Source organism: Orcinus orca, chromosome 5 (genome assembly GCF_937001465.1).
Source record: "Orcinus orca chromosome 5, mOrcOrc1.1, whole genome shotgun sequence".
Classification (NCBI taxonomy): Eukaryota; Metazoa; Chordata; class Mammalia; order Artiodactyla; family Delphinidae; genus Orcinus; species Orcinus orca.
Genome location: NC_064563.1, coordinates 10,799,484 through 10,871,572, shown reverse-complemented (window position 1 = coordinate 10,871,572; position 72,089 = coordinate 10,799,484). Strand labels below are relative to the sequence as shown.

Below are 72,089 nucleotides of genomic sequence, written 5' to 3'. Positions count from 1 at the left end.
TTTATCACTGATATCAAAGGTGCTCAAAGGTTTACTTTCAACAGTGTAACAGCGCACGCTCATAATATATAGGGACTACATAATCATATATGGGGGCTATATTTTGTGGTACAAAGAATACAAAAGAATGACTGGGTCTAGAAATTTCAGCGCAATCCGGCCCAAAGGTGTGCAACCCGCATTCTAAAATTTGGGGAGTCAGAATTCGATGGTGACAAGTGAAACTCTTTCCGGATAATTATTCAGAAAAAAATCTAAAAGATGTGAATTTTAAACATAAATCATATCCTGGAAGTAAAACTACTTAATAGCTACTGAACAAACTCTAGGTCACTTGTAGAATCAGGAAATTGTTTTGGAGGTTGGTGCTCCTTTTTCCAGGAAACGGCGGGGGCGGGGGGGAGGCGGTGAGCCGTTAAAAAAAAAAAAATCAACGTTCACCCTCTGCAAAGTTTTCTCATAGCCTGAAAGGCCTCAACTTGCATGTTCCTACAGGTGAAAAAACTGAAGTCGTACTCAAACAAGGTCACGTTTCCATCTTGAAAAGTGAAAGGCTTTTTTCTCTTCTCAAGGCTGCACTTTAAAACATTTGGGGATTCCGGGTCCTTTGGCTTCCGGCCCGCAAAGGAAGCGTGCTGCCCGGGGCTGAAAGGAACAGGGAAATCTACCAAGTAGGAAGTGGAGCCCGGGTCCGGCCACCAGGCTCTGCCTTCTCGCTGCAGGGGGCCCTGCGGCCGGGACCCCAAAAGGCAGGCAGCAGGCTGGGGAACAGCCCCCCGGCCCCGCCGCCCCGGAGCGAAAGAGCCTACTCTCCCGCCACCCAGCCCCCGCCCTCCCGGGATGCGCACACGCGGAGGGCGCTGCGAGTCCCCGTCCGTGGCGGCGGCGGCGGCGGCACCACAGGCCTGCCAGGGAGGCGGCGGCGGAGCAAGGGGAGGCGGGACTCGTCCTGAGAGGCTGAGGGGAGACCGAGGCGGGAGCGTCTGCATGTGGGGGCTGCACTGGAGGAAGGCGGAGGCGCTCAGGGGGCCCGGGCTGCTTTACGATTATCATTATTTTGTTTTACCTGTGGCGCAGGAGGGCTCCCCAGCTCCTACTCCCTGAATCCTCCTCCTCCTCCCCTCCTCTTTCTCTCTCCCTCAGTCTCTGCTGGGCGCTCGTGGTGCCGGCCGGGCCGGACCCGACCAGAGAGAGAACAGGCCGGGAGGGGGTGGCGGCGGCGGTGACCAACGGCCACGTGACCACGCCCGCGCCGTAACGGCGGCCGCCTCCTGCCTCGCGCCCTCCCCGCGCTCCACCTCTAATAACCCCGCGGCTCGCGCGCCCAGGACGCTGGTGCGCAGGCGCCCGCCGGGGCCCGGAGACTGCGCGGGCGCGACGCGCTTGCTCTCGGGGCCGGGCCTGTGGGGCCCCGCGAGGCGCGAGGCGGAGAGGGAGCCGCGGGCCGAGCCCTCCTCCGCTGCCGCTAGAGCGCATGCGCAGGATGGCCTTTTTTTCCCCCCCCCCCCCCCCCTTACCATTCCTTCCCCTTTCCCTCTCTACCTTCCACACCCCCTCTCCGCCAGCGCGCAGCTTGAAGCTGGGACTCTGCCCGGGACTTAGACCCTCACACTCACCACCACTACCTTCCCAGGGTGAGACCTTCTGAGGGGCTGGGCCTCCTGCCTAAGAATTTACATTTCCTTGTTGCCGCTGAGTGGACTCCTATTCCTGCTTCAAGACCCAGCCAATATGTCACTTCCGCTGTGAAACGTACCCCACGCTACTTTGTGGGAGTCACTAGCATTTTGTGCATACCTACTTAAGTATAATTCGTGGAGAAATAATACATAACAGTTATTTTTTACAAACCACAGTACTAGGCTTGTACTTTATGTTACCTCATAACCTAGGGCAGTATGTCTTTAGCATTATGGTATCTCGGCAAAGGTCGGATGACTGACTATCCGAATGCAGATCTGCCTAAATGCTGTGCCTTGGCCTCCACCTCTGCTTAATCATGATTTAAACAGCGCGGTGCCGTTTTGCTTGTTTCGCCAATATGAAAGCCTTTGAATGAATGGTAATGCTAATTAGAGTGGTAAATGCTTCACCTAGTTAAAAAGATTTACGGTCTTTTGTTAACCTATCTTCACAAAGAGCCCAACGGAAATTGATACTGTTGAGTCCAGAAAAAGGAAACGAAGGCCGAGAAAGGTCAAATTTCCAAAGGTTAGCTAGTTTCAGAGGAAGGTCCCTGCGTGGGAGACCTTTGTTCACAAACAAACCCTCCCCTGCACGGGAGGATTCCCTCACTTTCTGCAGGCCCTTTTTGTTGCAGAAGCAGGACAGGTTAAGTGAGTGCCTCGTGCCAGATTTAATCGGGGAAAAACTAATTAAAATGTAAAAACGTACTAACTGGTAGCTCTGGCTAGACCAGTCATCATTACTGTTAAACTAGTGAATATTGAGATGAAGATGTTCAAGAAATAGAACTAGCAACAGAAACCCAGGAAAATGTTGGGATAAATGTTGATCAAGAAACAGTGTTAACAAGGACTTCTGAGAAAAAGGAAAATCACAACCCAGCTCTCGTGTGTTTGCATGTTGGTGGGCTCTTTTCTGCACTTACCAACGGATACACCCATGGATTGATTCCACCCGATAATTTCAGCTACCATCTCAGGTATGCTAGTAGCATTCCACTCTAAATATCTAGTCCAAGGTTCAGAATCTGTGGGACACCATTATTTTGGTGGCCCACAATGAACCATGCCTCCACAGAAGTCATGCTCTTGTGTAATCTCTCCCCTTGAATCTGGGCTGGACCTGGCACGGCTTTAAACAATAGAATATGGCACACGCACACACACACAAATCTGTGCCAGTTCCAGGCCTAGGCCTTAAAAAAAGGCTTTGCAGTGACAACACTGAAATTTACCAGAGCCCGTACTCATGGAAAGCGAAGACTATTAAGAAATCCCCGCACCAGTTTGTGTTCTGGGAAATGGCTTACAGAAAAGAACAGTCCTTACACATAAGACTTTGGTAAGACTCTTTCTGCCCCTTGGGTCCACCATTGTGTTTATGCTGAGGCCACTCTCCCTGCTGGGCTGCTCCCCAGCTGACAGAGCACAGCAGGGCTACTAACACAGGATTCCTCTAATGGGCAGCTTTGGCTCAAGGATTCCCCACAGGCCTGGTCAAAACTTTCTTAGAACTGCCTGCAGTCTTGGGACTTTCTTAGTTAATCTTCCTTCCTTCCTTCCCTCTTAGCTTTTACAGGTGTCAGACCTGCATCGTGGTCTGAAGTCTCTCTCCCAAGTTCCTGCTCCCTTCCTTTTATCCTTCACTGCTATTCTCTCAATTAAACTTCTGTATATCCAATCCCATCTTGGTGTCTGCCTCCCTGAGGACCTGAACTCAAACCCACCCCCATTCTAGGATTTTACCTGGCCCACCCTCAGGCTAGAGCTACAGGTCACAATTATGAGTCATATCAAGAAATCCAACTTCTCTCATTCTTCTCTGTTTTACATTTTCAAAACCTTTTCATCACTCAGACCCATCCATTAAAATGCATCTAACCCCAGGTAGAGATAACAAAACGATTAAAGCCTTTCACTATTAAGAAAATAAGAAAGATTAAGAGTTATTTTGACTACAAAGATAATTAACATTGTAATAAAGGCTTTTAGGCTAATAATAAAAATTACTAAAAGTATTGTAGGATAACATGGGCCATTTGGGTCTCCCCCTCCCCAGCCTGTGTTCCTGTAGCAGATACTGTGGCGGCTGTTTTTGTAGATCATAATAAGAGCTATCTCCCACCAACCCTCAATCACCTCTCCCTTTTCCCCACCTCCAGCCCCCATCAAGAACCTGAAACCAACAAGGTCAATCAGCTTCTCTTTCAGAGAGAATTGAAAATTGGGATTAAAAGGTAACTAGTTAGTCTTTGTATGTAGCTAGAACTGTAACAACCCAATGGAGTAGGCTGTTTCATCAGTTACGTCTTATCAGGACACTAGAAACCATTTCAGTTATTTACACGCAGAGAATCTAATACAGGGAATGAGTTACACGGGTGAGGAAAGAACTGAGAACCAAACAAGCCATGGGGAGGTTACCCAGAGATTAGCAGCAGCAGGGGGAACTGTACTACCCCTTAGCTGAGGAGACACAGGAAGACGCCATGTTACTAGGGCCCTAGGGCAGCGGTCATCCGATGGAATCTACACCGCGGTAATACAGAGCCTGAGTAGTTGTACTCAGAGAGAACTACTTAAGGCAGCTTTCCTCAGAAGGCACTTATGAGGTGTCCCCCTACCCCACTGACAGCCACAAGGAGTGAGACAGTGACCCTTGCTAAAGAAGGCTCCTGGCTATTTGTCAGATGGGAAAAGGGATGCTTGGCAGACAGAACAATTCATGTTCACTGCATTCCTTCCATTAGTTGCTCAATACAACCTTCTTACACATAATTTCAAAATGTTCTCACCTAATGTAAAGCAACTATCCATTTACTAACCCTGTTGTCAAAGCGTCAGTATTATTAGCAGGCACAAAACCAATTGGTCAGTGTTATTAGACTTCAGTGATATTAGGTTTAAACTCATTTTAACTCACATCTAAATCATGTATATTACTCTGCAGAGAGCCTACCCGCCCCCCAAAAAAATGCCGAAACCAGAAATTGATTTGTTTGTAGTGTCTGCATATCGATATGTCATAGACGGCTAGCTCCTCTTCCCTGCCAAATTTATTTTCCTCTTCTGTCACTGGAATTGAGGCTTAGCCAGCCTCGTGGCCACCTGTCTAGAGACTACATTTCCCATGTTGCCTTGTGGCTGGGTTTGGCCACATGACTTTGTTTTCCTCATGGAGTGCAAGAGGGGACAATGGGTACATTTCCCACGTTCCTTGCCTAAAAGAAAAGTGCTGGCCCTATACTGCCTCCTCTGCATGCATGCCACGTGGCACACGGACGTGGTGTGACCCAGCCTTCAAGACGTGGTGTGAAGAAGGTGACCCAGCCTTCAAGGTGCACAGCAGTAAGATGGAAGGAAACTGCGTCCCTGTCTTGCTTCACGGAGAACTGTCTCCCCAGCCTTTACTGCCCCACTACAGCTTTAAATTAGAGGGAAAGAAAGTTCTACCTTATTGAAGCCACTGAACGTTTAAAATCTCTTTCTGAAAGCTGCATACCTGATACCCTACCCACTACAATATGTAAGGTGTTATATTCTGTTAACTAAGTTGTTATGTGAAGAATCTCAGAAAAGACTGTCTAGATACATTTTTAAAACACAAATACGTCACTCACCCTTGGAGGAAATGACGTCAACATTTATGGATCTATGAAGAACATCAGCTACTTTGAGACTGCAAAACCCACGTTTGCACCATTAAGCTTTTTATTATCACCAGAAAACCTATGCTCAAAGTTGCCCTTAAAAATCTCGGAGCATTCAGAGGCATTGGGAAGCAGTATAGAATGGAGGTTAAGTGCATAGGACCAGAGTAGAATAGCTCAAGTCCAAACCCAGTTCCCCTTACTTGGTAACGATGTAATCTCAACCAAGTTACTAAAACTACTCAATCTCTGTGGCTTCAGTTCCATCTGTAGGATAAGGATAATGACAGGCTCTAATTTATCAGGTTGTTGTGAGCATTAATTGAGATAACCCACTATTAAGCAAGATATTTAGCACATGGTAACCATTCAATGTAAAAAATAGATATTATGTTTTTATTTTATTATTTTAAATCTCGGAGTCTCGATCAGAAAAATACATCTGCAGTCTGTAGGAAGAGGAAATTATTCTAGATAAAGCCATAATGATTGGGATTCATTGTTTGCATGCACAAAATAGCAAATTCTGGACTTCGGACATCAAAAATCAAAGGTATTTTTGTTGTACTGCCCCAACATCTATGATGTATCCACTAATATGCCTAAATGGCACAGCCCTAAAAGTAACATCTTAACTTTGTTACTTTGAAAGCACCATGTCTAAAAACATTATCCTCTAAGGATAAAGAACTTATAGGAGGTAGACAATCAGTGTTAATTTTCAGTCGTTTTGTGGAAAGATGTTGGAGTCATGATCACAATCATGTAAAGCCATTTCTTTGAAGCTTTTGTTCTAGGTGATAGCAATGATTTCCATTGGATTACTTACTCTTGGTCAGGTACGTACAGATGGTTCCATGGTAAACACCTCTCAACATGATTTTATGATGTCTGTGTTCCATATGAGACCCTTTCATTTTTTTCTTGGCGCAGGCTTAAAATGTGCCAAGAAAAGCAAAAATAAGCAACATGGCTTATGCCATTTATTTCATATCCCTGTTATAATGTTTGTCCCCTCTGTGTTGACCAGATGCTTGGATGTCCAACGTTGCCTAGACGGTGAGTTCCTCAATGGCAAGTGGTATGTCTTATTCATCTCGGCATTGGCAGTGTTTTAAGTGCTTAGCATCTGACAGGTATTCAATAAATGTTTGCTATGCTAAAAGTAAATATGTATCGTATTACGGAAATCATCACCTTGCTAAATTGTTGAACAGTGTTCTACTCATCTTACTGCAGTGTAACAAATTACCACAAATATAGTTGCTTAGAAAAACATACATTTATAATCTCACAGTTTCTGCAGGTCCAGAGTTTGTGAGTGGTTTACCTAGGTTCTCTGCTTTGGGATCTCTCACACGTTTGCAGTCAAGATGTTGGCTGAGGCTGTGGTCTCACCTCAAGGCTTGACTGGGGAAAGATCTGTTTCTAGGCTTACATGGTTACTGGCAGAACTCAGTTCCATGCCAGCTGTAGGACCAAGGGCCTTAGTTTCTCGCCAAGTGGACCTTTCCAAAGGGCAGCTCATCACATAGTAGCTTGCTTCATCAAAATCAGCAAGAGAGGGTTTCTTAGCAAGACAGAGGTCACAAACCTATGTAACATAGTCATGGAAGTGACATTCCCATCACCTTTACAATATATTGTTTGTTAAAAACAAGTCACAAGTCCCGGGACATCCCTGGTGGTCCAGTGGCTAAGACTCCATGCTCGCAATGCCGGAGGCCCGGGTTCTACCCCCGGTCAGGGAACAAGATCCCGCATGCCACAACTAAAAGAGCCCGCATGCCGCAATGAAGTTCCTACACACGACATCGAAGATCCCGCGTGCCGCAACTAAGACCCAGCGCAACCAAATAGGTAAATAAATAAATAAATATTTTTTAAAAAGTGATGAGTCCCTTCCACACTTAAGGGGAGGGTATTACACAGGGCACGTATACCAGGAGGCAGGGATAACTGGGGGCTCTCCTAGAGTCTGTTCACTGCAAGCAGGGCCTTGGTATAAACAAGATACGCGTACTTGGTCCACTCAAATGAAGAAGCTTCATTAGGTTCACATGTTAATTCATGAGAATGCCCAGATACTTGCTCAAATATGTAAATGCTCCAGATGCATGTTGTGAAAGGAAGAGAGTATTTCACCAAAGTCCTTACAATCTGAATGGATGTCTCATAACTCATCAATAGAAAATAGTTGAACCCTGAATCACCAGTCTTTTTATGCTGAATGCCCACCTAGAAGTCCTGTAAAATGATGACTGAAATATGAACATTAAAGGTATGCGACATCTCTGCTACCTTGGGAGTTCCCAGCAAAAATGTCTCATGTGGTCCTTGGCGTGCTCCAGTTGATTCCATCCATCTGGACAGCCAGCCAAAAGCACTAAGCACACACACAGGAGGACAAATGCATGAGAACCATCAACAATGGGAGAGGTATTAATTAGCCATTGTTGCAACAATGTTGCATAACAAACGACTCCAATATCTCAGTGACTTACAGAAGCATTTCTTTTTCTGGCGACGGAATTGCAGGTTGGTCGCGGTTCACATGCTCTCACTTGGGCTAGACTTGGCCAAACCTGACTAGGCTGGACTCCAGGCTTTGAGCTTGAGTTCAGGTCTGTTCCACACGTCGTCTTCATTCTGAGACAGCAGCTACACAGGGGCTGTTCGTGTTCTGCTCATGCAGGTGGCAAAAGTACAAGAGGAACAAGTAGAAATATTCAGTAACTCTTAAGGCTTTAGCTCAAAACTGGCACACCAGCACTCCTGCCCATGTTCTGTTGGCTAAAGCAAGTCATATGGCTGAATCCAGTATATGAACGTGATGTGGAAATATACCATGCTTATTCCTAGTGGGAGGCAATGCCGAATCCTGGGAGAGGACATGGCAAATCATTCTAATACAAGGAAAGACTAAAAACTGGGGCGTCTTGAATGAAGGTAAACACAAGGTAGCCAATCTTAGAATCGGGTCAATTGCCTGTGACGCTCTCATGAGCTCCCTGACTGTTGCTTTAAAAGAACAAGCCACATCATCATGTAACTAACAACTCAGTCCATTCACTGGTGCAACACTGTGCTCCCTCGATACGCGATCCTCTATAAAACCCAAAATCTACATTACGGTAATATAATAAAGGTAAAGATGTTACAAGCACAGGGGCCTTAAAAATTATAGTTCCCGTGGCAAATATAACATAGCTTTGTGTGCCCATATACTGCAAAGACAGAAGTCCTAACTATAAACAGTAATGGGAAATCATGCATATTCAGGGATCAGGGTGATGAAAGAGCTATAGATTCAGTTAGAAAAATTACTTTGGGAATTTTGTCTTATGGATGGAGCCTCAAGTAATGTATAGCACAATACAACTGAATGTTTAATAGGTGACTGAATAATTTTCATGCAGAAATGCTGCAATGTTGTATTCCATATAAAAAGAAACACTTCTTAGATATATTATGGATAGTGCCAATATGTTATTCCTGTGTTTTTGTTTCAAATTTCAGTAGTTATCTTTAACTGATGGTTCTTCATTGGGATCTATTTCCTCATAAATGACTCAGCCTCATGAACCTGGCAAGTTGAACTATTATGCTTCTATTTACTTTTTAACTCACAGATCTTTCAAAGATCACCTGTTTTCAACTATTGTTTACTTGTTAAAATGGATTATTACAGAATAACATGCAGCTTGCCGTTTAACTTGGTGTATTTGAAGGACATTAGATGTTATACTGTATTTAATCAATTAACTTGACATTAAATTTAAAATTCACATTGAAACACCAGAAGTTGAAATACTATTCTATCAAAAATACTTAAAAGAACATAACGCTATTCCTTCCAAATTCTGTAGTGTCATAAAAAGTGTCACATATATAGCCAACTACTGATATCCAATTATCAATTTATTTATGTATGCCTTAAGACATGAACAGAGGCATTCCTGAAAAGCTGGACTAGAGCTAAATCCCATATATCAGACTATTCTCTCATTTAACTTCTATATCTTACGTTAAAATATTGAAAGTATACTCCTAGGGCAAAAGCCTTTAAAAGCATGTCTACAATTGGGGTTCATAAAGGGACTGTCCAGAGATATCTGATAGGCTGGCTTATACTTTCCTGTTAAAAGACTCATGGGGCTTCCCTGGTGGCTCAGTGGTTGAGAGTCTGCCTGCCGATGCAGGGGGCACGGGTTCATGCCCCCGTCCAGGAGGATCCCATATGCCGCGGAGCGGCTGGGCCCGTGAGCCACGGCCGCTGAGCCTGTGCATCTGGAGCCTGTGCTCCGCAGCGGGAGAGACCACAACAGTGAGAGGCCCGCGTACCGCAAAAACAAACAAACAAACAAACAAAAAAGGCTCATAAAGATACAGAAAAGGAGAAAGAATAGCAATGGCACTGTAAGCAAAATGAGAGGAATACTGGCTAAAGTCCAGGCAAAATTTCAACTAACTGTTTTATTGAAGATGATGATGGTGGTGGACTGAAAAATATTCTTTTTTTAAAATGTATTTTATTGAAGTATAGTTGATTACAATGTTGCGTTAATTTCTGCTGTACAGCAAAGTGATTCAGTTATACACATATATATTCCTTTTCATACTCTTTTCCACTGTGGTTTATCACAGAATATTGAGTAGAGTTCCCTGTGCTCTACAGTAGGACCTTGTTGATCCATCCTATATATAATAGTTTGCATCTGATAACCCCAAACTCTCAATCCTTCCCTCCCCCACCCCCCCTCCCCCTTGCCAACCACAAGTCTCTTCTCTATGTCTGTGAGTCTGTTCTGTCTCATAGATAACTTCATTTGTGTCATATTTTAGATTCCACACATAAGTGATATCATATGATATTTGTCTTTCTCTGACTTACTTCACTTAGTATGATCATCTCTAGGTCCATCCATGTTGCTGCAAATGGCATTATTTCATTCTTTTTGATGGCTGAGTAGTATTCTATTATATATATGTACCACATCTTTATCCATTCATCTGTTAATGGACATTTAGGTTGTTTCTGTGTCTTGGCTATTGTAAATAGTGCTGCAATGAACATTGGGGTGCATGTATCTTTTTGAATCAGAGTTTTCTCCAGATATATGTCCAGGAATGGGATTGCTGGATCATATGGCAACTCTATTTTTAGTTTTTTGAGGAACCTCCATACTGTGAAAACGTATTCTTAAACTACTTTCCATAAGCTCTTACCTGTGAAACAGAATATGACAGATGATGTCAAAAACCAGGAAAAAAAATCGGCACCCCCCCTCACTGCCGGCATTTAACCTCAGCATGCAGGTACTTTGCTGACCATAAATACCAACTGAGCCGGTGAGAACTAAAGTTCTATCATTCCCTGTCTCTTCCCCTGCACCTAATCTCAGTAGCATCCATCTCTTCATGCATTTGGAAACAGCTCCCAGAAACAACACAGCAGAAAGAAGGGTAAGTGAACAAAGACAAGTTTAATCTTGGGATTCTTAGTTAACCTCAAGAGCAGAGCTATAAATAGGATAAAGACAGAAAGGACATGAGGAAGACTGCCTGCGGGGTGAGTAGATCTTTCTCAGAGGCTACACTCTTCAAATAAGAATTGCAAACTGCTTGGCCAGAGAAACCAACTTTGAGAGCAGGAGAAAAATGCAACATCAGACCAGTAGACATATATTAATGTATTAGAGCAAAATTTTCAGTGGGAGCACTACTGGTTTTGGAGAAGTGGTTCTTTTTTCTGTGGGACAATTGGCTTCACTGGCCCTTGGGCACTTGATTCAGGTAGTACCCCTGCTATTAATGTTGTGTAACAAACTACCCCAAACTTGCTGGAATACAAAAATAATCATTTTTCTATGTTCACAGATTCTCTGGGTCAGGAATTAGGGCACAGCAAAGATGACTTTTCTATGGTTCACCCCATCTGGACCTCAGTTGGGATGACTCCAAGACTGGGTGCACGTCAATGGCTGGGGGCTGGAATGATATAAATGCTCCTTCAGTCATGTTTCTGGCATATGGGCTGGGAGGATTAAAGACTGGGACTGCTCATCAGAGTACCTACATGAGGCCTCATCCTTACATGGTAGCTTCTTAAGGCTTAATATATTTTGTAAAATATTTATTTATTTATTTGGCTGCACTGGGTCTTAGTTGTGGCATGCGAACAACTTTTTTTTTTAAGATTTTTTTGATGTGGACCATTTTTAAAGTCTTTATCGAATCTGTTACAATACTGCCCATGTTTTATGTTTTGGTTTTTTGGCCCTGAGGCATGCGGGACCCTGGCTCTGTGACCAGGGATTGAACCCGCACCCCCTGCATTGGAAGGTGAAGTCTCACCACTGGATCTCCAGGGAAGTCACACACGCATGGTCTTTAGTTGTGGCATGCGAACTCCTAGTTGCAGCATGACGGATCTAATTCCCTGACCAGGAATCAAACCCAGGCCCCCTGCATTGGGAGTGTGGAGTCCCAGCCACTGGACCACTAGGGAAGTCCCAAGGCTTAATAATTTTCTTAAATTGAAGTATAGTTGATTTACAATGTCATGTTAGTTTCACATTTACAGCACATTGATTCAGTTACACATGTGTATGTGTGTGTATGTATGTATATATATATATATATATATGTTCTTTTTCAGATTCTTTTCCCTTATAGGTTATTACAAAATATTGAATATAGTTCCCTGTGCTATACAGTAGGTCCTTGTTTGTTATATATTTTATATATGGTAGTGTGTATATGTTAATCCCAACCTCCTAATTTATCCCTCCCCCACACCTTTCCCCTGTGGTAACCATAAGTTTGTTTTCTATGTCTGTGGGTCTGTTTCTGTCTATTTCTGTTTTGTAAACAAGTTCACTTGTATCTTTTGTTTTATTCCAAATATAAGCGATATTATATGATATTTGTCTTTCTCTCTCTGGCTTACTTCACTTACTATGACAATCTCTAGGTCCATCAAGGGTTAATAATCTTAATAATCAGATTTATGCATGGCAGTTCAGAGCTCTGAGTATGAGTGTTCCAGGGAACAAGGTGAAAGTGACGTGGCTTTTTCTGGCTTTACCTTGAAAGTCATACAGCATCACTTCTGCTACACTCTTGGCGACAAGTAAGTCTAAACTCACCCAGATTTGAGGTCAAGGGCAGATCCACTTTTCAATGGAAAGAATGTCCAAAAGAGATGTTGTGTCATCTTTGGAAAATAGAAACTGCCTGTCATTAAAACAATGTGTATTTATTTCTATGGCTGCTGTAACAAATTACCACAAATTTAACCTCTTGAACAACACAAGTTATTATCTTCTCATTCTATAAGTCAGAAGTTTGACACAGATTTCACCAAATTAAAATCAAGGTGTCAGCAGGCTATACTCCTTTCTGGAGGTTCTAGGGGAGAATCTGTTTCCTGTTCATTTGGGTTGTTGGCAGGATTAACTTTCTTGATGTTGTAGAACCATGATCTTCATTTTCTGCTGGCTGTCACCTAAAGGCTGTTCCCAGTTTCTAGAGGCCACCCACATTCCTTGGCTAGTGGTCCCCTCCCTCCATCTTCAGAGTCAGTAACAACAGGTTGTCCTTCTTGTGTAACATCCCTCTGGTCCTTCTATCATCATATCTCTCTTTGACCACTGCTTGGAAAGATGAAAAGGTTCTCTGCTTTTAAGGATAGCCCTGGATAATCTCTCCATCTCAGGGACCCTTACCTTCATCACGTCTGTTCTTTTTGCCATTTAATGTAATAAATTCATAAATTCCAAGGATTAGGGCATGGGCATCTTTGGAGAGGACAGTATTCTGCCTACCTGCCTACCACACTAAGCTACCTGCCCACGTTTTGAAATTCTCCTTTTGAAGTGGTACCATCCCTGGTCAATATGCACTGTTAGAGACTTTGCAGGTTAACTTGAACTTCAGGTTTAGGTTTGAGGATAGACAAGGACATTCACTCAGTCTATTGGAAAACACAGGGTTCAAACAATAGTGTTCTCCAAATTCCAACATGAACAGACAGAAAAAAATTCTGGGTACATGAAATAATACTGTAGCATATGGGAACAGAACACCACCTTTTAATATTCAAAGGAAGTTTGTGGTTCTGGGAAAAAACTTGTCTCTGAAAAATACATTAAAATTTTGCAATATATTTGCTTGAAATATTAAAAAAAGATGCCCAAGGACATGATTTCTTTGTGGAGAGAACATAAATGACAAGTCTGACATAAAGATAGCTACGAAAGAAAACTGATTGAAATGAGAAGAAAGAATGTATCAAAACCCAAAATATAGACACAGTATTAAAATCTACACAGAAGTGAGTAAAGGACAAAGCTGGCAAAATAATAAACCAGTAATGTGGAGGACAAACTTGAGAAACCTTCCTAGAATGCTTTACAGTGAATTTAGAAATGTGTTGGTTGCAAGTAACAGGAACTCCATTCAGTATAGCCAATGACTCCTTTGTTCTAAGAATGTTCATATGGAATTTGCCACTTGCAACCAAAATAGTTCTAAAATGATTAGAATAACATATACCAAATATAGTTAGAATAATATAATTATTAAGGCTGATTTAACATATATACATCAGAATTTGTGCTCCACAAATGGAAGTTGTGCCTTTTCAACTGTCCATGGAATAATGTTCCATTTGGCTATTTTTTTTCCTTCTTACAAGAAGCAGATGGAATTAACTGACTCTGATGATCATAATTTGAGCTTTATGTATATATTTGTGCATCTCTGTGTAAATGTATTATACTTCATTTAGAAAAAACAAAAAGAAAAAAAAATCAACCAGAGAAACTGGGAAAAGATGGAAGTATGGAATTGATAAAGGTAAAAGCAGAGATTAATAAATAAAAAAACAAACAAATAGAAGAATTGGTAAATTTATGAGGTGCTTCTTTGAAAAAAGAGACAAAAAGCAAAGAAATGCTAGTTTTTATAAAAAGTGGATGTAAGAGCAAATAAGATGGAAGTTTTATTGGAAAATTATCCAGACAATTTTATGAAACTAATGTAACTTTGATAATAAAACCTGAGAAGGGTAACACACAATTTTACTTATGTAATAGGGTTGAAAGCCACAACTGACATAAGATCTTTCTTAATAAAGTGAATTCAGTTATATTAAAATAACAACCTGCCGTGATTTAGTTGTATTTAGGCTTGTAATACAAAGGTACTCTAATATTAGGAAATCATATATACATATCATATCATTAGGACAAACTGAAAAATTCTTTATCATCTTAGTAGAGGCTGAAAAAGTTATTTAATAAAGTAAACATTCATTCATGATAGAAACTCTTAATGAACCAAAAGTAAAATCATGTCTCCTTGATAACTATCTTAAACAATAGCCAAATAATTCTTAGTAATAAATTACTGCATCACTGTTTCCCAAAATGTCATTGAACATTTATTCCTTTGGGGAAATTAGCCAAATTTGGTGGTAGTCAGTGAGGACAGGGGTGAAAATAGATTGTTAGTTTGTCATCTCACAGGATAACAAGATGACTTTTAGGTAGATGTAAAAATTAAGTGTAAACAAACAAACAAACAACCCAATCAAAAAGTGGGCAGAAGATCTAAATAGACATTTCTGCAAAGAAGACATACAGATGGTCAAGAGGCATACGAAAGGATGCTCCCAACTGCTAATTATTAGAGAAATACAAAGCAAAACCACAGTGAGGTACCACCTCACACCAGTCAGAATGGCCATCATCAAAAAGTCTACAAATAATAAACGCTGGAGAGGGTGTGGAGATAAGGGTACCCTCCTCCCACTGTTCGTGGGAATGTAAGTTAGTAGAGCCACTGTGGAAAACAGTATGGAGGTTCCTCAGAAAACTAAAAGGAGAGCTACCTTATGATCCAGCAATCTCACTCTTTTGCATATATCTGGAGAAATCTCTAATTCAAAAAGATACATGCACCCCAATGATCATAGCAGCACTCTTTACAACAGCCAAGACATGGAAGCAACCTAAATGTCTATTGCCAGATGACTGGGTAAAGAAGATGTATATATATAAACACACACACACACACGAAATACTACTCAGCCATAAAAAAGAATGAAATAATGCCATTTGCAGCAACATGGATGGACCTAGAGATGATCATACTAACGAAGTAAATCAGACAGAGAAAGACAATATCAAATGATATCACTGATTTGTGGAATCTAAAAAAATGATACAAATGAACTCATTTACGAAACAGAAAGAGATTTGTATAGTTTCACACCTTTGGGCCCCAAAATTCTACTTCCAGTTATCTATCTAAAAGAAATTAATCAGCAGTGTAGACAGTGATTTTGTAGAAAGATGTTTATCAGAAGATTATCATAGATAAAGCATTGGAATTAGCATTCTTATTTACAAAACAGAAACAGACTCACAGACAAAGAGAACAAACTTACGGTTAGCAAATGGGAAAGGGAGGGGGATGCACACTACTATCTTTAAAATAGATAAACAACATGGGACTTCCCTGGTCATCCAGTGGTTAAGACTCCATGCTTCCACTGCAAGGGGGTGTGGGAACTAAGATCCCTGGTCGGGGAACTAAGATCCCACATGTTGCGTGGCCAAAAAAAATAAATAAATATACATTATATAATATATATATTATAAAAGATAAACAACAAGGTCCTACTGTATAGCACAGGGACCTATATGCAATATCTTGTAATAAACCTTAGTAAAAAAGTATTAAAAATTATACATATGTATAACTGAATTACTTTGCGGTACACCAGAGACTAACACAACACTGTAAATCAACTATACTTCAATTGTAAATCAGCTATACTTCAATTAAAACAAACAAACAAAAAACAATAGGGAAATGATTAGTTATGATACATCCATAAAATGGAATATTACATAGACATTACAAAGAACTTTAATAACTTGAGAAAAAACTAACAAGGCAATATGGTATTATGAAAGGAAAAGAGATACAAAATTATATGCATTATGATTCCAGTTGTTTTTAAAAATTGTATACAGTGATATATATACTGCATAGCATTTACATAAATTTATATAATATAGCAGTCAAAACTAGAAGAAAACCACTAAAATGTTTACAGTGGATATTTGTTGACTGACAGTTTAGAGACAGTTTTGACAGTCTTCTTTATCCCTTTTTGTGGTTTCCAAATTTTCTACAATGAACATATATTATTTTTATAATCAGAAAAAAGAGAGACATTTTAAAATCAGCTCTTCTCTGTAAGCACAGAGCATTCCACCTTCAAGTTATTGTGTGGCAAGTTAAATCTGAGGCTTGCACTTCTTTTCATTCTTTTTTCTTTTTAATTATCTATTTATTTATTTTTGGCTGCGTTGGGTCTTCATTGCTGCACATGGGCTTTCTCTAGTTATGGCTAACGGGCTACTCTTCGTTGCAGTGCACAGGCTTCTCATTGCTGTGGCTTCTCTTGTTGCGGAGCATGGGCTCTAGGCATGCGGGCTTCAGTAGTTGCAGCACACGGGCTCAGTAATTGTGGCTTGCGTGCTCTAGAGTGCAGGCTCAGTAGTTGTGGCGCACGGGCTTAGTCGCTCCACAACATGTGGGATCCTCCCGGACCAGGGATCGAGCCAGTGTCCCCTGCATTGGCAGGCAGATTCCTAATCACTGCACCACCAGGGAAGTCTTTGTTTTCATTCTTGATGATGATCGATAGAAAGTGCTTTCTTTCATTTTAGAATTACTCCAGACTCCCAAATTAAGGTTCTTCCTGGCTGCTGTCTGGGGTGAACTTTGCAACAAACTTTTAAAAGATTAAAACAGCAGCATTATTCACAGTAGCCAATAGGTGGAAGCAACCCAAGTATACATCTAGAGATGAATAGATAAATAAAATGTGGTATTTTACAATGAATATTATTCAGCCTGAAAGAGGAAGGAAATTCTGACATATGTACAAGACAGATGAACTTTGAGGATATACTGGCTAAGTGAAATAAGCCAGTCAAAAAAAGATAAATACTGAATGATTCCACTTATATAAGGTCCCTAGAGTGGTTAAATTCGCAGAGTCAGAAAGTGGAATTGTGATTGTCAGAGGCTGGGGGATGGTAGAATGGGGAGTTCTTATTTCATGGGCATGGAGTTTCAGTTTTACAGGATGAAAGAGTCGTGGAGATTGCACCACAATGAAACAATGAGGATGTACTTAGCCTACTGAACTGTACACTTAGAAAAGAGTAAAGTGGTAAATTTTATGTTAAGTATATTTTACCACAATTTAAAAAAAAAGGATTAAAACAGAAAGAAAAAAAGAGGATGGAAAAGGAAGACAAGAAAGCCCTATCTAGCACAAGCAAGGTGAATTGCCTCACTAGCAGAACCTTAGAACTGGGCCACGGGGACCTCTCCTTTGATTATTGCAAGTCTTCATTTACTGCATCTGCTCCCTGCTTTATTAATTCAGTAAGATGAAAACTGTGCATATCAAGCTGTCATCAATTAATGGATACTTGAATAACTTTTAGCACACCCACATGGAAATAAGCTTTCTCTAGCCACCTTCTTTTAGGGGCTCTTAATCTGGAGATCACCACTGTGAAAAAGTGGTCTGTGCACGGGTTTAGGGGTACTTTATTTTCATGCAAAATTCTGTGTGTAGCTGAATCTGTACATTTTTATAAAAGAAGTCTCTTTGCTCTTAGCAGATTTTCAAGAGGGACTCAAAGTTGAGAACCATTGTCATAAGGAGTGTTCTCTTTGTGGTTTAGTCTGCTAAATTTCACTGCCCACGTGTTTCAAATATCTCTCTAACAGTATGTGAAAAGATTCTCTAAATCAGGATTTTATGGATATAACAGATGATTTGCGAGTGACTTTTCACTGTTGGAAGTTCATGATGTATATTTTCCTCCATATTTATATTGAGCGTGAGTGCATAGATCAAGAACAGTCTAAGTTTTAGTACAGTGCATTCCAGATTCCTCTGTTTTCTGTCTAGTCAAGGTCTATAAGTAATTTTTCTGTCCTAACCTGTTTGGGGTTTTTTTTTGGCCTGTATTTATTTGTGCTAGGGTGAAACTTAACAAAAAAAAAAAAATCAGGACATTCATTTGTGAATATTTCTCCATCTGAGCTTATGTAATTGTTTAATGATCACTTTAAAACAGTAGTTTAAAAACTTTCTTGGTAGTGACCCTCAGTTAGAAATGTATTTTATAGTATAATCCACTACACATACACTCTCACATATATATATATACTGAACAAAAATGTCTCAAAATAATGCCCTGCATGTGAAACACTGGCATTTTCTTTCCTATTCCATTCCATTCTGTTCTACTTCACATCACTCTTCTACTTTAGTTATGAAAAGAATTGCTACTTGGGACCTTCTAAATCAGTTTTTCTCAACGTTGGGTTCTCAAATTTAGCTGTACATTAAGATCACTTACGGAGCTTTAAAAAATTCGGATGCCTGGGTTTATCCCTTATTCCCTCTCCCTCCCCCCATTCCCACTGCTGAAGGTTGTGATTTAATTGGTCTGGGGAAAGACCTGGGCTTTGGGACTCTAAAACTCAACCTTTGTGATTCTAACATGTAGCCAGGGTTAAGAAATACGGATTTAAATCGATTTCACAACCCTCTGGTAGGTCTCATCTCTCAGTTAGAAAACCGGAGTTTGAAATAGCCTCTTAGATTATTGTTTGATGGTGTAGCAATTATAAAATGTTTTAATTACTTTTCTTTTTTCAAATATTTATTTTCTCTTTATTGTTTATTCAAACGCACCCCATAAAAGACCAAGGCTTGCATTTGCTCCTGTACCTTTGTGCTTCGATAAGCTCCCTTGCAATCATTTGCAGCATGTGTTTTAGACCAATGCTTCTCAAACTTTAATGTGCATAAGAATCACCTGGAATCCTTGTTATAATGAAGATTGTGATTCAGTATGTCTGGGATGGGACTTGAAATCTGCATTTCTAATGAGTTTCCAGGTAAAGTTGTTACTGCTGGTCCATGGACCACACTTTGAGTAGTAAGGTACTAGACAAAGATGCTTCAGCTCTCCTTTCTAACTGGATCTTTCTCTGTTCTGTGGCCAGCTGGCTCTTTGCCCTTTTTGTTATTTACAGTTTTGCACAAACCTTGAGGAAGCGAATAGTATCTTATTTCCTTCTAGTGATAGGACCAGTAACCTCCTGATTGGGGCTCAAGATGACAGGGAATCCTCTCCGCCACACCAAATGGACAGATACATGAACATTATGAACCCTAGGCATCAAACCAGTAAACACTCATTTTGCTATAGCAGTTTGAGTGGGTATCTCTGATTCTATGTCCCTTATTTTACGTGTGTATGCATACGTGTGTATTCAATTCTAACACAATACACTTTCACATTGTAAGCATTCTTTCTAATTGTTGAGTAATGCTTTCACAGCAAGATATGTGTGCTTGTATTTAGCACTACTTTACATGAAGGTTGTTTACAAAGTCTGTCTCTTACTAGTGTATAAGCACTTTGAAGACAGGTCTATGCCTTACTCATCTTTGCATCATCAAAGAGCCTACTAGGCACTCAGTGTTTCATTGAAGAGTGGTAGTATTAGTTAAAAGTCACCATGGTAATGCTCAGTGGTACCACCTCAAATCTCAGTAGCTTAAACTAATTGGCATTTATTTAGCTCCATAGTCTATGGTTCAGCCATTTGGATTGGGCTTGGTATGTAGTTCACCTGATCCAGACTGGACTTGTTGATGTGTCAGGTGGTAGGCTCACTATTGCCAGGTGACAGGGGTTGTTGCTGAACCAAACTTGGTTCCTATCGCCCACGTGCAATAAAGCCAATCTACTCGCACAGCATTGTGGGGAAGGAAAGTGCAGCATTTATCGCAGGTGCCAAGCAAGGAGTAGGGGTGGCTAATGCTCAAAAGGCCCAAACTTCCTGATGGTTTTCAGGGAAAGGTTTTTAAAGACAGAATGAGGGAGAGGGTTGTGGGGTGCATAATCAGCTCATGTACATTCTTCTGATTGGTTGCTGGTGAGGAGTCAGCATCATCAACCTTCTGGTTCCAACTGGTCTGGGGTCTACCTGTTTGTGGTCAGCATGCAGTTAATTTCTTCCAGCTGGGGATTTCAGTATCTGAAAAATAGCTCAATGATATGGCCCAGAATATTATCTACAGACCTTGAGGAGGAACTAAATATCCTTGACTTTGTTTACTGACTAAACTATTATCATTTTGTCTTGCTTGACTGTTTTCCCTTGTTTCTGCATTTTCTCACTTCTCTGATGAAATTTGTTTTTTGGAACTCAGGAGAGGCCTAGGAGGCTACAATTTTTCTGCCAACAAGAAGCAGGCAGGGTCTGTCCGGGGAAGGCCCCATAGGGTCTGCTCAGTTTCAGGGTGACTGGACATTTTTCTCTCATCCACCAGCAGGATAGCCCCCTTCATTTCCTCATGCTGGAGGTGGAGTTACAGGACAAGCAAATTGAGACAAGTAACCATTTTTCAAGCTTCTACTTGCACATATTTGGTAATATCCCACTGGCTTGAGCAAGTGACCTCTCCAAGCGAGAGTCAGACTGAGAAGGCACTACAAAGTGATATGGCAAAGGAGGGTAAAGAATCGGAGCTATTTTTTTTGCAATTAATCAACTACAGTAGTTTTCCTTTCCTTCTCTATCTTCACAGCACCATCCTCCACCCAGTCTAAAATTCCTGCAATATGTAGAAACAACATAGTGATACTGAAGTCCTTCCTGATTTTAATTTTGAAACCATTAGTTAGCTCTGCCATGATAGAGCCTTGATCTGAAGGGATTTAGTCAAAGACATGAAGATCCTGACTTTTACTGGAGGGCAGCCTGGGTTTCATTACCGTCCACTCTCATGCCAGGTGTATCAGCCACAATCCTATCTACCTGCTGGTGTGTGATCCTTCCAGGTGCTGGGCCAATATTCAGGGAAGCAGACAGCCATGTGTTTTAATCAGCATCTGTATCTTAATTTGTGTGTGTGTGTGTGGGGGGAGTTGCTCTTTGAGCCATGTTAAACAAAAACATAAAAATTACCTTAAAAACACCTTGATGAAAAGACACTTATCGACTTTCTCATCAGATGGGAGGAAAATACTGAACATGGGGGTAAGTGGACAGCAGCACTGATATCACCAAACCCAAAATAAAAAACCTTAAAAATGCTTAGTTTAACAGAGCGATCATAAAGAAGCCATTGCTTGTAATAACAAGAAAAACTAAATAACCAATGGCATTCTCAGTGTCCCCTTATTCTTCTACCACAAGGAGATATATTATATGAAACATATGCAAGTAACTGAGAGGCAAATAGAATTGCTTAAAGAGAGGTACTCAACTGACAGCAATAAAATTTAGACCAAATATCAGAAAACAATTAAGCCTGGCAGTAACATTGATTAGAGCACTCTTTTCTTATTTGGTTAGTCCTAGGAGGCCCACTGAGCTGCTATTTTGTTTAAGCTGACGGAAAGATAAACTAATCTCGTTTAATGGGCAGAAGGTGCAGGAGCTGTGCTTTCTCTCTTCATTACAAGGATGGTTCAGGGGTAGTTGAAGTTTCAGTAAGATGACTGGGTTTAATACCTTATTTACTTCCTGGGAAGTTAGAGACATGTAGAGATACACACCTCAGCTCAGTGAGAAAATATTTTGCTGGCCCCAAGTAAAATTGTGAAGGAAGTTGGTTGTATCTTCAGATCTTAGCCTCAACCCTTTTCTTCAGGAGACACTCCTCTGCAAATCATCACTCAGGATCCTAAATGGAGGCCTCTGGTTTTTCTCCCTATCAAAATGACATAAAACCCCTTTGCATGTCAATATTAATGATGGCTAACAGGTCAAAGCATTTTTCCCCCAAAGGGAATAAAGTTACTGAAAAAAGGTTTTTATTAGTGAAGGTGTATGTACCATTTCCACCCCTAAAGTGACATCAAAGCAGCTCTCCTTTTACAAGGCAGGATCCTGAAGTTTAGAGTTCATTGGTACATACAGAAACGAAATAGGCAGCTAGCACATCAGATAGAAAATGAAAGTCTACAGACTTCAGTTTAAATATGGCATGTTGAAGACCTCTGACAGTTTTCCCCTTCTAAAGCTCCACCAAATTTACAGAAAAGAGTAAATCCAAAAGGCTAAAACAGTAAGAAAGGAGACAATGGCAGATGAATACTGTTAGCGTATTTTGGAAAACTGACAGCAGATGGACTCAAAGTACTGACTTGTATCAGCTTCCTCTACTTTGCTGAGTTTTTGTGGGATACAGGCTCTGGTGGTACTGATGGAGGCAGTGATGGAGGTGGTGACAGTGGTGGTGATGGAGGTGGTGGTGATGATGGAGGTGGTGGTGGTGATGGAGGTGGTGGTGGAAGTGGTGGTGGAGGTGGGGATGGAGGTGGGGATGGTGGAGGTAGAGGTGGTGATGGAGATGGGGGTGGTGATGGTGATGGAGGTGGTGGTGGTGATGGTGATAGAGGTGGTGACAGTGGTGGTGATGGAGGTGGTGGTGATGATGGAGGTGGTGGTGGTGGTGGAGGTGGTGGTGGAGGTGGTGATGGAGGTGGGGGTGGAGGTGGTAGAGGTGGTGGTGGAGGTGGTGGTGGTGATGGAGGTGGTGGTGGTGATGGTGATGGAGGTGGAGGTGGTGATGGAGGTGGTGGTGGTGGTGGTGGTGGAGGTGGTGATGGTGGTTGAGGTGGTGGTGGTGCTGGAGGTGGAGGTGGAGTTGAGGGTGGTGATGTTGATGGAGGTGGTGGTGGTAGTGGGGGGGTGGTGGTGGTGGTGGAGGTGGAGCTGGAGGTGGTGGTGGTGGAGTTGGAGGTGGTGATGGAGGTGGAGGTGGTGGTGGTGGTGGAGGTGGTGGTGATGGAGGTGGTGCTGGAACACATCCCTTTCCTTCTACCCTGTGAACTGCTTGAGGGCTGAGACTGCTCATCTTGTGTACACTGGACACCTCTATGAAAGTTGGTTAGACAGCAGTATCATAGTAAATGTCTGTTGAGTTGAATGGAAAGTTCTCTCAAGAACTATGAAAGATCTGAGATTTTACCCTATTTGTAAGCAATTAGGTTAACCTGACACATGGATGTTGACAGAGGTAATGGGACTCCTGGGTCGGAGACAAAGGGCTTTATTACTTATGGCACAACAATCATGAGCTTCATATTCGGGCCCTCTTGTTCCCCAGGTTTCATGAGGGTGATTCAGAACATATCAGGGTGATACCTATGCAGTAGGTTTGTGTCACAGCTGAGGAATCACAGTTTTGGAAAACTCAATCTTTTATAATCTTCTCCTTCATTCCTCATGCAAACAAACTTTTCCAACCTTTGCCCTGGGAAAAACAGTATCTTTATTATACTGGACAGCAAACATACCTTCCCTCTATTCCAGAGAGACACACTATGTCTATCTTCCAAAGCTATCTGTTATATGAACATTCTTGAAAAGGTAGTGGATAACGAATTTTCAGTGCTTTGGCTCATGAGACATGCAGAAACACAAGAGTCCCAGGGAGAATTGTCTCCCAAACTGTCTCTCAAGAGATCATGAGTCTCTTCTGATTCTTCTGATGGCAAAAACTTTAACATACCTTAACTGTGAAATACACACAATTACCTTGCCATTTATTTGCCTAATTTTTCTCAGCTCCATGCCCCCCTATCTATAGGCTGCTCTGTGATAGTGGGACTGAGACTCCATAACTTCATCTCCCAGCCCACTTCCACATAGATTCTACCAATAGGAGGCATTGATGGGAGACTGGAAGGCAGGTGGAGGAAATAATGTGCCCTCTCCTGGCCTCCAATTCAGGTCTGAATCCCTCCAGCAGGAGAGAACAGCTATAGCTGTATCCTCCAGCCTTTCTTGGTACTTCCAAAGCCAGCGTGCAGCCGCCCCTACGAGGTATATGCAGCAGCCATGCTGTTGGAGTGACAGCCCCACCACACTCCCTCACCCCCCACCCATCAACTGTCCTAGCACCTGCCACACTATCCCCAGCATCCCATTTTCATTACCTTCCAGTTCTGTCTCCTTGACCTTCTAGCACCCACCTGGCTATGACCCTCCTTAGACTTTTCAGCAAAAATCAGCACCATGGGCATGTCCCTTCTTGTCCTGCACTCCCACAGAACTTTCAGGTTCTAGTAACACCATCTCTTCTTATTTGTTTTCCCAGCCCTCAAGGTGGTAGTTTTTCCTGGTGTTTTCTCTAGGTTACCTGAGCATCCCACTTTCAACCTTTCAATGCCTGTGTAACAAATCTCTGTATTAAATAACTCTGTTTGAAATACCTAGCATGGTTTTTGCTTTCCTGAGTGGACTCAGGCTGATAAACCACCCAGAATTAGAAATGATTTTCTGTTCTAATCCAGTGTTTAAAATTTTATTTCTTTTTAATCTAATTGTTATCTTTATCAAAGGACATAGTTCAAAATATCAAATAGTACAGTAGGCCCTTGCCCAGTGGCATGCTGGTTAATGATGACTGGGTTTTTTCTATGAGTGCAATGATCTATCTGTGGGACTAGGGGTAGAACCTACAAGTGCATGACTGATAGCTACAGATAAGCTAGTTATTTGTGGGTACCAGTCTAAGCTCAGAGGTTAAATAACTTACTCAAGAGCAATGGTAATCCCTAGAGAAGGTCTTTAATTTCTCTTTTGGAAATATGTCCCAAATATTTATCAAAATGATGATAATAATATTACTCCATACAGGAAAATTTTGTTGTTTTTTATAAGTATATCATCTTGTGAAAATTATATATGAATACTATTCACTGTCTCATTAATAAAGGAGTCAGTTTGAAAACAATTTTAGGGACCTATTCTGTGACTTTATTTTTCTAATCATAAAATATTGAGACTCAAATATATGTCCATGTAATATCTCTCAGAAACAAAAACATAATACACTGTTTACGTTTTTTTAGATGAAAGAAAATTCGAAATAACTTTAGTGGTAAATAATTTTCAGTGATAAATAATTAGAAGCTGCCTGAGTTCATAATACTTTAATACATTATTATTTTACCTAAAACATGTACAAAAGCAATTTAATATCAGGAAAATATAGTTACAGAGACAGATGTTATTCTGGATCACCTTACCCCCTTAAGTAAAGAATGCAGGTTAATGCTGATTAATTTTAATAAATGCCTTCAAAGGTATATGCCTTCAGGAGGCATACCCGCTGAATTGTAAATGGTTTCTTGAGACCAAATCCTTTAAATCCTTCCAAAGCATGTTGCCATTTTAATACTATCAAATGCTAGTTTAGTATATTTCATTATCAGCAGAACTGGGAATGAAATATTTGGGGCGCAACTAATAATACTCAGACCCTGCTCACATTGTGATATGAGAGTCAACCTTTTAGGAAACGAGCCCTACCTCTATGAATAATTTGTTTCACAACTCAACTCAATCTGTTGGTTAGAATTTGGATATTATTGCATAATCTTGTTGAGAAAAATAGAGTAACATCTTGAACAGAGCCAAGGAGCTCTTTTATTCATTTTCAGTAATAATGTAAAAATGGGACCACGAATTGATTTGTGCATGTGGCACTATCTGAAATAAAAAAGAAGAAATATTCTCTTTTACAGGGTTCACTTCTTTAAGGAAGTGCAGCAACATCCTCCTCTCTGTTCTGCTAATGTTTTGCTGAGTTTTAACCATTTATTTGCTTTTATAAAATTTCCAGTGGGATTTGTCTGCTTGAAAAAGTTTTACGCTGGGACTTCGCTGGTGGTGCAGTGGTTAACAATCTGCCTGCCAATGTGGGGGACGTGGGTTCCATCCCTGGTCTGGGAAGATCCCACATGCTGTGGAGAAACAAAGCCCGTGTGCCAAAACTACTGAGCCTGCGCTCTAGAGCCCTCACGCCACAACTACTAAAGCCTGCGTACCCTAGAGCCCGTGATCCATAACAAGAGACGCCACCGCAGTGAGAAGCTCACGCACCACATTGAAGAGTAGCCCCCGCTCGCCGCAACTAGAGAAAGCCTGAGTGGAGCAGCGAAGATCCAACGCAGACAAAAGGAAAAAAAAAAAGAAAAAGGTTTATGCTAATGTTAACATATATTTTGCCTGAAGGAATATATAAAGGACAAAGAAAATAAATGCATTAATTTCAATGAATGGATCTGTCTTATGACCAGAATGGATCATTCCATGATGTAGCTGAATTTCACCCCAAAGTGTCTATTTTAAACATTTCTACACGTTTGACAGTGGATTGTCTTAGTTACAGCTTCCCATCTCTCTTGCATCCTTAGTCTCTATCTGGTGCCCTTACTTCTGCTGGAAACTTGCTCACTTCTGCTCTACTCTGTATTAAAACGCTTGTCTCCACTCTGCATCCTCTTCAAGCTATTGTCCTTTTATTCTCCTCCACTTTTCTAGCAACTCATCAAAGAGCCTCTCAGCCCCTACCTCCATCTTCTACCAAATTGTGGCTTTAAGGACAACACTCTGAATAATCTCTACCTCTTGCAGGAAGGAAGGGAAATGTTATTAGAAAGGAGTACACTGAAGGCTTCAGCCATTTTGATATGTTCTATTTATTTAAATACTTTTTTACACATGAAATACTTATTATATTAAAAAAAAAGCTTCCACCGTCACTATTTTACTAAAACGGCCATCAGTGACCATCTAGTTGCCAAGACCAATGACATCCCCCCTTCTTTAACTTTCTACAATATTTGATGTTATTGAGCAAACTTTCTTTGTATAAAAATTGTTTTCTAGAAATAGACTCATAGGTGTAAAAAACAAAGTTATGGTTACCAAAGGGGAAATGGGGGAGGGAGGGGAAGAAAAATTAGGAGTTTTGGATTAAAAGATACACACTACTATATATAAAATAAAAAACAAGAACCTACTGTATAGTACAGGGAACTATATTCAATATCTTATAATAACTTACAATGGAAAAGAATCTGAAAAAGAATATCTTTACCTATATAGATATAGATATATCTGAATCACAACATTGTAAATCAACTAACTTCAATTAAAAAATTGTTTTCTGACTCTAAAGTGTTACACACTTATCATAAAAATATGGATAATAGACTGAAATACTTAAATTTATTTAAGTATTTAAATTACATTCTTTAAGAAAAAACTTAAATCCCAATCATTCCCATTCTCCAGATAGAACCACTGTGAACGTTTTTTTACTACAAGTGTTTGTGCATGTATATTTCTACTTAGTAAAATTTCCATTTTATATTCTGATTCTCCCTCTTAATATTAAATTAAAGGTATTCTCCCAAGTCATTTTACTATTCTTCACAAACATGATTTTAAAGAACTGGATAATCTCCCATCATGTAACTATACAATTATTTATTTATCTCCATTCATTAGAACAATCAACTCTGCAGATGCTTCAGGACAACACTCACTGAGTACTTACCTTGTTCCCGGAAGTGATCCACGTGCTTTGCATTTGTCATCTCATTTTGTCCTCACGACAGCGGAAGTATGATTGTAACCCTCCATGATCTCAACTACCTCCCCTTGGCAGACTTCTTCCGAATAAAAACCTGTGTTTCCAACTTCTCTTCTGAACTCAGGGGTCTTACACCTGACTGCTTCCTGGTCTTCTACCCCAGGATGTCCACAAAACACCTAAACACCTAAACCTGAGATGGTCCAAACTATCCTTTCCTTCCACAAACTTGCTTCTGTTCCTTCCCTCCCCGAGTTCAGTTAGTGGCCCTCTTTTCCTTCTAGCCCCTGAGCATGCAACCCAGGCAACCTCTTTCCTTATGTCTAACCAGTTGTGAAGGCCTGTCCTACCTCCATTATATTTTTCACAACTACTCTTTTTTTTTTTTTTTTTTTTTTGCGGTACGTGGGCCTCTCACCGCCGCGGCCCCTCCCGCCGCGGGGCACAGGCTCCGGACGCGCAGGCCCAGCGGCCATGGCCCACGGGCCCAGCCGCTCCGCGGCACGCGGGATCCTCCCGGACCGGGGCACGAACCCGCGCCCCCTGCATCGGCAGGCGGACCCCCAACCACTGCGCCACCAGGGAAGCCCCACAACTACTCTTATTTCCCCATTTCCTCAGTAACTTCTCAAGTGACTTACTTATTACCTCTCATCTGGACTAATTTAAAAGACTGTTGAGGAATTATCCTGGCTTCCATCTCTTCTAGTGTCAAATCATCCTATCTACCACTGTCTTATTAATCTGGCTCCATTCTGTTCATACATTTGCATTGGTGCCCCATTCCCCCAGATAAAGTCTAAATCCCTGAGTCTGATATTTTAAGACCTTATATCTTCTGGCAAAATCCACCATTCTAGCAAATTATGATGTTCACAAACTCCTGTGCTTTTGCTTTTATTCTTCTCTGTATTTGGAGTGTTTTAACTACTCTTTCTCTCCCCTCTCCTTCCACTTTATTTGTTCTAAAGATGCCTATCTGTCAATATCAAGGTTAATACCACTCCTCCATGAACCTGCCCCATTCTCCCATCTGGGACAAATCTCTTCCAAAATTGAGAATCAAGAATTCTTTGCTTTGTCTTATATTTGGTCCATATCACTACAACTTTGTAGAACTGTAATGTGAAGAACTGTTTTGTGTCCCTACTAAAGTATACACTGCTTGAGGGCGGGAACTGTGCATTACACATATTTTGGGCCTTCATAGCACCTGCCACAGTACCTGGCACATAAAGAATGTTCAGTGAATGCTTGTTGAGTGTGGAAATTAGTAAAATTGCTGACCAGTATCACATATCCATATCATTAACTCCCTTTCTTTTACTTTAACTCTTCATAATTTTGCCCTGCTTCAGTTTCTGCTTCACTTTCATGCCTCATGAATAGCTCGCACCCATCCCTCTGCTGAAGCCTCACTTAAGTGTACCCTCCTTTTGTAATAAATCCCAAATGATCAGGTTGATGTTTACTTGCTGACACATTTCCTTTCCCAGGAAGTCAGTTCTTCAGCACTCTTCAGAGAGCTGTACGATATGAGTGTGGACTCTTGGTTACCAGTGACAGAATCTCAACTCAGACTAGCCTGAGTCCAAGGGGGGCTTTAGTTGAAGGATCTTGCAAACGCTAGCCAAACCCGGAGTTTGGAACTCGTGACTCCCGCCATAGAGACACTTTCCCCCTCTCATTCTCTCTCTTGCTTCCAATTACTTCAATCCTGGCTTGCCTTGGCTTGGCTTTATTCTGCCCAGCTGGAGATGGATGCAGACATTAAAGGCAAACAGAAACTGGAGACAAGTAGAAAGGGAAAAAAAATCCAGGCAGTGGTGAACTCAGATCACCAGTCCTTAAGCTTAGCTCCTGTTTCTCTAATCCGGTATCTTTTCCCAGCTACGGAAACCAACCTAGTGTGCTAGTTTGCGGAGGCCAACCTGAGTTAGTTTTTGTCATTTGTCATGAAGAGAGTCCTGACTAATACAGGCAAATGCTTTTTCACAGCGCCGGAGAATTGATTTAGGAGCAATTCAGTAAAATACTGCGACTTCAAAATGAGATTGAGTCCTCCATATCGTTGAAATGTGTCAACGGAAACTGTGGGTCCTATTCTAGACCTCCCCATATGTTGGGGTGATTGAATCTGCACGCTTTCAAGGTAGACAGATCTTTCATCTTTAAAAACTTTCCATTTAAGAAGAAATTTAAGATTTCAAATTCTTTCCCCCAAACTTTCTAAATCTACCACACCTAACAGGTTTTCAGATTTACATACGCTCATAATATGCCTTAAAGATATTCCTTATCTTTTTTATCACTATCCCTTCTTGTTTTGTATAAATTGCTGTTATGTTGAGCTTTCTCTCTCCTTTTTATTAAGGCAGTTATCCATTTACCAGTTTCATCTGAATTATCATAGGAAAATTTATTTTCCCTATAAAAATAACTGGCTTTCTTAACTGCAGTTTTATTCAGTAGTGCCTAAACTCATAACAGTTCTCCATAAGGTTTTGGGGAATTTATACTCTTTTTATTTGGGGAATTTATTTTATTTGTTTTTTTTATTTATTTATTTTATTTGTTTTATTTGGGGAATTTATTTGGGGAATTTATACTCTTTTTATTTAAAATCTTTTTGGAGCAGTCCAGTTTTCTTTACCTTTGGCATTTCCAAATTCTTAGTGAATGACCAGGAATCCATCTGTTGCTAGCTGTTTCAGAAGCTTCCCATAAGCTATGAAGTGGTGCAATGCTATGCTAAATTAAAATTTATATATTCTTTGATTTTCTTTGTAATGGCTATTAGAAAACTTTTATCCTTGATTAATGGATTACTGAATATCCAACATGACACCGTTTTATCGTTCTCTATTTATATTATCTGTATTAATCCACTCCTACATGATCATATGAAAGGAAATTCTGCATCTGAATTTCTAACGGGCTCCTAAATACATTGTTTTTTGCATGCATATATATATATATATATATATATATTCAGTATAAAGACTAGTGATTAAAAAACATGTTATCTGTATTTCCATGTTTCAAAATTTTACTGGAATCTATCGGCAACATCTAAATAATCTGTATTATGATGACCAGATTCAGAATATAGAAACATGAGAGCGTCAGAATTTATGGGTTTTTCCTTTAAAACACTATTTCTGAATAATGCCGACTTAAATTGATTTTCTTACTCAATGACCACATTACCTCCTGTGTTTATTTCTTTCTAAAAACTAATCTCAACTATAATAAGTCCGCACACAATAGGATTATCTTAAGGAAGAAACTTAATTAAATCAGGAGGAAAAAGGGAATCTGTCTTTGTAGAATGAGGGCATATATATTCCATAATACATTTCCTTCTAGATCTGTGCAGGTTTAGAAGACTTGTTCCAGATTCAGAGTGGTCTCCTGAGTGTCCTGTGAAATAATGTTATGTGGTGGTAATATTTATACTATGACAACATCTGTACCTGATCGCTGGCATAAATTAGTAACCCATTCCTTGTTCTTATCAAAAGGAATTTCACATTTCCTGTTAATTTCAGTGACATTTATCTGACAGTGTAAATTGGGAGAAGATAGTAAATGGCACAGTGGGTTTCATGGATTTTTGTTCGTTTGGTTTTTTTTTTTTTTTTTTTTGCGGTACGCGGGCGTCTCACTGTCGTGGCCTCTCCCGTTGCGGAGCACAGGCTCCGGACACGCAGGCTCAGCGGCCATGGCTCACGGGCCCAGCCGCTCCGCGGCATGTGGGATCTTCCCGGACCGGGGCACGAACCCGTGTCCCCTGCACCGGCAGGCGGACTCTCAACCACTGCGCTACCAGGGAAGCCCGGTTTCATGGATTTTTAAAACATATTTCTTATTGTGGTAAAACATACATAAAATAAAATCTGACATTTTGACCATTTTTATAGTAATCATGTGGCATTAATTATATTCAGAGTGTTGTACAACCATTACCACTATTTCCAAAATTTTTTCATCACCCCACACAGAAATTCTGTAGCCATTAAGCAATAACTCTCCAGTCCTCCCTCTCTTCAGCCCCTGGGAACCTCTAACTTTCTGTCTCTATGAATTTGCCTATTTTAGATATTTCATATAAGTGGAATCACACAATATTTTCCCTTTTGTGTCTGGCTTATCTCACTTAGCATAATGTTTTCAAGTCTCACCTGTGTTGTAGCATGTATCAGAATTCCTGGATATTCCAAAATGTGGATATACCACATTTTGTTTATCCATTCATCTGTCAAGGGACACTTGGGTTGTTTCCACATTTTGGCTATTGTTAATAATGCTGCAATGAACACTGGCATACAGGTATCTCCTTGAGTCTTTGTTTTCAATTCTTTTGGGGCATATACTTAGGAATAGAATTGTTGAGTCACATGGTAATTCTATATTTAGCTTTTTGAGGAACCATTAAACTGTTTTTCACATTGACTGCACCATTTTACATTCCCACCTTCAATGTACAATGGTCCAATTTCTCTGCATCCTTACCAACACTTATTTTCTGCTGTTTGTTTGTTCATTTATTTATTTATTAATAGCCATCCTAATAGCTTTGAAGTGATATCTCATTGTGGTTTTGATTTGCATTTCCTTAATGCCTAAAGATGTTGAGAATCTTTTCATATACTTACTGGCCATTGGTATGTCTTCTTTGGAGAGATGTTCATTCAAGTCCTTTGCCCATTTTGAAATTGGATTATTTGTCTTTTTGTTGCTGAGTTGAAGGAGTTCTGTATTTATTCTGGATATTAAACCCTTACCAGATATGTGATTTCCATATCTTTTCTCTCATTCTGTAAGTTGTCTTTTCACTCTCTTGATAGTGTCCTTTGATACACAAAAGTTTTTAATTTTAATGAAGTCCAGTTTACCCATTTTTTTGTTGTTGCTGTTGCCTGTGCTTTTGGTGTCATATATAAGAAACCATTCCCAAATCTAAAATCATGAAGATTTGTTCCCATGTTTTCTTCTTCTATGAGTTTTGTGGTTTTAGTTCTTAAGTTTAGGTCTTTGATCCATTTTGAGTTAATTTTTATATATGGTGTAAGGGGTTTCATGAATTTTTTTAAACCAATAAAGAGTAGATTTTAAAAATGTTTTTGAAAAAGAGAACACTTGTACACTGTTGGTAGGAATGTAAATTGGTACAGCCCATATGGAAAATAGTATGGTGGTTCCTGAAAAAATTAAAAATAGAATGAACTACCATATGATCCAGCAATCTCACTTCTGGGTATATATCTGAAGAAATGAAATCACTATCTCAAAGTGATACAGAATCAATATCTGCACTCCCATGTTCATTGCAACGTTATTCATGATAGCCAAGGCACGGTAACAACTTAAGCGTCCATCAATAGATAAATGGATTAAGAAGATGTGGTATATTATTCAGCCACAAAAAAAGAAGGAAGTTCTGCCTTTTGTGTGACCATGTGGATGGACCTTGAGGGCATATGCTAAGTGAAATAAATCAGACAGAGAAAAGCAAATACTGTATTTTCTCCCACATATGTGGAATCTAAAAAACCAAACTCATAGAAACAGAGTAGAACAGTGGTTATTAGGGGGTGGCAGGTGAGGGGAATGGGGAGATGCTGATCAAAGGGTACCAAATTCCAGTTAGAAGATGAATAAGTTTTGGGGGTCGAAGGTACAGCATGGTGCTTATAATTAACAATGTTTAGTTATAATTAACTGTATTATATACTTGAAAGTCGCTAAAAGAGTATATCTTAAATCTTCTCTCCATACCGAAAAACAAATGGTAACTATGTGAAGTGATAGAAGTGTTAACTAACCTTCGTGGTAATTATTTCACAATGCATACAAGTATCAAATCATCACATTGTACACCTTAAACTTACACAATGTTGTATGCCACTTATATTGCAATAAAGCTGGAAAAAATCTGCTTGTGAGAATCATTGCTACAACCAGATAAATATCTCCAAAGTATATAGCTTAAAAAAAAAAACAACTAGGGGCTTCCCTGGTGGCACAGTGGTTGAGAGTCCGCCTGCCAATGCAGGGGACACGGGTTCTTGCTCCAGTCCGGGAGGATCCCACATGCCGCGGAGCGGCTGGGCCCGTGAGCCATGGCCGCTGAGCCTGCGTGTCTGGAGCCTGTGCTCCGCAACGGGAGAGGCCACAACAGCCAGAGGCCCGCGTACCGCAAAAAAAAAAAAAAAAAAAAACTAGTTGATTTATGGATTCCATCTACAAAACATAACATTTTAAATGTGTTCCTGAATACATATTATATTCATTGACTATCTTCAAAGGCAAACAAGAAAACTCTCTCCAAACTATCTCCTCCAAGGCTATCACCAGTAGATACTTTTAAGCACAAAAAGATTAAAAGAAAAAAAAAAACCCACTCTCATTGCGCCATAGTCTTCTATTGCATGAGCTATAGCCAATGTGAATCTTTCAAGTGAGAATTGCTGCTTATGAATGAGACATTCAAATAAGCACTTTTTAGGAGGAAAAGTGCCAGGGACAAGGGCTGGTCTTATACAACTGGGCAAGCTCTCTGCTGAGAAGTTTCAGGAGGTTCCTGCTCCCCATTCCCTAAATATCATCCTTCGGCTTGTCAGCAAACCAAATATTAGACACATTTTGTTTTTCATTAGATATTGACATCCCTTGGTAGAGCTAAATTTTTAAAATATATTACCACAGAGTTATTAAAATTGTTTTAACAATTAAGTCATTTTTCAGAGAGTTGCTCTAAGAAAAGTTTTGTCTACCTTTTAAAAAGCCGATTGATATGCTCAGAAACTATCAATATTTGTATGGAGAGGGGAAACTAGATCTTGTATTGCAAATCTTTAGCCACCCCAGCTCATGTAACCTACTCTGAATAAAACCACTGTTATGACCATTCTGGTTTTGTGTATTTGCGTCATACTCTCAGCAGCAAAGGTGAGGCCGAGTGGGGATGTTTCTGAGAAAGTTTATTAAAGCAGTGATTCTTGATTCTGGCTGCACATTGGAATCACCTGGAGTGTTTAAAAAAATGCATACACACACATATATACATATAAAATCATTTTATTAATCTGATTAAATATGTCTCATATATACTGATCATATATATGTATATTGATTTTATATATATACCTATATACTGATTATATATATATATATATACACAAACACAATGTATACTTAGAGATCATACATATATGTATGTGTAAATGTAAAATCAGTAGATAGATACATACATTGATTGGTAGATAGATCGATAGATATTATAGATACTGAATATATCATGCTCGGGCTCAACCCTCAGAGATTCTGACTAAAATCTTTCGGGTGGGGCTCAGAGAGTTTTAAAATCTCCTCAAGTGATTGTCTGTGCAAACGGGGTTGAGAACCATTGTGCCAGATAAAAGATGACAAATGGGAAACAAATACTAACAACAAATACTAGGTACTGTGAGGTCAGATACCTAGTTTCTGAAGCATGGCCTGCTCTTTGGAACTTGCAACACCCACCCCCCATTCTCCCGCAAAGTGTCGTTTCCTCTAATCCTTTCTCCAGGGGTAATAGTCAGTCTAGCATATCCAAGGAAGGAGTCCATACCTAAAAAACCCTCCTTTCTTTAAGGTCTAGGACAGGTCTGCAAACTTCCACTTTTCTGTCTGAGCACCTATATTTGCCTAATGATCAACATTGGAATATTTACCCCCTTCAGTGGAGAACTAACCAAACCTATTACCTATCATGGAAAAATAATTATCTGTAGCTTTGCTTCTTACCTGTGCTATCCCTGCTTAGCAACAGGTACTAAACCTGCAGGCTCAAGTCAGCGCGATTCCTGAACAGACCTAATCAAGCTTAGTGATGTGCCTGCAAGCCTGCGCTCACCAATGGATAGGGCTTAGAGTGAGTCTCACAGACATCCGTGTACTACTATTCTTTACCTACCAATCTGGATGCCCTGAATAACAGCATCAGCCCAAGTGTGGCTTTTTGTATACTGGGATTCAGCTGGTGGGCCTCCTCTCTAAAGGACCAGCCCTGTAGCCTGGAGCTGGTAGTTCCCACAGCACTGGCCTAGTATATTCATGACTGGATGACCCTCCCTCTTCACTCTCGCCCAAGGTAGAGGTCCCAGGATGCTACCTCACTGAACCTTCCTGGACCATTTTGGCTCTCCACCCAATGGTCCAAATTATTTCGTGAGATATCCTAGTAAGGGGTTTGACATTCTGTCCCATTAACAAGCTATAAAAAAAATACTCCAGGACTGTATCCAGAACCTGAATGAGTCTCTCTACACATATGAGGAAGGGCAGTTTCTGGAAATAACTGGATTCCTCTGTTTTGGCAGATGGAGGCTTCATGGTTCTAGTGTAAGAGTGGCAGGATTGTTGGTGAATACTGGGCATGTTAACTTTGCATGTTCCAGCTGTTTGGGAGAAGCATAAACTCTGTGAAATACTGGTGTTGATGGTAGCAGAGTGGAGCCAACTGAGGACACTGGGCATCCAGGGAGGGTGAAGGAAAATAAGAGTTTCCTGAAAGGGAAGTACAAGCCAGCACTGAACTCGCCCATCTTACTTCTGTTTCTAATTGAGGGAACTCATGCTGGGAGGGGAGGAAGTGGGTTGCAGAGAATAATGAGAATCGTGTTTGCACAGAGACACAAACTTGAGTGGGGAGAGGGGGTTGATGACATTTTCTGTGCTTTGGCGAAAATGCTTGGTCAGGGTCTCCTGCCACTGTATTTGTCTGCATGACTCATAGGAGAAAAGTTAAGCAGATAACATGTATAGGTCATTCCCTAAGGACCACATTAACAGATGCACAGTAAATGGGCGTGTGCTTCGCAATCACAGCTGGGATTTCCCACAGCTGAGTTCACTGTGACACACCTCTTCCTCTTGAAACGAAGAGCATTCTTTAAAAAGGCGGAGAAACCCCTGCATGTGAAGGCCAAGCATGCTTTAAGATGCAGGTTCTGTCAGAATCAGTGGGAGAGACAGAAGTGCCACGCCTGCCTTGGTGAGGTGGTGACCCTCACCCGGTGGGAGCTTGTGGGACAGTCCAGGAAAGCTGACGCTCTAACTCAGCCTGAAGTCCCTAGAGGTCAACCAGACCACCAGGAAGGAAACCCAGATGTGGACAAGCACAAGGACAATCTGAAATCTGTGAGGATGAACTGAAATCCATGTCTATTTCTCACTATCTCCAACCTGGGGGAGACTTGGGTGTCCCGTGAGGGAATCTGGTGTCCTGCTCTGACAGCAGCCGGAGGAGCTGAAGGAAGACGTGCCCCAGGCAGGTCAGTGACAATGGCCAGCACCTTGCTTTGATGTTTGTGGGTTAAAAAAAAATCTATGTGCTGCTTCCCGTCTGCCTTTCAAACATCATGGAGAATTGTTTCTTATGGCAAACGCTAGCCTGAAATTTTAGAGGGAAAGGAATGCTGGGAAATGTAGTTCCAGCTTTACTGAGTCAATGAAATTGACGAGATCCCACAATACTGCTTCCTAGAGAGCTCAGAATATTTGTCGCCTTTTGATTCTTTCTCTCCCACCGCATTTGCACTGGATCATCCATCAGTTCTGTTTATCCTTCTTTCATAGTTGCTCCTATCCCCTCATTTCTGCCACTGCTGTAGGTTGTGTTGGGACTATTCCCCTGGATTTGAGCTCTCCTCTCTTTAATTCCTATCCTGTGACTAAGCACCCAACCTGTACCCCACTTTCAGTGGCTGTCCCTTGTCATGTTCCTCCATTGCCTGAATCCCTGCTTTGTTAACCTGCTTTTCCACTCAGAACCCCAAAGCCAGGGGACACCGTGATTTTCCTAGACTTCCCAGGGACTTGTATGTTCTCTGAACCTCATTGCCCAGCTCCAACCTGGATTTTCTCTCCCTGAGAGAGGACTATACACTCCCATCTTGTTGAAATAAGGTGTGGCTTTGTGACTTGCTTCTACCAAGAAGATGATAGAGGGAGGGGAGTTGTTGAACAGGGTACCCTGCACTGGTAACCAGTCCCAGGGGAGGACTCTCAACACTTCTGCCCACTGCATCTTGGTATCAGCATCACCAAAGAAAACACAATGAAGTCAAGCACTGAATGGAACAACGCTTACTTACACAGAGAAGAGACACAACGAGATCAGCTTCAATAGTGGGCACTTGTCCCCCATGGCTGAGGTCTCTCCCACAGCCAACACGAAGAAACCCGACCCCTCCCCACGGAGGAATGAAATAGCAGTTGGCCAGGTGCCATTTAAGCAGAACAAAAAAGCAGCATTGAGCCTGAAACAAGGAAAGATATTCCCACCCAAGGTGATGAGCTCAGCATAAGCAGTGTGGGCTCTTTATCTCTTGGTAAGGAAGTGATCCAGGTCCAAGACCCATTGTTAGGTGGTCCAGTGGGTGTTGAAAGACTGTGTGAGATTTCCTTTCCCAACAGTAGCGATGTTCGACGTCGACATCTATGAGCAGAAGATTCAAGACCCGTCAAGAGGTTCACCATGTTCTCGGTTATCTTTGCCACACCACCGCCAGTGTTCTGGATAGCGGCTGCTCCGTCTGCCTGGGTCACAGAATGAAGACAACATGCAGCAGAACACAGCTGACCCACAATGGACATGAAATGTGAGTAACCTTTGTCAATTAATCCACTGAGTTGGGGGAGTGGGCAAATTCAAGAGCTTTGCCTGCAATGGACAGAACTTGGGGATGGATTGGATGTGACGTAGAGAGGGGTGTCAAGTTTGACTTCCAAGTCATGGCTTGCAAAGCTGGAGTGATTCACTATGATCGCAGGCATTACAGAGGGTGCAGGACTTTGATAATCAATACTGTTGAATTGCTGGAAGCCATGCAGTTATAGAAGCAGATGATCCGGGAACTCTGAGTAAACATTTGCATGAGCCACACCAAGGAGACCTGAGAGCCTGGAAATGCCACACACCCAATGCAAGGCAGTGGACCAAATGCAGGAAATGGGAAGAGGCTAAGACAGGCAGGCAAAGCTGGATCCTGGATAGGTATGGTGTAAGGCAGCTGTGTTGATCCAAGCAGGCCATTAGATATGAATGAATGAGAGAACAAATTCTACTCATTGCCATACAAACAGACTTTGGCCGTTCTGTCTTCCCCATATTTATTCAAAACACATTTATACCCTACCAGGAATACTTTCTCCCCAGTCCAAATTGGATTTCACATCTAAGACTTTTCATGTCTAAGACCACTTTCTCATAATCTTACTTTTGGTTTCAAGGTTTGCAGGATTCGCTGGCAAAATAACCACTCTGTACTCAGTTAAACAAGAATTTAGAGAGAGTTTATTGAATTAACAAAGATTACAGTACACTAATTAAGAAAAGAATAGTATAACTAAGAAAGAATAGTAAAGACAGGTTTATACATCACCAAATTGGGGAAGCACCTACATCCAGATCCAAGCAGTGCTGGGAAGTCCCTTGAAGAGCAATCTGGAGTCCCAGTTGGGAAGGTCCTGGTGGTGTGTCCACCCCATGGGTGAGACTTCAGTTTGCCACTTGAAGGAGCCCAGCTTTTAGCACCAGGCCGCAGGCTAATAACAATCAGTCTGCGTGCAAGTTTGCAGCCCTGGTTATTGTCATAAATGCCTTGGTCTTAACTCGTAAGTCTTGGAATGTTCTTGATCCCCTGGGGCTGTCCAGACCCTCAAGGGTCAAGAAGTCCCATGACTTACTCTTTATCTTATCCAGTAGTTTACACTGTGTACTGGTGCCACCCCTGCTGGCCTGGGTGTAGCTCAGCAGTTTGGAATGCAGCCAGCTTTCACATCATTGTCCAGTCAGAGAGAGGCCTGGAGCTGCCTCTGAAGCCTGAACAAGACTACTTCACTAGCTTTCCCAACACTTGACTACATTGACAATAGGATTTTACAATTTAACAAGCACTCTCCTAAAGTTTGGCGCTTCGAACTAAACTTCCTTGTGTCCTGCTTGTGTCTGGAGAGTGAGGGAGGGCTAACAATAAGTTGACAAATTTTCCTGCTGCATGTATGTCAGCAAGCATGCCCTATAGTGGTACTAGTGCTGGGGTGAGATATGGCCCCAAATGCAGAGGTCAAAGTACCTTTGGTTTATGATAATGTCAGGAATTTACTTTTGTTTCCTCCAACCCCAACTTTTCATTATGAAAAATTTCAAACATAAAGGAAGATTGAAAAAAAATCTCAAAGATGATACCAACAGATGGAGAGATATACCATGTTCTTGGGCTGGAAGAATCAATATCGTAAAAATGACTATACTACTCAAAGTAATCTACAGATTCAATGCAATCCCTATCAAATTACCAATAGAATTTTTCACAGAATTAAAACAAAAAATTTTACAGTTTGTATGGAAACACATAAAACCCCTGAATAACAAAAGCAATCTTGAGAAAGAAAAACAAAGCTGGAGGAATCAGGCTCCCTGACTTCAGACTATACTACAAAGCTACAGTAATCAGAACAGTATGATACAGGCACAAAAACAGAAATATAGATCAATGGAACAGGATAGAAAGTCCAGAGATAAATCCACGCACCTATGGTCACCTAATCTATGACAAAGAAGGCAAGGATATACAATGGAGAAAAGACAGTCTCTTCAATAAGTGGTACTGGGAAAACTGGACAGCTACATGTAAAAGAATGAAACTAGAACATTCTCTGACATCATACACAAAAATAAACTCAAAATGGATTAAAGACCTAAATGTAAGACTGGATACTATAAAACTCTTAGAGGAAAACATAGGCAGAACATTCTCTGATATAAATCACAGCAAGATCTTTTTTGATCCACTTCCTAGAGTAATGAAAATAAAAACCAAAATAAACAAATGGGACCTAATTAAACTTAAAAGCTTTTGCACAGCAAAGGAAACCATAAACAAAATGAAAAGAGAACCTACCAAATGGGAGAAAATATTTGAAAACAAAGTGATCAACAAGGGATTAAGCTCCAAAATTTACATGCAGCTCATGCAGCTCAATATCAAAAAAACAAACAACCCAATCAAAAAAATGGGCAGAAAACCTAAATAGACATTTCCCCAAAGAAGACATACAGATAGCCAAGAGGCACATGAAAAGATGCTCACTATCACTAATTATTAGAGAAATGCAAATCAAAACTACAATGAGGTATCACCTTATACTGGTTAGAATGGACATCATCAGAAAATCTACAAACAATAACTGCTGGAGAGGGTGTGGAGAAAAGGAAACCCTCTTGCACTGTTGGTGGGAATGTAAATTGATACAGCCACTATGGAGAACAGTATGGAGGTTCCTTAAAAAACTAAAAGTAGAATTACCATACGACCCAGCAATCCCACTACTGGGCATATACCCAGAGAAAACCATAACGCAAAAAGACACATGCGGGTCTTCCGTGGTGGCACAGTGGTTAAGAATCTGCCTGCCAATGCAGGGGACATGGGTTCAAGCCCTGGTCTGGGAAGATCCCACATGCCACGGAGCAACTAAGTTTGTGTGCCACAACTACTGAGCCTGCGCTCTAGAGCCCACGAGCCACAACAACTGAGCCCGTGTGCCACAACTACTGAAGACCACATGCCTAGAGCCTATGCTCCGCAACTAGAGAAGCCACCACAATGAGAAGCCTGCTCACTGCAACAAAGAGTAATCCTGCTTGCCACAACTAGGGAAAGCCCACGCGCAGCAACAAAGACCCAATGTAGCCAAAATAACTAAACAAAATTAAAAAAAAAAGACACATGCACCCCAATGTTCATTGCAGCACTATTTACAAGAGCCAGGTCATGGAAGCAACCTAAATGTCCATCAAGAGATGAATGGATAAAGAAGATGTGGTACATATATACAGTGGAATATTACTCAGCCATAAAAAGGAATGAAATTGGGTCATTTGTAGAGACGTGGATGGACTTGGAGACTGTCATACAGAGTGAAGTGAGTCAGAAAGAGAAAAACAAATATCGTATATTAACACATATATGCGGAATCTAGAAAAATGGTACAGATGAACCAGTTTGCAGGGCAGAAATAGAGACACAGATGTAGAATACAAACGTATGGACACCAAGGGGGGGAAAGGGTGAGATGGGATGAGTTGGGAGACTGGGATTGACATATTATACACTAACATGTATAAAATAGATAACTAATGAGAACCATGCTGTACAGCACAGGGAACTCCACTTCGCTGTATGGTAGAAACTAACACAACATTGTAAAACAACTATACCCCAATTAAAAAAAAATGGGTAGAAGATCTGAACAGATATTTCTCCAAAGAAGACATACAGATGGCCAAGAGGCACATGAAAATATGCTCAACATCACTAATTATTAGAGAAATGCAAATCAAAACTACAATGAGATTTCACGCTGTTCAGAATGGACATCATCAGAAAATCTACAAACAATAAATGCTGGAGAGGGTGTGGAGAAAAGGGAACCCTCCTACACTGTTGGTAGGAATATGAATTGATACAACCACTATGGAGAACAGTATGGAGGTTCCTTAAAAAACTAAAAATAGAGCTACCATATGATCCAGCAATCCCACTCCTGGGCATATATCCGGAGAAAACCATAATCCAAAAAGGTACATGTACCCCAATGTTCATTGCAGCTCTATTTACAATAGCCAGGACATGGAAGCAACCTAAATGTCTATCGATGGAGGAACGGATAAAGAAGATGTGGTACATATATACAATGGAATGTTACTCAGCCATAAAAAAGAATGAAATAATGCCATTTGCAGTGACATGGATGGACCTAGAGATTGTCATACTGAGTGAAGTAAGTCAGACAGAGAAAGACAAATATCATATGATATCACTTATATGTGGAATCTAAAAAAATGGTACAAATGAACTTATTTACAAAACAGAAACGGACTCACAGACATAGAAAACAAACTTATGGTTACCAAGAGGGAAGAGGGAGAAGGATAAATTGGGAGATTTAGATTGACATATACACACCACTATATATAAAATAGATAACTAATAAGAACCTACTGTATAGCACAGGGAACTCCACTCAATACTCTGTAATGACCTATATGGGAATAGAATATAAAAGAGAGTGGATATATGTATATGTATAACTGATTCACTTTGCTGTATAGCAGAAACTAACACAACATTGTAAATCAACTATAGTCCAATAAAAATTAAAAAATACAACAAAAAAGGGAAGAAAAAAGAATAAAACATCTTAATGAACATCTGAATACCTACCATTTAGATTAGACATTTGTTAACATTTTACTATCTTTGCTTTATCTTCTCTATTTTCTGATCCATTTGGAAGTAAGTTACAGACGTCAAGCATTCCATCTTAAATAATTCAGGTACATATCTTAAAAGTAGGGGCATTCTCCTACATAATGATTATACTATTAGCAGTACTTCCCTACTATCAGTTAATATCCAGGACATATTCAAATTATCCAATTATCTCCCAAACTGTCTTTTATAGCTGCATTTTTTCTAAAGCCAAGATCTAACCCATTTGGCTATTAAGTGAGTCTGACTCTTAAAGAAAAATAGGAATTATTGAATAAAAAATATATCAAAAGCCCAAAATAGAGAGTAGTGGGTGTAAAAACACAGGGGATGGTTAAAGGGAACAGCAGAGCAATATCCTATGACCCAACAGCCAACAGAATTTGTGGGAAATGATTTTAAAGGAGCATGAAGAACCAGACCATGAACAATTTTGAATATTATTACTCCAAGAAGCTTTGAATTCATTCTTCTGTTGAGGTGGGTTTTACCATCCTATAAAATTTGACAATGTCAGGACTGAATACTCAGCCGTAGAAGAATCTCGCTAGCAAGATATTCGTTAGTACTGGTCTCCTTTCTACCTAAAACCTTCCACTACAGCATCTTGAAGAATTGGATACTTAAAGCAGTCCTTTTCAATGTTTGACTTACAGCTGACCATGTCCAAGTCTTTTTCACCTAGGGGGTTTCGTTTATTCTCAAAGGGACAGCATATTTTTCCTTTAAAGGACTGACGTTCCTCCTCAAAAGTTACGCAGTTGGTCCTAGGCAAAGGAAGGCCACAGGGGAACTTGACCCCTCTCCCTGCTTTCTGGAAGCCTGTCACAGGGGATTTCATCACAGACTCTAAGGCTGGAACCTATGTTGTCCTGGTCATTTATAAGGATGAGGCTTTGCCTTTTCTGATGACAATGTGGAAGTTCATTGTACCAGTTATAATTAGCTTACCATTGATGTGAAAACCACATGTAATTCAGCATTTTCCCCCTTTATTTCTAGCTGAGGACTCAAAGGCCAAGAGAGGTTAAACTACTTCTCTGGGGTCACAGTGCAAGACAGTGGGGAATAATCACCTTCAGTGGACATGGCTATGTGCCAGTTACTGAGTTCTGTGATCTACGTAGCGTGTCTCCCTGGCAGGATTACCTGATCAACTCACATGGTATCAGATGTGCAGGGAGCTGTAGTTACTTTAATTCTCTGTACCTGCTTTGACTTTTCTCATGGTCCCCCAGCCCTTGGAGAGCTATGACCACGCCCACTTGTCAACGGCTATTGGCGAGTCTTTTTCAGTTTTACCTCTCTTAGTTTAATCATTTAGGAGAGTTGAAGTACAGCCTCTGATGATGATTCTTTCAGGTAAAAGTTCAGCCTCTTGCTCTTCTCTCAAAAATGGCTTCTGGGTGTTTGGGGGAGGGCAGAGAAAAGGGATCCTTGTATCCACACTCCCTTAGGTTGGGTTTTCCAGAAGTAGACCTAGAGATGAGGATTCTTTAAAGAAATGCTCCCAAGGAGTGCCTGGGAGGGAGTCCTCAGGGGGCTTCTAGCATGCTGGTAACATCTTGATCTGGAGAGCTGTTTCACTGGCGCATCATCGTTAGAAAATTTGTCAAGTTGTATGTGTATTAGTGCACATTTATGTATGTATGCTACATTAAAAAATTCCAAGAGCTGGGGAGGGATAAATTAGGAGTTTGAGATTAACAGATACACACTGCTGTATATAAAAAGATAAACAACAAGGACCTAAAATAAGAAAAAAAAATTCCATCTATATATTTTTCTGGATATGGATATAGGAGCAACCAACTTTTCTTTACCATTTTGTGCTAACAATAGTATCTTTAAAAAAAATAGCTTTATTGACACATAATCCATGTACCATAAAATTCACTCTTTTTTTTTTTACATCTTTATTGGAGTATAATTGCTTTACAAAATTCACTCTTAAAACGTACAATTCAGCAGTTTTTAGTATATCCACGGAGTTGTTTAACCATTACCATTATTGAGTCTCATAACATTTTCATCACCCTGCCCCCCCAAAGAAACCCTATACCATTAGCAGTCACTCCCCGTACACTCCTGCCCTATCCTGGCAACCACTAATCGATTTTGTATCTCTGTGGATTTGCCTATTTTTGACAGGTCATATAAATAAAGTCATACAATGTGTCATTTGTGACAGGCATCTTTCACTTAGGATACTGTTTTCAAGGTTCATCCATGTACTATATCAGTATATCATTCCTTTCTATTACCAAATAATATTCCATTGTGTGGATATACTATATTGCGTTTATTGATTCATCAGTTGATGGACATTTGGGTTGTTTCTGTTTTTTGGTTATTATGAATAATGCTACTATGAGCATTCATGTTCAGGCTTTTATGTGGACATATGTTTTTAGAGCTATTTCTATTTAACCAAATAGAAACTTAAACACTTGCACATTATACAACAGTCTTCCAATTTACCTTTTAGATTAAAGAAGTCAATACAGTAATAGAATATTTAGAACTACGACTCATATTCACATCGTATTAAAACTCAGAGTGTTACATCAAAAGTGCACTCAGAGGAAATTTCATACACTTAAATGTTATCACACTGAAAAGAAGAAAAATGAGTGAATTATGCATTCACCTCAGGAAACTCAAAAAGAACAAGAGGAACAATAACAAACAGGAGGAACCAGTAAAAAATAGGAGGAAGAGCCAGCCAAGTAATGGTGTAATTTCAGGCAAAGGCAGGTAGACGGTAGTCTCAACCTGGTCCTGCAGGGAACTCTGAGGTCTTAAGTGCTTTCCCAAAGTAGTCCCCACTTGAGGACTTAAGGTGAAGAGATTGGGCTTTCTTATTCCCTCCATAGTCATTCCAGTAGCCTGAAGAAGAGTTCATCTCTTCATCTCCAAAGAAGAGTCTCAAATACAGGCATTGGAGGCAAAAGCACACTGGAAGGGGTGGGGGTGGGGGGCTGTTAGGAGACACCAGGGAATCTGGGCAGAGCATTGACAGTGTCCACCTCATGGTGTCTTCTGGCTTTCCTGGTCTTTGTAGAATTGTCCTCTGTCTACATGGTCACATCTTACCACATGGGCCAAGAGAACAGACTGGATTACGTAAGCTGCTAGAGGTGGCAGTTCGTATAACTGAGAGTACAGTTAACTGGCTTGGCCAGGACCTGGGAGTCTTCCCATGTGACTGTGCCTTGTTTAACCCGTGCACCTATATGCACGCCTATGCACTCAGACCTGCCACGCTTCACACTGGCACACCCTCCCCTGTTCATGGCTTAGGCAGCTTACCGCAGGGTCTTGGCTCTGAGGTGACCTTGTTCTTTCCCACTGTGAGTCCCAGAAAGCCCCTGGGCTCTCATCTCACATACCTTTCTATCTCCCCTTGGGGGCATGGGAGAACTTTCAAGTTCTGTCCACACCTAACTTGGATTCAAGAAAGCTAAACCCTGGCTCTTACTCTGCCTAACCCTGCTCTTGTTTGACCTGAAGGGTGCTGTCCCTGAAGCTGGAGTCTGGGCAGCCTGGGAGGCAATGTCTTCCTGTGCCTTAAAACTGAGTTTGTGAAAATCCCCTCTGGTCCTGTCACTTTGTCCAGCTCTCAAAACCCGTGCCATTTTCAGAGAAGCGCATCTCCTTCCTCTTTCGTTTCTCTCTTCTCGAAATCCTATGAGAAGTAGCACATGTTGGGCTTTTCACTTTCTAGGTATCACATCCTCCTTACCTAGGGCAGCAGGCCCTGTGGCCTTGGCCAAAGGTGGATGGGTTACTCAGCCTCACTATGGAAGATGAGTCAGCTCCTCTTGATAAGTTAAAGCTGGAGATAAGGGAATTCAGAAGTTCCTTTTCTTTTTTTAATTTTTTAAAAAAATTATTTATTTATTTTTACTTTTGGCTGCCTTGGGTCTTTGCTGCTGCGCGGGCTTTTCTCTAGTTGCAGCGAGCGGGGGCTACTCTTCGTTGCGGTTCGCAGGCTTCTCATTGGGTGGCTTCTCTTGTTGCAGAGCACGGGCTCTAGGTGCGCCGGCTTCAGTAGTTGTGGCACTCGGGCTCAGTAGTTGCGGTTCTTGGGCTCTAGAGCGCAGGCTCAGTAGTTGTGGCGCCCAGGGCTTAGCTGCTCCGTGGCATGTGGGATCTTCCCAGACCAGGGCTCGAATCCGCGTCCCTTGCACCAGCAGGCAGATTCTTAACCACTGGGCCACCAGGGAAATCCAAAAATTCCTTTTCTTTTGACAGAACTTTGCTTTTCAGTCTTGCTATGCATTTGAAAATTCTATTTTCCAAGTCAGAGGCTAAACTATAGCTTTCTTTCTCTTTGCATTCTTGTTTAGCAGTCCTAATTCCCCCCAAGGCAGATGGATGCTTCAAGCTGCCTAGAGAGACCTGTCTCTAGAAGAAAGGGGGGAGGGGTTGGGGGGTCAGGGGAAAAACATTAATGTTATTATTAGAGCCGTACAATTCTGACCCAATATTCCAACTTACAACTTGAAGGTTGGTATCAGGCTGTAGATTCTATCTAATCATCCAAATTGGTTAGGAGACAAAATCCCTGAAGCCAATATCTGCTACTATTGAAACAGAGAAGGACCCTGTGGGGCTCCTGGGCACTGAAGCCTTTTTGTCCCAGTTTCTTGTAGGCAAGACTCCAGCCTCCATGACCTTCCCTGAGGGCAGATTTGAACAGTTGCTAATCAAGGGAGGAGCAGCCAGGAAACCACCTGAGGCGAGATTAAAGGGACCAGAGAAGCTCATCAAGATTAGGAGATCTTGCACATGCCCTAATCTTATCAGCAACCCCACCCTTGAGCTATTGTTATAAAACCCCTCATCAAATCCTCCCAGGTTGGGACACATAGTTTTCTTTCCAGGCAGGAGCCTGCTGTGTCCCCCTTTGCCTGGCAAAGCAATAAAGCTATTCTTTTCTACTTCACCCAAAACTCTGTCACTGAGATTCGATTCACACTGGTGCAGAGAGGCCGAGCTTTCAGCATCACTGTTGGCATGTCATCAACACATGGGCAATCTCCACCTCAATATTCCACTCAGTGTGTGGCACCCAAAATTGTAGAAAGCTGTAAATGATCACAAAAATGATCATTCCTTGCAGTAGACCACTATTTTTTACAATTGACTATAATTTTAAGAAAATGGCGTAAACTTCTACTTAGTGGGTTCTTTAGTCCCCAACTCAAATGGCCTTTTATGGGTTTTTCCTTTTGCCTCAGACTCCAATAGGGCTCTGCATGGTACTGTTACTTGTCCAGTCTTTATTTAAAATTTTGATATTTTGTTCATCATAGATATTTTTGCATTAATTTTTGACCTTTAAAAATTATACATTAAAATATTACATATCTTGATTACTGAGGTTTTCTTTTGGTTAAAACAAAATTTTATTCTTTTTCTTTAATTGAAATATAGTTGATGTACAATGTTGTGTTAATTTCTGTTGTAGAGCAAAGTGATTTAGTTATTCATATACATATATTCTTTCTTATATTCTTTTCCATTATGGTTTATCACAGGATATTGAATATATACCCTGTGCTATACAGTAGGACCTTGTTGTTTATCCATCTTATATATAATAGCTTGCGTCTGCTAACCCCAAATTTCCAATCCATCCTTTCCTTACTGATTACTGAGTTTTTTGATACCCCCTTAAATTCTGCACCTGGGGCAAGTGCCTCTCTTGCTTCACTCTCTTGTCCTTGAGATCCAACTCCACACAGCCTTCTCTCATGTCACTAAATGGATTCAAAATTTTCTTTATATTCTAATGAGCTTACTGCTAGAATAATCTATGTACATGTTTTATTACCCATCTTCCTCCCTCAGTTGTAAGCCACTGGAGTCTAGAATCCTGTTTTGATTCACCTTTGCATCCTTTTAACAACTGCTAAAGTACCTTGTACAATAAAGTTTTATTTAAGGATAAAGCACATTCTGTTTCCTAAGGAGGGAAAATGTAAAATACATTTTAGAAAAATGTATATCAGAATGGTCAGTTTTTTTTTTTTTTTGAAGCAAGTGTGCTTTTAGGTCATCTTGGAAATTTACTTAATATTGAATACCTTATTTTTGTATGAAGCAATATAAGTGAATTATTACTGTATTACACTCAGTTTCTATCCCCTTAGCATGTCATGACTAAGTAGTTAGAAAGGTGGTAGAGAAATACACTGAAGAGAAGAGGGATAAAAATCTAGAATTAAATGTTTTCCCTTTGTAGTCTACCAAAAGGGTAATCCACATGCAGATACCCAGGAGTTGATTGTACAATTTATCTTTAAGCAGTTTGATGCAGTGTTGCCATAGGACATGACACAGTAATTTATTTCTAAAATGTTAGATTCCGTTAGTATTTTCAGATCAAACTTTGTTTTCTTCTTGACATAATTGATTACTGCTTTCATTGGGATTTATTTTAAAGTAATTCTGAACTGAAAAACTGCAAGGAAAGTAAAAACTGCACATTTCTCTATTAGGGCAGCTGTGTCTAGAACAGCACAGCAAGATGCTTTTTTTTTTTTTTTTTTTTTAGCTATTTGATTTCTCTATCTCTTTATTGCTCTAATCATTGTAGAAAGGACTCCAAGTCACACATCAGTCTTTTGAATGAATATTATGGGCCACATAGGTTGAAAACATTCCACCATCAGCAGTAGTGATTGAGTACATGAAACACAGAGATTTGAGGGTACGGTGAATGAATTGTGCCTTTTTAGACGCTTTACTTCCACTATACAGTCAAGTCCTTTCTGGCATTTCCCCACATCCATCAGTTAGCTATTGCTGTATAACAAAAATCCCCAAATTTTCATAGCTTAAACCAATAATCATTTATTATTTCTTATGAAGTTATAGATTGACAGAGAGGTTCTGCTGACCTGGAATAGGCTTGGCTAGTCTTGGGTAGGTTCCCTAATGGGTCTATGGCCAGCTGGTGTGTCAGCTGGGGGCCAGGTGGTCTAGGACTGGCCAGGATGGGAGCTTACATTGCTCTGTAGCAGGCGAGCCTGGGCTTGTTACCATGGCAGTGGTGTGGGTCCAAGAGGAAGGGAGCAAAAACATGCAACTCCCTCTTCGAGTTTAGGCCCAGTACTCTCATACTGTTGTATGGCCAAAGAAAGACATATGGCCAAAGAAAGACATAAGCCCATCTGAGAATCTCTGGAATGAGCTACAAAGTCACATCACATGAGGCATGGATCCAGGGAAGGGAATAATTGGGGTGAGCCCTTTTTAGAATCAATCTACCATACAGCGTGAGATGGTCTCTTGACTTATTCTTTAAAATATTTGAGATAGATTTCAGAATATATACAGTTATGCAAAAAATTTTAACATGATAAATAAAAATGTAAGATTAGGGTTAGGGTTAGCAGAATTCTAAGATGATTCCCAAGATTCCTGTCCCTTGGTATACATGTCATCTATAATCTTCTCCCCTTGAGTTTGGGCAGGATCTGTGGATACAATGGGATAGTTACTCCCTTAAGTTACATCAGATGGCCGAAGTGATAGCATGGCCACTTCCATGACTATGTGACGTTGTGTAAGACTATCTTTGCAGACTGGAGAGGTTCTCCTGCTGGCTTTGAAGAAGTAAGCTGTGATGCTGGGAGAGGGCTGGGAGAGGGCCATGTGACAAGGAACCATGAGGGCCTCCATGGAGCTGAGAATGGCCACTGGTTGACGGCCAGCAAGGGAGTGGGGACCTCAGTCCTACATCTGCACAAAACTAAATTCTGCAAACAATTATGTGATCTTGAGTTCCAGAAAGGAATGCAGTCCAACCATCACCTACACTGCAGCTTTGTGAGACCCTAAGCAGAAGAATCAGCTAAGCTCTGCCCGACTCCTGACCCATAGAAGCAGAGATAATAAACACATGTTGTTTTAAGCCACTAACCTTGTGGTAATTTGGTATGCAGCAGTAGAGAACTCATACATCAGGGGGAAAATCCAACCAAGACTTTAAGATCCAGACATTTGGAAAATGAGAACAAAGTTTTGTAGACACCACAGATAGGGGTTTTGGAGAGTTATTAAGTTGAAACACAAATTTAATTATGAGATTCTTGGAGGCCAAAATAAAAGGGAAAATGTAATCTTTACTATTGCATTCACTTTTGTGTGAAGCATGTCATTCCTCTTTCAGACTTGAAAGACATGAGCATTCCAAATGTGAATGGGATATTCACAGTTCACAATTCATTCAACAATTCACAATTGTTACCAATCAGTATCAATCCTTGGGTAGTAATATCAGAAAGTTGCAGCTGATGTGTGGGATTTAGAGATATGTGAGATATCAAGACCAAAGGACGATTCAATTTAAGGGGTACTCCACAGTTGTTGCTGGGTTAGAAAGTCAGATGGGATTGTCTAAAAAGCGCTGGTATTCAAGTGCAACTGTAGCAGATGAGATTTCTCCAAGACAGAAGCAGCAGCTCCCCAGTGGAAAATCTCTCACATCTCCCAGGATGAGCACAGTGAGGGAGGGGACCAGCTTTAGCACCTCCTACCTCTGCCACCAACCTTGCCATCCACAAGACCCAACTGATGAGGAGTCATGGATCGATTTGGGCTGGAGGGTGAGCCGGGCTGAAGAGGCAGCTAGAAGAATCCCTCAGTAATCTTGGTTTGAGATGGAGGTATTCTGGACTAGCAATGTGGTGATGGGGACAGAAGTGGGTGGTTTGGAGAGAAATTTAAGGGGTGTCTGATTAATGGAAACACCAAATGGGGGTACCCAGAGATGTAGAAGGAAAACTACAAGAGAGGAATATCACAGAAACCAAGGAGGAAGTCATTTCAGAAGAGAGTGGTCAGCCACTTCGGGTGCTACAGGGAGATAAATTAAGATAACTGGGAAGTTTTCATCACATGTGTCAGTTCAGGGGTGATCTGAGATCTTTAGTAATGAAAGGGGAGAAAATGGGATCCAGAATCCAGGTGAAAGACTCACCTTGGATAGGAGGGACAAATTTTCCTACCAATGAGTGAGAAAAAGAGGCAAGGAAGCTGCTTTCCTTCCCCCCAGAGGAGAAGGGTAGGAAAGGGAATTTAATGTAGTTCCTACTGGATTTTTTCCACTTTCTCTGTCAAGCAGGAAGAGAGTGGCACTGAGGGTAAGTGAGGACATTCCTTGACCTGGCCACTGCACATGAGAGGCAAAGATGGCCATCACAAATTGAGGCACTTCCTGGAATTCCCTGGTGGTCCAGTGGTTAGGACTCGGCGCTTTCATTGCTGGGGCCAGGTTTGATCCCTGGTTGGGGAACTAAGATCCTGCAAGCTGCGTGGATTGGCCAAAAAAAGAGAGGAATTTCTGGTCAATGGTAAGGATCAACTGTGGATGCAGAACATGGTGTTTTCTGTATCTCCTCACTCACCATTAGTTGAGGGCTGCTTACAGGGCACTTAGCACTACTGAATGCCCTGTGAACTCTGGCTGAGTCTGCTCCACAGACATACAAAGTCATCAGAGATAGAGGTGTAGGTATCCTTGGTAAGCAACCATTGGGGGATGGAGGTAGATGCTGAGGTGGATGGGTGGGGCACTGATAGGTGTATGATAGCCATACAGAGGAGAAAATATCCAAGTTTGGAGACAAAAAGGAAAGGCTAAGTGAGAGTCCCAGCAGAGAAGTGGTCGATGTGGTGTGATGGAGCATGGGATCTAGTCTGGATAAGGAAGGAAATAAAATTAGGAAGGGGTTGAGAGATTCTACAGAGGGGGAGACAAGGAGAGCTCTGTGGACCCGGATCTCTTAAGGAGAGCAGAGCAGGTATAATGAGTAGAGAAATAACCAGGTGGGAAAAACTTGCACATTGGAGTTGAACATTTTACAGATGGTCCAGTTATGCATCCATGACAAGACCACAGCATGTGTCACAGGAGCCGGTTGCTGAAATACAGAAGATGCACATCCTAGAAACTAAAGAGGTCAAGGGCCTGTGAAGCAGAGATACTGAATGATATTTCTTGGGCAGTGCAAGATTTGGACTGTGAACAGGCACCAATATTTTGATGATTGTGAGGGAAAGACTAGGGCATAGATCGTCTGAAAGCTCCAAGAGGGCAGGGATAACATCTCTCATCTTTACCACTATATCCCAGTGCCTACCACAGTGTCTTGCAAATTACCTCCACTCCCTCAATTATTGGCTTCAAACAACGATCAACATTTATCAGCTCCCAGTTTCTGTGAATTAGATATTGAAGAGCAGCTTAGCTGGGTGCTTCTAGTTCAAGGTCTCTCATGAGGTTGCAGTCAAGATGCTGGCTGGTGCTGTGGTCATTTGAAGTCTTTTTTTAAAAAATGATATGAATGCATATTTATTGACAAGGAACACTACTATGATTATTATTAAGATATAAAATCAAGATGCACATAGAGTTACCATATGACACAGCAATTCCACTCCAAGGTATATACCCAAGCGAAGTGAAAACATATGTCCACATAAAAACTTGTCCACATGTGTTCACAGCACCATTATTCATAATAGCAAATGTCCATTGACTGGTGAATAAACAAAATATGGTATGTCAACACAGTGGAATATTATTCAGCCATAACAAGGGATGATGTACTGGTACATGCGACAACATAGATGAATCTTTATAAACATTATACTAAGTAAAGGAAGCCAGTCACAAAAGACCACATATTGTATGATGCTACTTATATAAAATGTCCAGAATAGGTAATTCCAGAGATAGAAAGTAGACGTAGACTGATGGTTGCTTAGGACTGAGTGGAGGAAACTGTTGATGAGTATGGGCTTCTTTTTTGGGAAGATCAAAGTGCTCTGGAATCAGATAGTGGTGAGAGTTGCACAAGTCTGTGAATATACTAATAACCATTGAAGTATACACTTTAATAGGGTGATTTTCCCAATGCCATTTTGTTTTTACAGAAATAGAAAAATCTATCCTAACATTAATCTGGAACCTCAAGGGACCCCAAGTAGTCAAAACACTCTTGAAAAAGAAGAATGAAGTTGGAGATCTCACACTTCCTGATTTCAAAATTTACTATGAAGCTACAGTAATCAAAATAGTGTGGTACTGGCATAAAGACAGACATATAGGCCAATGCAATAGAATAGAAAGCCCATAAATAAATTCTTATATATATGATCAAATGATCTGTCCAAGCGTTCCAAGACCATTCAGTGGGGAAAGGACAGTCTTTTCAACAAATGGTGTTGGAAAAACTGGATATCCACATGCAAAAGAATGAAGTTGGTTCCTTATCTTATACCATATACAGAAATTAAAACAGATTAAAGACCCAAATGTAAGACCCCAAGCCATGAAAATCCTAGAAGAAAACAGGGGAAAAGCTTCATGACATTGGATTTGGCAATGATTTATTAGTATGACATCAAAAGCACAGGCAGTAAAACCAAAAATACACAAGCGGAACTATATCAAACTTAAAAACTTCTGCTCATCAAAGGATACTATCAGCAGAGTGAAAAGGTGACACATGGAATGGGAGAAAGTATTTGAAAATCCTATATCTGATAAGGGGTTAATATCTAGAACATATAAAAAACCGCTACAACTCAACAATAGAAAAACAAATAACCTGATTTTAAAAGGGGCAAAGGATTTGAATAGACATTTCTCCAAAGATGATTCAAATGGCCAACAAGCATAAGAAAAATGCTCAACATCACTAATAATTAGAGAAATGCAAATCAAAACCACAGTAAGTATACTCAATACATATTGTAATAACCTATAATGGAAAAGAATCTGAAAAAGAATATATATATTCTTTGAATCACTGAATCACTTTGCTGTACACTTGAAACTAACAACATTGTAAATTAACTATACTTCAATAAAACAAACAAACAAACAAAATACAGTGAGATATCACTTCACACCATTGGAATAGCCACTATCAAAAGAATAGAAATTAACAAGTGTTGGCAAGGATGTGGAGAAATTGGAACCCTTCAGCACTGTTGGTGGGAGTGTGAAATGGTACAACCACTATGGAGAACAGTATGGAGGTTCCTTAAAAATTAAAAATAGAACTACCATATGATCCTGCAATCCCACTTCTGGGTATATGCCCAAAAGAACTAAAAGAGGGTCTCGAAGAGATATTTCCACACACATGTACATAGCATCACTGTTCACAATAGCCAAGAGATGGAAGCAACCCAATGTCCACTGATGAATGGATAACCAAAATGTGGTATATACATAAAATGGAATATTATTCAGTCCTAAAACTTAGAGATCCTGTCACATGTTACAACATGGATGAACCCTGAGGACATTATGTTAAGTGATATAAGCCAGTCACGAAAGACACTGTATGGTTCCATTTATATGAGATATCTAAAGTGGTGAAATTCATAGAGACAGAAACAGAATGGTGGTTGCCAGGCCTAGGGGAATGGGGAGATGAACTTTATTTATTTATTTATTTCCTTACTTATTTTTTGCTGCATTGGGTCTTCGTTGCTGCATGCAGGCTTTTCTCTAGTTGCAGTGAGCGGGGATTACTTTTTGTTGTGGTGCACGGGCTTTTCATTGTGGTGACTTCTCTTGTTGCAGAGCATGGGCTCTAGGCACACAGGCTTCAGTAGTTGTGGCACGCGGGTTCAGTAGTTGTGGCTCTCAGGCTCTAGAGCGCAGGCTCAGTAGTTGTGGCCCACAGGCTTAGTTGCTCTGCGGCATGTGGGATCTTCCTGGATCAGGGCTCGAACCCGTGTCCCCTGCATTGGCAGGCTGATTCTTAACCACTGTGCCACCAGGGAAGCCCTGGGGAGATGCAGTTTAATGGGTTTAGTTTCAGTTTAGCAAGACAAAAAGTTCTGGAGATCTGTTGCACAGTAGTGTGAATATATGTAACACTACTGAACTGTATGCTTAAACTGGTTAACATAGTTAAAAAGAAGAAAGGGTGGATTTTAGGATATGTGTGTTATATCTCAAAAAAAGTTATATGAAAAAATTTTAAAGCAAGTTGCAAAACTGTTTGTTAAAAATGTGTATATAGAACAGAAATAAAATGTAAGAATCTATTGAAAATGTTAACAGTGGCTGGATTACATGTGAAAATCTATATTTTTCTGCACTTTCAGACTTTTCTTCTGGTGATAATGTATTACCTTAATATATAAAAAACAAAGCACTTCCTCTGTTTAGGGGTCAGAACAAGAAAGGTGATACTTGAGCTGGAGTGTTTGTAGTCACAGGAGATGGCGATTCACTAACTTTTGGCTCACTTGGGGATGTGGCTGACCCTTGCGACTCCTAGCTGGCTGGCCAGTCTGGAGACAAAGCATCACTGCTGTCTTTGTCAAATGATAAATTGCCGTGAGTTTGAGGACAGTCGTCCTTCCTAATGCCTATAATTACCTCCTTAACACTGGAGTCTACAGGAAGGTTGTTTTTCTCTACCAGCTCCATAGGACCAGGTCTTCGAGCAATCTTTTCATTCAGATCATCAGCTAGTCGAGCTCTTTTCAACTTCATCCGAGAAGCCTGCAAGGATGGCTCTGCAAACGTTCTTTCTAAAATGGGCATCCTGACAAGTTCAGAACCATCGGGTCCGCTCCAGATCTTGTGCTTCAAAGAGTTTATGGTTCTGGCCCCTTCCAAGTCTTTTAATTGCTCCTGGAGTGCCGCTGGGCTCTTTGGAGGTGGCATGATGCCCTGGTCCATTAGCTGTCCTCTCGTCCTCTTTGTTGCAGCCTCGGCTGGAGCATAATCTTCCTTTTGTTCCGAGGGGGCAGGTGCTGACTGGAGAGCAAGGAGAGCCCCTGCAATTCGTGGACAATGGCTTCACTTTGAGGACTTGGAGAAAGATGGGTTAAAAGGTCCCACTTCATCCTCGGTGTCTAGTGTCCCTGTGTGACCCATGGTGTTCCAGCCTCTGGCAGCAGAGGCTACGAGACACCTCTTAAATGTGGCCTGTTGAAGAGACTCAGTAAAAATATTTAATTATTTTACTGTCTTACACTCTCTTTCTTAGCACCTTAGCACCTAGCCGAGCTCTTTTCAACTTCATCCGAGTAGCCTGCAAGGATGGCTCTGGGAGGAAGCTCCCAGGCCACCTCCTCCCCGCGCACTGCCGCCCGCAGTCTCGCGAGACCGTCACTTGCAGTCTTGACTGAGGTTAGAGGATCCACTTCCGAGGTGTCTTCCCTCATTTGGCTGACACGTTGGTGTTGGTTGTTGGCAGAAGTCCTCAGCTCCTTGCTACGTGGCCGTGTGTTGAAGTACAGGACACAGGAGTAAAAATTAAGTGTGCAACTTTAAAAATAGGGGGTTCCGTTTGGAGCATTTCATTTGAAGGTGCCTCAGGGACAACTTTAGGGATTTCGAAGGGCAGTTAGATATACGAGGCTGGTGATCAGAGGCAACGATGGAACGGAAATGAAGATTTAGTAGTCATCAATACATAGGCAGTAACGCAGACCATGGAGTGAATGAGACGCCTAACAGGAAAACATCAGAGGAGGGAGTTTTGGAAGAGGCAGGGGAGATACTGGGATCATGGGAGAATCCACAGCCTCAATTTGAGAAGGTTGTCAAGAAGACACTGGTCCTGGAGAAGGGTCACATTCAGTCATGGCCAGCAGTCCCAGGGAACATAGAGATACAAGCACCAAGGCAAGTACGGGAAGCCAGGTGAACTGGGGGAGGAGGAATGAGGCAGTAGAAGCACATGAGGGCACGAGAGAGGAGGATTTCTGAGGATGACAGAGATGAGGGTCACGGATGGAAATACCCAAAGGGTATAGAACTTGGGTTATCTGTTTTTCTGTGTTTTCCCTTGTTAGGATATCACTGCTGGCTCACTCTAGGAGTTGGTTCTGTAGCAGGTGGCTGTCCTGGGTTTTTAGGGCACAGGGCCTAGCAAGATGAAAATAGGAGAAACTGAAGACAGAGATTGATTTTTCAACGTGGTTGAGTGGCAGGTGATGTTGGTGTCCTATCTGACAGGAGCTATATCTCCCCCTTAGCAGGTTCTTAACTGACGCCAGATCCTCATACCTGAAGCCATGGACACTGCATGAGAAGCCACTATAACGCCTGAACCCAGGATCAGAACTCTTCCCACCTCAGCTTGCTACCATCATCTTTGTCCCTTGTCACATATGAGCTGACTCTTATTACCAGCTTGTAGAAATCCATTCCCAGGCCTTGTTTTGCCTTGGAATTCTTGCCCAGACGGTTGGGGCTAGGACACTCCCTGGAAGACTCTCAACCTTTGATGGAATTAACAGCCATGATGATTTGGAGGCCGGAATTATCTCCTGGTAAATCTATCAGCTAGATTGCTTAGAGCTGGAACTGGGATGAAGAGCCCTACATGGGAGAACATAGCCTGGAGAGATCAAGCCCAAAAGCCAAATCCAGAGGATCAGAGACCAGGATCCATGAATGTGGTTCTGCAGATCCAGGATCACAGTGAGAAGAGACCAGAAACAATAATTAATAGTAACCATAGGAATTCCCTGGTGGTCCAGTGGTTAGGACTCCGTGCTTCCACTGCAGGGGGCATGGCTTCAATACCTGGTTGGGGAACTAGGATCCCACATGCCATGTGGTGTGGTCAAAAAAAAAAAAAAGATAACTGTAATCAACATTTTTGAGAGCTCACCCTGTGCCAGATGCTGTGCTAAGCTGCCCTACTGATCCTGTTTCATTTTCACAGGAATGTTTTGAGGCAGGTCTTATTGTCATCCTCACCTTATGGATAAGGAAACTGAGGCTTAGGGAGTTTAAGCAATTGGCTCATGATATACAGCTGGCAAGTAGCAGAGTGAGGTTGAAACCAATGCATTCTCACCCAGAGCCTGCATTTCCATCCATGATGCTATCCCCTGAGCTGTGGCTGAGAATCCTATTGGGGTTTGGGGCTCTTCTTCACCAACTAGCAGCTTTGATGCAGATCTTGGCTGAGGTCTTGGTGTGTGTGAGAGGCTTCATGACATTTGTTCTGTTTCCACTGTCTTGGTTTGTGGTTCCAAATAGAATTTAAGGGAAAAGCCAGTTCTGCAGGGATGGTTCTGGGAGGGTGTATCTGTTAAGAAGATATTGAGCTTAGCGTGGCAGAAACCCAACTTTAACCCATATTTTATTATATTCCAAGGATGCAGGGGATTTTCTGGAGCCCAAAGATAGGCATGTGGCTGAGATTCAAGAACCAATGGAAACAGCCCTTGAAAACTACCAGGATAGTATCTAAGAATCTTACCTCTATATTTCAGGCTCTCTGTCTGTCTGTCTCTGTTTCTGTCTCTATCTATGTCTGTCTCTCTCCCTCTCTCTCTCCCTTTGTCTATCTATTTATCTCTCTTTTTCTCTATCTCTCCAGACATATTTTTTTCAACCTCTCTAGTTGTAGAATGGGAACCATGCCCTTGATCCCTGATGGTTCTGGAACTTTACATCAATCTCAAAGTGTGGTCCCCAGACTAGCAGCATTAGCCTCACCTGTGAAATCACTAGAATGTAAAATCTCAGGCCCTATAGAATCAGAAACTCTGGATGGGGCCCAGCAGTCTGTTTTAACAAGCCCTCCAGGTGATTCTAATGCATGCCTAGTTTGAGAACCACTGGTTTCTATCTTACAGCGTCAGCCATCTGGAGAGAGACTGACCCATTTGCACCCCCAGAGTCAACATTTTCAGCAAAGGGTTATGGACACAGCTTGAGTCTTGGGTCCACCTCTGCACTGATTAGCTGCAGCCTGAGAGCTGCGTCATGCTGTAACCTTACTCATTCCACTGCAAAACACCTGGACAGACGTGGAGGTGGGATCAGTTCCAGAAAATAGGCAGTCTGGAAAAGAAGTGGGGTGTAGGAGGAATGCTACATGGACAAAACAAGAGGAATTATGAGATCTCAGAACCTGAGAGTACTTACTGGCTTACTGGCTGGGCAAAGCCATGACAGGAGAGGACAGGGAAGTTAATGAAACCCAAGTGCCTGCCAGCCCAGGGGCAGCCTGTGGAACCAAGTTCCATACTGTTACTGAACTTGGGTTTGACTGCTCATTCCTCAAGAATCCAATACTAAGAGACAAGTGTGGGGTAGAAGGAAAGATAGCTTTACTGAGGAAGCCAGCAATCCCGGGGAGAAGGTGGACTCATGTCCCAAAGAACCAACTCCCCATTGCCGATCTGGGGACAAGAGTTTTTAAAGTGGGATTTTCGTGGTGCACAGGCGGGGGTGGGGATGGGGGCTACATGCAGAACAGCACAGGAAGCTCTGACAGTCATCTTGAAAGTGGTCATGCCGTGGTCTGATCAGCATCATCTTGATTGTTTTACGTACAGTTCATCTTCAATTCCAGGGTCAGTTTGTTCCCATTTCCTTGAGGCCAGTTCTCAGAACTGTGTAAGATGGAGTAGTTTATGTCATGGCTACAGTATGGTCATCAGGTCATTAACTTCTTCCACCTGATGGGGGTTTCAGTATCTGCAAAACAGCTCACAGGATAGGGCTCAGGATATTATCTATAGCCCTTGAGGAGGGACTAAAGGTCTTTGACTTTGTTTAATGGCTAAAGTATTATTATTTTGTCTTGTTTTACTGCTTTCCTTTGCTTCTGCATTTTTTTCCCCTCTGATTAAATTTATTATTTGGCTAAAGTTTTTCTACAGACACGAGGCAGTCACAGAGGACATGGTGTTGGTGGGCGCTCTGTCCCAGGAAGGCCCCATAGGGTCCTGCTCTGTTACAGTACTTCTTCAGGGTCATGACCGTTGGCCAGGGTCATGTGCAGAGCATTAAACTTGATACTGACTTATTTCTTGTCACCTTGTGTTCCTTTTCCCTGAGCAGTTCCCACCCAGCTTATCACCTGTTTTAGGTCCTGGAGGTTGTATTAATTACAGCAACAGTTCGAAAAGTCCAGTCCCTGGGCGCTTAAGGGTCTCTCAGACTCTTTCAGGCATTCCACAGGTCAGACTGTTTTCATAATAACACTAAGATTTTATTTGTCCTTTTCACTGTATTGCCATTTGCACTGATGGTGAAACTGCTGGTACCTCAGCACAAATCAAGGTTGTGATACCAAAATTCTAGTAACGGTTGTATTCTTCACTACCAGGCCCTCGCAGTATATATTTTTTAAAAAAGTCAGTTTCACTTACGAATGTCTTTGATAAAGAAATAGAAATTTTATTAAACTAATTAATAAAACAAAATTAATTTAATCAAATTTCAACCCTTGAGTGCATGTCTTTTTAATGTTCTGGGGGACAAAATGGGAAGTGTATGTAAACTACTTTTTCACATCCTGAACTGTGAGGGTTGTCTGAAGACAAAGTGCTTGCTTGAGCTGTGAGATGAATTAGCCTCTTTTTTGCAGAAAACCATTTTTACTTGAAAGAATGACTGATAGACAAGCTATAGTGGTTGGCAGATATTTCCTTAAGACTGTATTAAGGAAGCCTGTCACTTCAAGGAAAACAACTGACAGTATTTGTTGCCAATGATAGCATTCGAGCTTTCAAGTGAAAATTATAATTGTGGAAGACTTGTATCCACCACCATGAGCTTGACAGCTTCCCAATACTTAAAAACTTTTTTTGATGAGATTTGTGGTGAATTTAACCAGTGTGATTTTTGCATATTGTCTAACGATGCATCAACATTTGGAAGATCTGCATAACTCAATGAACCAATATTCTCAAAATGACCAATTCATGAGACAAAATTGCACATGGGTAAGAGAGCCTTTCAAAGTGCAAGACAGACCAATGGATTTTAATGCAACAGGGTATGAAAGTTCATTTGTATGTTTTCAGATTTTACGTTACAACTAACTTTTAAGAAACTACCACTTGTCAAGTTTTAGGATAATATCAATAAGAAATACCCTAGATTATCTCAAATGGCTATTAAAATACCCCTCCCATTCCCAACTACATATCTGTGTGAAGTTGAATATTCTTCATATACTTCAATCAAAACAACAATGTAAAACATATTGAATGCAGAATAAAATATGAGGATCCAGCTGTCTTCCATTAAACCAGAAACTAATGAGATTTTCACAAATGTAAAACAATACCTATTCTTCTCACTAATTTTTTGTTGTTGTTTTGGAAAATACAGCTATCTTTCATAAAAATGCTATTGATATTATTAACTTGTAATGGTTTTGTTATTGTTCAATGAATGAGAAAATAAAAATTTCTCAGTTTTAATTTCTAATGTGGTAAATATTGATACATATAACCCACATAAAAGTTTTTTGAGGTCCTCAACAATTTTCAAGATTGTAAAGGGGTCTGAAGACCAAAAAGTTTGAGAACTAGTGAGCTGGAGTACAGCTCAGCTATCGTAACTGAGAGCCATATACAGAAAAAAGAATGGCAAAGTGGTTCAAACAATATAGAAATTTCTCTCTTTTTAAGTAGCAGTCCAGACATCCATAGGGAGGGAGTCCAGAGCAAGTGGTGACTTTGTTCCATGGGTCATGCACGGTCAGTCCTTCTGTCTTCTTGCTCCAATATCCTCTAATCTGGGGTCTATGGATAGAATTTAGGATGTCTATGAACTTGAGTTAAAAAACCTCTGACAGAGATATAGTGTTTCCTTCAATTATAGGCAACAACCCATAGTGATGTTAGCCAGACTGGTGACTTTGACACCAATGGAAGGCACATGTATTATCAAATCACATTATAGTTACTGCAATTATCTCAAATTACCATTTCTATGCATCATTTTAAAACCATGTTAGTCATTGGACCCCCTCCCTTGTGAAATCTTGTTATGTAATATATCAATAAAGAAATACACAGAGTAAGGTATCATACATTAAAAAAATTGTTATAACTGTATTTCATTATGATTGGTTTCCTTCATAATTCTTATAATTTCAGTATGACTGATTTCCTTTATAATCCTTTTTTTTTTTTTTTTTTTTTTTTTTGCGGTACGCGGGCCTCTCACTGTTGTGGCCTCTCCCGTTGCGGAGCACAGGCTCCGCACGCGCAGGCTCAGCGGCCAGGGCTCACGGGCCCAGCTTCTCCGCGGCATGTGGGATCTTCCCGGACCGGGGCATGAACCCGTGTCCCCTGCATCGGCAGGCAGACTCTCAACCACTGTGCCACTAGGGAAGCCCTGTAATCCTTTGTATCTTTATGTATTTAAAGCATCATTCTGTTAAGGTCTCAGGGGGTTCACCAGCATGCCAAATCAGTCCATGATACAAAATGGACAAGAAGTCCTGTTCTAGGATCATGGTTGAAGAAGGAAAGAGAGTAGAGGGAAAAAGCCCTTCTGATGAAGTGCACCCAGCACTTGCTGCTCACATGCCATTGTTGGGAACTTAGTTATGGGGCCACATCTAGCTGGGAAATGTAGTTTCAACATGGAAGGTAATGTGTCTTGCTAAAACTTGAGGATGAGTGAGTGGGGGTTAAATTATCAAGGGAATATTGAACAATGGGGCCAGGGACAATTCATAGCCTTTTTCCAGAGTTCTCTGGGGCTCTACTTCTTCTCTGTTGACTATCCTCACTTTGTCTTTCTGTTCCTCATCCAGTCCCCTAGAGGCTGTTCTTCCTTCTCAATGATGAGTAGGTTTGTTCTCTGCTTGTCCACTCCAACCATCCTCTTCTGAACAGTCAGTGTCATTAAAAAAAAAATGAAGTTTTGCCATTTGCAACAACAAGGATGGACCTGGAGGGTATTATGCTTAGTGAAATTAGTCAGATGGAGAAAGACACTATATGTTTTCACTTATATGTGGAATCTGAAAAATAAAACAAGTGAATGAATATAGCAAAACAGAAACAGACTCACAGATACAGAGAACAAACTAGCGGTTACCAATGGGGACGGGTAAGATAGAGGTAGGGGATTGAGAGTTACAGACTACTAGGTATAAAATAAATAAGCTACAAGGATGTAATGTACAGCACAAGGAATATAACCAATACTTCATAATAACTTTATATGGAGTATAATCTTTAAAAATATCGAATCACTATGTTGTACACCTGAAACTAATATAAGTCAACTATACTTCAACTATAAAACAACTTGCTCACAAAACAGATCTGAATATGTATGTGTGCAGATAAAGATACACACACATGTATACATATAGTCTTTAAAACATAGATAGATGGTCAGGATTGATCAGATTCAATGCAAAAAATATCTATAGTAAATATCTTAAACCATGGTAATCACCTGTTAAAATACATTTCCACTGGAAAAAACTGTGCTAAAATTAGCAAGCTGATATGTCAAAATTAAAAAGGCTGGCAGGAGGATCTCAAAATATATTGTCTCCAAATAAATACAAAGTGAAAATATAGTAACTTTCCAGTGGAGATATCTGGTAGACAACCCCTTAATCAAGGTTAATAATAATAGTGACATACATAGTCTTAATAATAAGACAGTGACAATGTGCATCGCTTGAGACAGTACCCTAGGAAGGCACATCATCTCTGTGATGTTCTGCCCCCAAATCCATAACCGTAAGGTAAGCATGACAAAACATCCAGCAAATCCAAATTGAGGGACATTCTGATTGTATTATATTGTATTATATTATAATACATTATTAGATTATATTGTATTATATTACAATACAACTGACCTGCGCTCTTCAAAGTGTCAAGGTTATGAAAGACGAAGACTGAGGAACTGTCACAGATTGGAGGAGACAGAGGAGGGAGAAAAACAAAATGCAATGAGAAACATGGCATTAATGGGTAAGCTGACAAAATTCGAACAAGGTCTGTAGCTTAATAGTATTGTAACAATGTTAATATCCTGAGTTCATTAATGGTACTGTGGTTATGTAAGATGGTTAACATTAGGGGCAAATGGATTAAGGGTATATGAGAACTTCTCTGTACTAGTTTTGTAACTTTTCTATTAATTTAAAGTTATTACAAAATAAAAAGTTAATAAAAGACAGGCAGTTACAGAGATTGGGCTGTCCTGGCTGGTAGCACCTTGCTAGGGATTTTACTACTGAGTGAGGGTCAAGAACTAATGTATCTCCATCTCAGCCAAAGCTGAAAAAGCAACTCCAGCCAGGCTGTCTCTAGCCTCTGGGTCAAAGCTCCACTTTGAGCCAATGGTTCAGGCAGAATACAGTAGAGCATATTGGCTATAACGACATGCTTTGGTATCAGAGATAAGGGTTTCAAAGTGCTCTCTTCTCTTAACAATTGTGTACCTTTCATAAGGTATTTACCTTCTCTGGACCTCAGTTTTCTCATCTTTACAATGGGAGAATATAATACTTATCTTACAGGGTTGTTGGGGTGTATTTAAAGAGAATGTCTCTGAAGCCAACAGGTGTTTAATAAATAGCTATTATTATTGCCCTGTAAAGAGAGGTCTGGGAAGAATCTTATGACCATTTAAGCTTAAGTGAAGCATCCACATAAGTATTTATAAAGTGCTTCAAATATACCACATATGGTCCAAGCCTAGTTACCATTAGTGATGTTAAGGTCATTGTAGTGCTATGGGCTTTAACTAAACTTACAGCACTGTTGGGGAATCTAATTTAATTGAGATGCACTCTAATTTGGATTACACTTTTTTTCTAATTTAATTCCTCATGCCTTATATTTTCACATAGTTGTTAGTGTATAAATTATTAATTTAGTCACTTTGATTATATTTTTTCTGGCATTGCTCATCGGTGCTAACATGTTTAAATATTGGTCTCAGTGGTTGCTGAAAGCAAAGTTACATAGGAGGGAAACATCCCCATTGACACAAATCTAATAAAAAAACTGCTTTGTTTACATTATTTCATAACACAAAGCTGGACTTTGTGTCTGACCACTTTTGCCTACTGGTTTTAGTACTGTCATCATTCAGTCTCTTTGGGGAGAATAAACTAGGGGAGTCTAGGATCCCCTTGGAGGTTGTCACTTTTCCTGTGCTCCATACCTCTTGCTCTGCCCATCTGGACCAATGCTACTCAGTGTGGTCTGTGCACTTGTGCCAGTCTGCAAACTCTCACTGGTACACGGCAGAAATTGAGAGTAAGCGTTCAGAGACTCTGATAGCAATTTGACGGAGTTATTTTTTGTTTGTTCAATAAAATTAGAAAAAGAGCTTGTATTTTGTATTCTTTGCTTTTTCATTTCATTTTTCTAGTAATTTATCATTATTGTATTTGAAGAAAGTGTCAGCCTGTGACATATTGGAGAAAGAAAACACAAAACCTGGTCCTTCCTCACAGATAAAGAAGCACTGATCTAAATCATAAGGCATATCTGGCAAAAGACTATCCCAATGTGTAATTGAAAGTAATCAATAAAGAGGAAGGCATTCTCATCTAGCTCCACACATTTCATAAATACAACTTGAGCTAAGGTTACTGCCTGGAAGCATCTATGTACAGATTAGGAGCATTTGTCTGTGTGAAATTTCCTGTTGCTTGTGAACATGCCTAAGGGTTGGAGTGGGGTGAGGGGTGTTTTTCTGCCCAGGAACTTTGTCCTAGTGTATATAGTAAACCTACCTTGTAATAACTACCACAACTATCTCCTGACTGGCCCCCTGTTTCCACTCTGGCCCATAATTTCTCCTCCACACTGTGGCCAGGATAACAGTCTTAGCAAAATACAGTTTTATCTTGTTTCCCTGATGCTTAAAATCCATCAGGAACTTTCCATCATCCGCAGGATGAATTTCAAACTCTTTAGCCTCCAGGCCCAGGTCCTCTATGATGTGATCCTGGTTTATTTCTCTAGCCTGTTCATTTTAGCAAGATTTTCCCTCCTGTCTATCTCCTTATCCCTCCTGTCTTTGAAGGGCCTTCTCAAGTGTCACCTTATCTGTGAACCTTTTTCTAAACACCCCACTCACTCCCCTGTAGAACTTACATGAACAAAAAATAAACTTCAAATGTGTTTGAGTCTTTACGCATTTTGGGTTTGTTGTTGCAGCCAGCGCTCCCCTAAATAACACAGAGCCTCCAGTTCTTAAGAGTTTTGTTTCCACTTTGAAGTTAGACATTCACCTAAAAATTAGTTACATGTATTTTTACAAAATATTTAATTGAATTGAACACTCCAAGTTTTCAGAGAGGCCTCAATTTTCCCTGAGAGATTAATAAAGCAAAATGGATTGAGACAGTTGATGAAGCGTCAAATAAACAAATTACTTACTTGTCTAAATTTTGCTGATATCATGCTGTTCACTTCCAAATAAGTTCACTTTTAATTTTAATATCCTTGTATAGATGTGAAGAATGTTGTTCTTTAAATATAGACTGTAATTTTTACGTTACACTCATTTCACAGTGGTATTTATTTATACTTCACCTCTTTCCAAAAGAGTTTGCAATAACTTATAAAATGCAACTTAGCAACGAGGTTAATAAAATAGAAAAACAGGGTATAGGAAAAAGGACAAGGAAAATATGCTAACTTCAACCGTTCACGTGGTTGCTGTGATTGGGTTTCGACCTTAAGTCTAAGCTTCTTGGCAGGTGGGGTACGAGGGAAGCATGATAAATTACAAATCAGCCATCAGAAAGGAGGAAGTGTACTCCTCTCTCAGGGAAGGCAAAGCTTTGTCTGGGACCCAAGTCTCAAAGAAATGGTCCTCAGTGTTTTCATCTCAGGGGAGTCAGACCTACTAGAAGTGAAATCAAAATGGAATTTTTTAAACTTTAGTTAGTTTTGTGAAATGAATTCTTTTTTTTTTTTTTTTTTTTTTTTTGCGGTACGCGAGCCTGTCACTGTTGTAGCCTCTCCCGTTGCTAAGCACAGGCTCCGGACGCGCCGGCCCAGCTGCCATGGCTCACGGGCCCAGCCGCCCCGCGGCATGTGGGATCTTCCCCGACCGCAGCATGAACCCGTGTCCCCTGCAACGACAGGCGGACTCTCAACCACTGCGCCACCAGGGAAGCGTGAATTCTTAATGATACTGAAAAGGGAAGAAACTGTTAGGCTAAATAATTACTAAAAGCCTTTTGTTTATTTTTCACATATCTTAACCCCTGGGAACTTAGGGGTAGCTTGCAGATGACGATCTCTGATATATTCACTTATAAAAGTAAACTTCTTTGGCTCTAGATGGATAAGCTCCAGACTGAATTACTGGTTTGATTCTAGAAGTATTTTGAACAAATTATGCCATTAGTCAAGATGAATTGATATTTGAAGGTGATTATTTTATGTTTCTTGGGAGGGGATTTGGTTTTCTCAATGTATGAACTTTGGAGTTTTCAAAAATTGAGGATTCTTAGGTTGGGATTTCTAAGGAAGTACCGCTATGTTGTAGCACAAGCCACCCTGATTAGACATGTTCAGTACAGGTTTTTCTCAACTTAGATTTCATGTGCTCAAAGAATATTGCAGCTGGAGATTGTCTCATCCAGCCATCATTTTTCGAGATGAGACAACTGAGGCCCCGACTGGGTACATGATCAGCCAGCAGTCCCACAGTGAAAACAGAGCTTGTTTCTCTTATGTAACAGATGCCTCTTTTAAGTACTCGTTTGGTGCTGTTCAATTTAATGCAATATGCTTTTATTAAAAATCAATGGTAGAAAGGACCAGACAACCCCCCAAATATTTCTGAGCTCCTTAGAATTTTTGCTTATTTCTGTATTATATTAAACCCTGCTTCTTCCATAAAATACAGATAGGCAATGCAAAAGAGATCAAAGTGAAAATATTGAAATAAAATGAAGAATTGAAATATTAATCTCTGATAGAATGATGTTATGTTCCAAATGAGTGGTACAATATATTGTCCTTCCTACTCTCTGAAGATTTCAAAGCACTTAACATGGCCTTAAAACTCATTAAGATGGGTGCTGAATCAGACATTGGATATTGTAACTTTATTCTTATTATTTATTTAATACCATCAGAGGAGTTGGTTCTCAGTGGGAATTGATATCTCTAAAAGAATGAAATATTTTCTTCGATATTCTAAAAGGACAAGTACCATTCAGCCAATACTTCTCTTCTAAAGATAATCAATGATGATGTGGGAAAATATTAGGAAGTCACTCATAAAAATTTTTCCAAATGAATAAACTAATTGCATAATTTCAAAAAGTCTTTGTAAGTTTATATTGGTTTGATCTGGTATGTGCTGCCTTATAGGAATGAGCATGTGAGATTTTATTAGTTAAAGAAGAAAAGAAGATGAAATTCACTTATTCTTTCTTACCAAGTAAAATTTAGAATTCCTTCATCTTTTAATTTGTATTGCAAATTCTTCCTTGCTCTAAAATAGGAATGCTCTATTTTTTAAAAAGTGAATAGTACTCTGTGTTGACCATTGCCCTTTGAAATATGTTTTATTATTAGTATGCAATTTATATGGTCATTTTTGACCTTTTAAAATATTTAAGTGAATATGAATTTCTCTTTGTACATCAAAAAGTGGTTACTTGTTTTCTTGGATTTTAATTTCCTTAACAGAAAGTTGACCACAATTTGCCCAAATTAATTAAAAACATTAATCCATAAGAACATAAGAGTAATAAATGGATAGTCTCTTTGGCCCTGGCTACCTTTCAATATGAATGGTTAACTCTCAGTTATAGACCTGTTATGCAGTCTAAGAATTTTTCATATTCAAAATCAAACTTTCAATCGTCTCTAAAATGACAGAGGCAGATGACATAGATGCAGTTTTGAGAAATGGTAAACTACACTGATAAAAGCTACTGTAAGCTTTTTAGGTGTGTAAGACAGGCTCGTATTCATGTACATTTTTGATCACTTGTTTTACATGTGAACATATCATGATTTTGGAAATGCTGCCTAAAGTTCTAGCTTAAAAGCAGAAACACTAGTAGGTTCAGTAAAGTGCATGGAGATCCTGAGCAGAGGATTTCAGACTCATTTCTGTATTATGCAAATTACAGAGGCAGTGCTAGAGGGGAGGGGGTTAATGACTATTAATTGGTGATAACAGGTTCCAGCCTCTTCTGTCATTTATTCATGTAGTGAGGGAGAAAGGAGAAGGGCTGAGGGGTCATTGAAGAAACAACTCTGGATTTATGAATTGGGCTCATTTCGTGTAGTATTTTTTTAATAGGAATAAACAGATGAAAATAAAAATCACCTAAAATTTATCATTTAAAGATAATGTTATTAACTTTTTGCTCATTTAACACCATTAACATATGCTTTATGCACATAACATTGAAAATTTTTTCTTTCAAAAATTGTATCATGTTATATATGCCAGTTAAAATATATTATTCATTAAATCTCATAAATTTCCTCCATATCAGTAAATATACTTCTAAAACCTTAATGGTGTTGTTTTCCATCATTCACCACTGTACCATCATTTATTTAACAAAACCTTTGGTTTTTGGACATTTAAGCTGCTCCAGTTTTTTTGAGTATAATAAAAAATGCTGTGATGAGCATCTGTATATGTACACTTTTGTCCAATTAGTTCTTAAGATGAATTGCTAGAAGCAGAGTTGTTATGTGAAAGGGCAAACAACTCTTTAAAGATTTTGGTATATAGTGAAAACTTCCTTGCAGAATTTGTATCCATTTATATACCTGTGGACATATGAAATTCTCTTTTCCTCCAAATCTTGAAAATACCATAGTTTCTCCAATCTTTGCTAACTTGAAAAGACATACAGATTTCATTTTTAATTGCTGTTCTTAGATTACTAAAAATCAAATAAGCTGAATATTTTCTTCACTTTTTTTGTATTTTCTATTTTTTTCTTTTTAATTGCCTATTTATGTCAAGTTATTATTCAATGAATGTATTTATCTTTTTTTATTTTTTTTTTATTTTTGCAGTACGTGGGCCTCTCACTGTTGTGGCCTCTCCTGTTGCAGAGCACAGGCTCCGGACGCACAAGCTCAGTGGCCATGTCTCACAGGCCTAGCCGCTCCGTGGCATGTGGGATCTTTCCGGACCGGGGCACGAACCTGTGTCCCCTGCATCGGCAGACGGACTCTCAACCACTGCGCCACCAGGGGAGCCCTGTATTTATCTTTTTGTTAGTGATTTTAAAGCACCTTTGGTACTAAGGACAGGAACTTTTCATCTGTCATATACGTTGCAAATATTTTTTTCTAAATTTTCCATTCGACTTTTAACTTTGCTGATGGTGATTTTTGATATGTAGGTTTAAAAAAGGTAGTTATACCTTTCATTTATTTTATTTAAAAATTTTTTTTAAATTTTATATTAGAGTATAGTTGATTTACAATGTTGTGTTAGTTTCAGGTGTACAGCAAAGTGATTCATCCATACATATACATATATCCATTCTTTTTCAGAGTCTTTTCCCATATAGGTTATTACAGAATACTGAATAGTTATACCTTTCAGCCTTTTTTTTTTTCTTTTTGGCTTCTATTTTGAGTGTCATGCTTAGAAAGCCCTTACCCATCATAACATTTAACAATACTTGCCTATGATTCATTTAATCCTTTTAATTTCTATATTTAACCTTTAAGTTAGTATGAAATATTTCACACATAGAAGCTGGCATGAAGAATAATATAAAAGAGGCAATATATGTAATAGTCAATCAGTTTCTGAGCCTGATTTCATGGGTGTTTAAAATAAGTCTACAAATTCTTTGACACTCTTCCCTTCAAAAAGTGGAGGTCTGGGACTTCCCTGGTGGTGCAGTGGTTAAGAATCCTCCTGCCAATGCAGGCGACACAGGTTTGAGCCCTGGTCCGGGAAGATCCCACATGCCATGGAACACCTAAGCCCGTGGGCCACAACTACTGAGCTTGTACTCTAGAGCCCGTGAGCCACAACTACTGAAGCCCATGTGGCCTAGAGCCCGTGCTCCACAGCAAGAGAAGCCACTGCAATGAGAAATCCGTGCACCACAACGAAGAGTAGCCCCTGCGCGCCGCAACT

At 40.5% G+C, this 72,089-nt stretch overlaps 2 protein-coding genes and 1 long non-coding RNA gene across 10 annotated transcripts in view; 1 reads left to right on the top strand and 2 right to left on the bottom strand.

The window, feature by feature from the left end:
• TBC1D5 (TBC1 domain family member 5) overlaps positions 1–1,273 on the bottom strand; it is a 548,696-nt gene extending 547,423 nt beyond the window's left edge. For all 8 annotated transcript variants that reach the window (XM_049710184.1, XM_049710183.1, XM_049710187.1 and 5 more), the window contains exon 1: positions 1,067–1,273. The gene's annotated coding sequence lies outside the window, so the exon portion shown is untranslated. The remainder of the gene's footprint in view (positions 1–1,066) is intronic.
• A 35,544-nt stretch (positions 1,274–36,817) lies between these two features.
• Positions 36,818–63,028, top strand: LOC125964490 (uncharacterized). The gene is made up of 3 exons (XR_007477553.1): positions 36,818–37,180; positions 38,325–38,509; positions 58,220–63,028. It is a non-coding gene; the product is annotated as an uncharacterized LOC125964490 (long non-coding RNA).
• On the bottom strand, positions 56,493–56,900 carry LOC101285695 (myocardin-related transcription factor B-like). The gene has a single exon (XM_049710222.1). It carries the CDS (start codon positions 56,898–56,900, stop codon positions 56,505–56,507), a length of 396 nt encoding a protein of 131 aa, XP_049566179.1. The 3' UTR covers positions 56,493–56,504.
• Positions 63,029–72,089: the final 9,061 nt, after the last annotated feature.

What these genes read in the sequence shown, in the direction of transcription:
- LOC101285695 (XM_049710222.1), bottom strand. Translation starts at nt 56,900, where the DNA reads ATGCCACCTCCAAAGAGCCCAGCGGCACTCCAGGAGCAATTAAAAGAC.